Below are 70,700 nucleotides of genomic sequence, written 5' to 3' on the forward strand. Positions count from 1 at the left end.
AGTGGAAGGTGGGACCCTATTACCATTTATGGTAAAAGTGAACCGGGACTCCTATTCACGGACGGACTAAAATGGAAAAACGGCACTCCTATTTGCGGACAGAGGGAGTAAAAAAGAATAGTTTGGAAGTGCTTAAACCCCTCATTAGTCACATGTGTGTCCGCCAATTGATACCCCATCTGTTTACCAATAAAACAACAAGTTTGGTCGGACACGGATTTTAAGAAATGTAGTGGATCAGTGAATCAAAAGAGTTAATGGAAGGTTACTTTGTACTATATAGTTTTATAATGAAATGTGTGTGATATAAAGTTAGTGTAAAGTGAAAAATAGCAAAACATAATAAATATTAGTGAACGGTAGGGCTGGCAATTTTTTACACGACACGATAATCCGACACGAATCCGCACGAAATAATTGGGTTTGGATCAAGTCTTATTGGATACGGGTCATTATTGGGTTGACCCAATAAGAACACGAAAAATTCGGGTCGGGTGCGGGTCGGGTGCGGGTCGGATGCGGGTAACCTGTTAAAAATTAATATTTTATTATTTTATTATTTTTATTTTTTATTAGATTTAATTTAGTAACTTTTACTTAGGAAAATAATAAAAAAATAGATTAGGGTTTAGAAATTAGAATTACCTCCCAAAGCGGTTCGTGTCGCTATCGTGTTGTTATCGTGTCGGGTCGCTATCGTGTTGCTATTGTGTCGCTATCGTGTCGCTATCGTGTTGCTATCGTGTTCAGGTCGATATCGTGTTGCTATCGTGTCGGGTCAACCCAAAGCGGTTCGTGTCGCTATCGTGTTTGGGTCGTGTCCGGGTCGTGTCCGGGTTTGGAGGTGGCGGGTCGGATTCGTGTTCGGGTTTGGGGTTTCCTTAACAGGTTGGGTTCGGGTTTGGCCTTATTGGGTTGGGTCGTTATCGGGTCAACCCGATAACGACCCAATCCGCACGATTTGCCACCCCTAGTGAACGGATGGAGTATTAGCAACCAAAAGTAAATATTGGTGGACGGACGAAAATAGCAAAATAGAATAAATATTGGTGGACGGAGGGAGTATTAGCAACCAAAAGTAAAAAATTAATGAGACATTTATCGGTGGACGGACGAAAATAGCAAAACAGAATAAATATTGGTGGACGGAGGGAGTATTAGCAACCACTAACTCAACACAATAGGGGAGAGAAAATTTCGTGAACCGATGTACACAAGATTTTGCCTCCCTTTTTGCACATTAAATTGTACTAATATTAATATATTACTCCCTCTGTCCCTGAAGAGTATGCACTATTTACTTTTTTGTCCGCCTTCAAAGAGTATGAACATTACAATTTTGGAAACTCTCTTCTCTCTAATGAGGTGAGACTCATTCTCCACTAACAATACTTAAAAAACTTTCTCTATCTATCTCTTTCTCTTACTTTACTAATAATGCATTAAAATTCGTGTTGAACCCAAAGTCATACTCTTTGGGGACGGAGAGAGTATTGGAAAATACTTCAACTTTTTTAGATAACTCATCTAATGATGGAATTCTATGAACAAAAATGAAAATAATCTCAGAATTTATGTATTTTAATGCATTTATCCGATGAATTTCAGCAATGTATGTGCAAGTGTAAGAGCGTTTTCGTGCGGTTGAATTGTAAGTATCTGTCCGAATTTGAATGCATGCTTTGTCGTTAAACTTCGTTTTGCTGCTGATGCTGACTATTCATTTTTATTTCTTCCCAATAATTTGATTAGAACCCCTAATTAACCAAATCAGATTCTTGTTAAGAAATCCCATTCATTAATCACGTGGGGCAATCACAATTATCCAAACAAAAAATCAGAGACAGCTCCACACAATCGTCCTATAAATCTAATACAGTGAAGTATCTCCAATTTGTTCCAATGTCCAACGTGGCCTAAGGAGATTCATAGAATAAATTAAAACTGGTTGAATTTTTTCAATAAAAAACCAGCATACAACAACTTACTCATTTGATTTATTAGGTTTTCGAATATATGTTTCGATTAAGTACCACATGCATCATCACCACCTCATTAACAAATTTGGGCCCTCGTAAGTTCTTGCTTATACGCATCATCATCATCATCATCATCATCAATAGTCAAAAATGCAGTTAGCACTATGTTTCTCCATGCCTTAAGCTATAGGTATGGGGCTCATCTTACGTAAAGAAAACATGGGTTTTCGATTATTGCATATACACCCAAGTGGGATACTGCAAATTAAACAATTACTCTTGGAAAAGAAACAAAGCTTAGCTAACACAAGAAAAATGCAATTGTCAAGAACCGGACGCAGAAATGTGCATCATTTGTTACCGACCATTTTCGCATATTAAGCCAACTCATCAACGCCTATTAACAATAACTGAAATCATCCTTTGCTTTCACAACTATAGCATGTCAAATCTGTTTCATCAAGTTTTCTTCATTTAACCTAAACACATAAACCTGTTGTACTTGGATTCACTCACAATCTTCCAAGAATAACAAATATCAAACCCTGTCTATGCATTGTTCCATGTTCAAAGTTCGACAGAATATTCAATAAACCAATATAAAATACTGTCATCTCCCTTGAGAACTAACTAACCTCTGAACTTCACTTGTGATTCTCCATTGTCCAGCAGACAGGACGCTTTCTATTACAGCAACAACACAGTTCTTAGTGCAGGTGAATTTCAGTTGATACTTGTAACTTCCCTGCTTCTCTTCAAATACATACTCAAGCTGATACTAATTTTTCCTTGTACAGTGACAGTAATACTCAAATACATACTCAAGCTGATACTATTGCTATATTCCTTTCACTCCAACTCCTCCTCCTCACCACCACTACTGTCTCCAAACATCACAGCCATTTTCATTGCCAGCTTTGCAGCCATCTCCCTCCTCTGGAAATCAGGCATCAGCCTCAAGCCATTGCGCACGTTACCAATTTCAGCCATTAGCATTTCCAAATCTTCAAATTCATAAGTTTTATCATTATTAAGCTCTGATGTTGAGTCTGCTTCAAATGCCTTCTCATGGTCAAGCTCTTTGGGCAACTGAGAGGCTGATGTTGACCGCTGGTTCTCTTCTCTGATGGATTTATCTTCACTTTCTCTACCTGAAGTTTCAGGAACCTTTTCCATAGGCATCCCACTTTCTGAGGTAGAAATGGGACCATCTGCAGACATCCATCCTATATCATCCCATGGTTCTGCTGAAGCAGAAGATAATACTTCATATTCAGGTTCATAATCAGATTCTTCTTCTTCGGACAACTCTGAAGAAAGATCAAAGGCATTTAGTATAGTCCGTAGTAACATTCACATAAATAAATAGTGAAGACTTAAACCTAACAAACAGGCATCTCTACCTTCTTGCTCAGGCAATGAAGGCTCGTTTATCCTGTCACCAGATTTCAACAACATTCCAGGCCACATATGAGCAGAGAGAGCACCATAAAGTCTATCAACACCCTGTGAATCACCATCAACAGAGAGACCTGTAATGCAATGGAATTTTACAGTAAAGCATTAGCTTCTCCGTGCAAACTTAAATGAGATGGTAGTGATGGACAAGTTTTTAGTTCAGGCACACTGCACTTCGTAAAAGAAACATTTTATAAGAATACCACTGATAGGAAACAAAAACAACGTTATGCTATTGTCTAGAAGGTCAAGAGAACAAAAAAAACAAAAAAAAAAGGAAGATCGAATCAAATTGAGCAAAAACCAAGCAAGAATGATAAAATATACTCAAGATAGTTAAGCATATACTCATTACTCAACATAAAGGAACATGCTTAGTAGAGGTTCTTACATTGATCAAAATCAGCATTCGATGCACAAGCTTCAACATATTCAATATTGTGTTCCAGACACCACTCTATGCAAGATATCTTAAATCCTAAGGATGGCTCTTCATTTCCCATTAAACTACTTCCTTCAGTCTCAGATATGCCATAATCAGAGAATTCCAGATGAGAATTGACAGAGGTGTCACCAAGCTTCATCAAGCGTCTCTTGTACTCTACATGTGATGGATGTCCAGGAAGAAGATCCACCTTGTTACCAATGCAAAGCAATATTTCAAACTTCTGGATGTCAGTGCGTGAAACCCATTCTTTTAGAGCAACTAGTGTTGTGAGCTGCATATCACAAAATGAAGATATTGGTAATCATGTGGCATGATCATACTTATAAAGACAGAACAGATAGTTATGAAAAATAGACAGTCCATTCTGAAGCCACATAAACAAACAAATGGTTAAGCATAACAAAACTGGGTAAAAAGAATAGGCTTACGTCACTGGTGTCAAACACCATAACCAAGGCAACTATCCAATTCACATCTGGAAAGCTTGTAATGGATAACTCATCAGAAAGATTAGCTATCCATACTGCAACATCTGCAGTGTAATACTTAGTGTTGATCGTCCACCTGATAAGGAACCACATTCAGGTTTACACTTAAATGCTTATGAACTACTATGAGATAGAGAGAGAGAGAGATCATCACTGGGAAATTGGCCTCTCGGAACTTACCCATTGACGGATAACTCAAGTGATGTATCTGAGTCATCATCAAAATCCACCTTAAGTAGTCCTACATTCAATTACAAAAATTTAGTTTCCTTTCATAATGTCTAATTAAGAGATGAAACTTGTAATCATACGACATAAATACAGCACAAAATTCACCACTGAAATAGGCAATCCAGTGCATAGCAGGAAGATACTAGTAATCAGGAATTTGAAAAAGAGGCATTCTTAACTAAGTATTGAATCTCAAGGAAGTGATAAAAAGACATAATCTTCGCCAAACAATATTTTTTAAAAAAACAAATAAAAATCGCACTCGCTTTACTGACGAATTACATGCAAATGTCGATAACAAAGGTCCCATTTTTTTGCTACACACACTGAGAATCAAGCGATCACTGGTCGCTGTCAGCTGAGCCCTTGAATCATTGTACTACTTCGCACAACACATCTCTAAATCCCCAATTGAAACTCTACAGTAGCTTCCGAATATCCTATAAATAATCTACGGCAACAAACTTGTCATTCTTCAATTCAGTCAGAGAAAGAAGGTCTTACTTGAGAATAGTGTCCGTTTGCCAACGTTGGGGGATCCGACTACGAAGATCGCAGGTCGTTTCTCTAGTGATTCTCGATCCATTACCTTGAAACGTTTGTGATTTTGTGATTTGGCTAAATTAGGGTTTTGTACTACACTGAAATTGGGGGAGAAGTCGTCAACATTGACCGATCTTCTTTATTCCCTTAGGCCACCCGCAACGCGTCGTCACACGGGTGGCTCGTAACCCGTCACGCCGGGAAGAGACGGCGGCGAGACGCGTTGCAACTCTCATCTCGTCCCCAGCCCGCCGAGCGTCCCGTCCCGCCGAGAAGAATGGCGAGTCGTCTCGCCACGCGCCCGCACGACGTTGCGCGGTCCGGCGCCATGCGTGACGCCCACTCGCGGCCCGCGAGTGGGCATCGTCACGCTGACGCAATAAATCATTTTTTTAAAATTCGAACTTTAAAAAAAAAAATCGAAAAACGGTAATATTACCTTTTTTTCACCGTTTTTTCTTTCTTTTTTCTTTTTTACTCTATAAATACTCATAATTCATCCTCATTTCACACACAAATACACATCTATTCTTTCCAAATCATCTTCATTTCCTCTCCAATTTTCATCTAACCTCTCATCACAAAATGTCCGGCGACGGAAACTCTGGCGGTGGCAGCTCCGGCGGGTTTGACATCAACGCTTTCGGCGACTGGGGGGCATGTACAATGTCCTGGGTAGTGGTTCCGGTTCGTCGACGACGGGCAGCCAGGGTTCCGTGACTTCCGGGGGTACCAACCACCCCATTTTGATGTGGATGCATACGCCCGTCCCTCCGCCCCGAGGTATTCGCAGGGATTATCCCAGATTCGGGAGGATTATTCGGTTGAACCCACTCCGGAAGGAGGCCGAGGCGGTGGAGCATGCTGGGCAGAGGCGGAGGCGGACGAGGAGGAGGATCTAGGTCGGCATCCGTACAGCTCCAAGGAAACGCTGGCTGTGTACAACGCCTGAATCAGCGTCTCGTACGATCCCATCGTCGAGAATCAACAATCCTGGAAGTGCTTCTAGGAAAAGGTCACCGAGGCCTACCACGAGATTAAGCCGAAGGGGTCCCGCCGCCGCACATTTAAGATGTTCCGCGCTCACTTTGACCGAGTCGACAAAGAGGTCAAAAAATTCTGCGCCATCTACAAGAGTGAAGCGACTCATTACCAAAGCGGAGCCACGGGAGCCGACATTCTGAGGTCGGCTTTGCGAGTCTACTTCGACGACACCGGCAAACAATTCAAACATGTCGATGTTTGGGAGGTCGTGAAAGACGAGGAAAGGTGGGCCGACGGTGTCCGGTCCAGCTCGGGCTCGACTTCGAAGCGCACGAAGCGCACGGCGGGTGGCCAATACTCGTCTAGTGAGGGCGGTTCGGGCAGCGTCGCACAAGACTTTGTCTCGCAGGAGGTTGAGGGCACGGCAGACGATGCCAGGGGTCCTCCCGTGGGCGCCGTCGGCCGCAAGGGAGAAATGCGTCGAAGGCGGCTGCTGGAGGGAGGAGGGGCCGAGCCGAATCAAGCCAGACTGGCTCGAGCTCGAGGGCACCCTCTAACTCCCTAATGTCCATGTACATGACCGCCACAGTGGCGGACACTTCTCGCATGACGCCTCCCCAATAACAAGCCTATCTTGCCGGAATTGAGTTTATGGCAAGACAACTTTGTATTCCACCTCTAGGTGGCTTCAGTGCATCTCCACCGCCTTCGGGGGATGATTCACCGGCGGAGTAGTTTTTTTATTTTCTATAAAATTGTATTTTAAATTATGTAATTTTTATTTTTTTTTAGATTTTAATTATGTGTTTTTTTTGTTTTTTTAAATTTTAAGTTGTATTTTTATTTTATTTAATGAATTGTGTTTTTTATTAATTAAATTTGTTGGAAATAAAAAAAAATGAAAATGAATGAATAGTAATTTAAGAGATGGTTAAGAGACGGATAAGAGATGAAGGGTTGCAGGTTATGTTCCTTAGTTAAGAGATGGAATAAAAAGTACAGTGGGGTCCAAAAATAGTAATTTAAGAGATGGTTAAGGGATGGATAAGAGACAACGTTGCAGACGGCGTTACCTTTATACTTTTATTAATGTTTTGATTTAATACGGCAAAGCAGTAAAACAAAAATGAGTTTTTAAGTAGTATACTTAAAAGATTTTATCCAATTCAAGCTTAGGAAATATTGATTTAAACCAAAATATTAGTAACTCTTACCGTTAATAAGGTCATCCGCAACGCTGTCTCTTATCCGTCTCTTAAACTTTCATCCCTTAATTATTCATGGGTAACACTGTACTTTTCACTCCATCTCTTAACCTGCAACCCTCCATCTCTTATTCGTCTCTTAACCATCTTTTAACTTACTATTCATTCTGAAGGGGCTGGCAGCGGAAGCGTGCGGACAAAACGGATCACATGAATTTGATCTATTTAGCAGATTATTTAGACAAAATCTATTCGCGTAATTATCACATGTATCATGCTCATAACTTGAATTAAAACATGCTTTAGCACATAAAATTCCTAAAACATGCTTACTACGGAATTAGTCAATTTACCTCGTTGATTCAATCAAGAAACGATGATGGCTTGCTCCGTCTCCACGTGAAGATCTTCAATACAAGACCTCGGATCTTCTGACTGGTGTCCCGGACTATACGCTGATATTTGTGTGGGCAAATCTCACCAACGTACTAGGACTCGAATAATGGAAGACATAACTCAGCTCACGGAGGGAGCACAATTTTCAAAAACTCTCTCAAGAGGGGGGGGACGAAAATTTTACAAATCAATTGTTGTGTTTTCTGTCTCCTTTATTCGTCTATTTATTTAAGTCACATATTGGGCCCAGTCAGGGATCTAAGGAAGAATCTGGAACAGGCCTCACCCAATTAGCTTTTTACTAATTAAATTGAACCCACAATTTAATATAAGCTTATATTGGAATCTTACGAGCAGCCACTACAGAAGTAATATTGCACTGCCTTCCAAATCCGAAATTACAAGTATTCCGGGTTTCCTTTAATTGTATTTGATTTATTTCCCGCGCTTAAGATGGAAACATCCATTAATTAATTAATGTCTACTATAGAGTTAATTAATTAACATATTTCGAATTCCAAGAGTGGACTTAGCAAGAAACTCTTATTTATTATTCATAAGAGTAATCAAACTCCAACTAGCTAGGTTCCGAATAATAAAACCTCGTTTCGAGCTCCTCTTGTGGATGTTATCAAACGAGACTCTCCTCGCGCACGTTTCAACATAATAGCAATCCTAGCACCTCTAGATAATGATAACCACTACCCAATATACCTGGATCGTTGGGTTACGAAAAACCCGCACCTTTGGTAAGTCAAAGTAGTGGATACTCAATATCGTATGCTCAATGCTAACGTACATTGATTAAGAAATTAATTCTCAAGACCTCGTCTTTCAGTAGATAGCATAAAGACTCGTCTTGCTGTTAGATCCATTCAGTGCTATACCACACCAACGTCATCTCATTTCAATAAGGTTTAGAAATAATCGGACTGACATTGCAACCTTTCGCGATAGGTAGTCTAGGCCTATCTAGGTTGTGAAATTCTTATTTTTCTTTGTTTAGAACTGACCGTGTTACCTTAAATCATACATTTAAATATGCAATAAACAACCATTAAATGTAAAACATAACGACATTATGACAAAAATAATCTGTTGCATATATTGGAAAATAACCATTAGAGTTTTACAGTATCCAATCACTCGAAAGGTGATTTCTAGTATACAAAACCCTAACACATTCAATTTCATATTTTCTTTTTATTTCCAACAAATTCAATTAATAAAAACACATTTCATTAAATAAAATAAAATTACAACTTAAAATTCTTAAAAAATTAAAAAAAACATAATTAAAAATTCAAAAAAATGAAAAATATATAATTTAATTTCTTCCGCCAAATTTTTGCCCGAATCACGTGGGCGAGGGCGGTAGAATCACGTGTCCTTGCCCGAATAGACAACCGATCTTGCAAAGACGGATGCACTCCACTGCGAGGCGGACTACTTGCGGTAGAGCTTCCAGGGGTTTCAGGTTCGAACCAATTTCCCGCCTCAGGTCCTTCGTCGGCGACAATCATGTTGTGCAAGATTATGCACGTATACATGATGTCGACCATACTCTCCATGAACCACGTACGAGTCGGGGCTTTGATAATGTTGAAGCGCGCTTGGAGAACCCCGAACGCCCTCTCCACATCCTTGCGAGCAGCCTCCTGCTTCTGCGCAAAAAGAGTCTGTTTTCGTTTACCGGCCTGTTGAACGTCTTCACGAAGGTTGGCCACTTCGGGTAGATGTCGTCGGCAAGATAGTACCCCATTTTATACCGTCGGTTATTAGCGATGAAGTTGATGGCTGGCGCTTTACCATCCAAAACTTCGGCGAAGAGGTTGGATTGGTTGAGCACGTTGACGTCGTTGTTTGATCCAGGGACCTCGAAGTACGCATGCCAAATCCATAGCCGGTAGTCGGCAACGGCCTCGAGTATAACAGTGGGTTGGGTGCCTTTGTGGCCGCTCGTGTATGACCCCCTCCACGCCACAGGGCAATTCTTCCATTGCCAATGCATGCAATCGACGCTGCCAAGCATCCCGAGGAATCCGTGCACTTCTTCGTGAAGGTGGAGCAGAAACTGACAATCTGTCGTGCTTGGCTTCCCGAGAAATTCGTCGGTGAAGGCTGCATGAACGTCTTTGCAGAATTGCATCAAGCACATTCTCCCAGTGCTTTCTCCAATGTGGAGGTATTCGTCGAACAAATCCGCCGTTTGTCCAGTCGCAAGCTGACGGATTGTTGCAGTACATTTCTGCAGCGTCGTGTGGTTGGGACGACCAACGGCGTCGAACCCTTATTGGAAGAACTCTTCCCGGGCTGCCAATATATTTGCGATGTGGAGAGAATAGCGGTCACCGCATGCGGAAACGGCGACGGAAGTAGGTATCTCCCCATACCGGGTTATCACATAAGTAGTCGCGTTCTAACCTTGCGGCGGCTTCCTCCCGGTTACGATGGATGTAAGTCCGGGATCGTCTTTGGGGCGGCACGGCTTCCTCCGCCTCCCTACGTCGATCTTCTTCAAGTGATTCTTCCATTATTCGATGCATGTGCTCAAATGGATCAATGAATGTATTAACTTTGATAGAAGAATAAAGAGATGATTTGAGATGAAAATTGGAGAGGAAATGGAGGTAATTTGAGAAGAATAGATGTGTGTCTGTGTGTAATGAGGATGAAATATGAATATTTATAGAGTAAAAAAATAAAATAAAAATAAAAAAAGGAAAATGACCGTTGAACGGTCATATGACCGTTTTTAATTTTAAATTTTTTTAATTAAATTCGATTTTTTTTAAAAGATGATTTATTGTGTCAGCGTGACGACGCCCACTCGCGGGTCGGCGAGTGGGCGTCACGCGTGGCGCCGGAATGCGCCACGTCGCGCAAGCGCGTGGCGAGACAGCTCGTGCGCCGTCTCGGCGGGCTGGGGACGAGACGGGAGGCTGCAACGCGTCCCACGTCCGTCTCGTCTTGGAGGGACGAGATAAGGAACAACCGCGAGACGCGTTGCGGGTGCCCTAAAAACGTGATTTTCATGAAAATAATAAAGAACATAGGATATTCTTAATCTATCGTGCATCGAACAGCCAGATGTATGAAAAAATTATTTTCATGAGAAATAAAATTATGATGTTTCAAAATTTCTCAATTTTGCCATTTAAACAAATTTGTGCTATTAGTTTTAGTTCATCGAGCCCAAAAGAACTTCATTTAGTGTTGCACATTGTCAAATTAATAATCCATCCGTCCCAACTAAGTTGAGCCTTATTCTTTTTTTTGGCATGTCCCAATAAAATTGAGTCATTTCTTTTTTTTAATAAAAAAATAAAATATCTAATTATTATTACTTTATTCCATCACTTATTTTATTCTCTTTTCATCTCTCCTACTTTTTCCATCTTATTTGTTTTACTTTATATTCAACACAATTTCTTAATCTTCGTGTCCAAAAATTTTGTATCAACTTAGTTGGGACGGGGGAGTACACAAATACATCACTATTAATTGAAAACACCAAATCTTATATGCTTACACCAAAGAATCAATTTTTAAAATTGAAGATGATCATATAATTTCTTTTCGTTGATGTACAGCAGATTTGTGCCTTAAAATACTACTCCTATGATCCTATCCTGTAGTCGATCTTCCCTTGATAGGAGATGTGGGCTTCAATCAATTCCAGCATTTGCTATTTTCTGGAGAAACATTTAGAGCATCTCCAATGGCGGCGAGCGGACAGGCTAGCCGATTCCCGGCACCGGCCGGTCCGCTCGCCGAACCATTGTAACCGGCGAGTGCTATTTCGGCAAAAAAATCGGGGACCCGACGCCGATTTTCGGGCGCTCGCCGATCCGCTCGCCGGTCGGCTGGCCGCCATTGCAGGCTCCCGATCGGCGAGCTCAATTTTTTTTTTAAAATTTTTCGAAACACTATATATACGCGATTTGCACGTTATTTTCATTCGCACCACTTGTTTTAACGAGTTTTCTCTCCATCTTAATTTCTGTACAAGAGCAACAACGTGAAATGAGTAGCGCGGGTGGTAGTAGTGGTGGTAGTGGTGGTGATGCTGAGGAGTACGAACTGCAAATGAACGAAGAGTTGGAGGCCTATACGTCCCACGAGATAAACTGGTTGATACAAAGGGTCTTGCAGCCGGCGGTACCTCGACCTCCGTATTATTATTATTATTATTGAATTTTCTCGTATCTGTGTCGTAAATTTAATTCCGTATTTTGTGTGATTGTTAATTATTTATTTTTTATAATTTTGTTTATTGTGGCTAGCCTATTGCTTGTCCAGTTACTTGTCCTGGTGATATGGTAGGAGGAGTTTTTAGTGCTGATGATGTGGCAGGAGGAGTTTGTGGCTAACCTATGGCTGACCTATTACCATTGGAGATGCTCTTATGGACTATTGGATTACAGTAATGAATTAATGTGCATAATTACAAATTAAAGTTGGATGAGGAAATGATAAAATAACAAATTTATTATACAATCAGGGCCCACACAGACATAGCTCTTGTCCTAAATCCCAGCATACACTCCACTAATTCTCCCTTTCATTCTCAACTTTTCTTCTTTCCAAGGTACACCTATCCCCATTTTCTTCCTTTCCCATTTATATAATCACCAATGCTGCCATTGTTGGAGAAAAAGATCCCTTTTTGAGCTCACCCCTCTATGTTTCTACTGTCACTTGAACCCTCACTTTGATTGCCCAACAATTTCTTCTGGGCTGCTGTTGATGGTGATGAAGGCCCATAAGCTTTGCTGCACCACTCACTTCACTGTTCTCTGTTGCTTTCTTCTGCAACCACTTTTTGTTTGCTCCAAGAATCATGGTAATCTTTCCTTTCCCTTGAAACTGTCTTTTGCTAGAATTTGAAGTATGGAGTATATTTTTATGCTTAATTGTTGTTGTAAATGTAAATCTTACTGCTTTGTTAGTGGTTTTTATGAAACAAAGTCGGGATCAAGAATGTTGGATGACATTTTGAAGCTTTGGATGATGGGAATATTCTAACATATGTACATATTGTAGCATGAGGTTCCAAGAGTGAGAATTTTTCTGTCATGTCTCTAATTCTTGGTTGAATAGTGGAGTTCTCATTTATAGGAGTAGAGAAGTTCAAAGATGTACAAGTACATATTGCAGGGTAAACCTCCCATATCTTATATAATCATCAATTAATGTATTTATATAGAATTGGGAGAATTGGTGAATTGATAAAAGGGCTTGTTTTCTTAAATGTTTTATCCTACAAAAATGATTCCTTTCAAATGTATAGTGCTAAGCTCTGCCTTTTGTAGTTTAGTTTGATGATTTCTCACATAGGCTTAACAAATTGAAGATTGAGAATCAAAGCTTTTCTTTGTCAAGAATTACCTTAAAAGTCAATTAACTAATCTAATTATGGCTTGAAAACCATGATAACTAAAAGTATGATTAGATGGCACTATTTTCCCTTGCATTATTCCCTTTCTTGAATTTGCAAGTAGGTGAAAGCTTCTTACTTGTTAATCAACTATGTTGTAGGAAATGCTGCCAACGACCTTCTTGACATCATCAACAACAACCGAACATCGCAGAAGCTTCCCAAGTTGAGCAGCAGTCGGGGCCTCGGGTGCATTGCTCTGCAGTATGCACAAGAATGCAAGGCCAACTGCAGCAGCAACAATACCATCCATTGCCAGCCGTTAGAGGATGACTTCACCGAGGTTTTCGCTCCCAATTGTGGTGTCGAGCTCCCCACTTTCGGAACCATATCCGGCCTTATCTTGGGATGTCACCAGAAATATCTTCAGCCACAGGAAGCCTTCCCAAATGTCCTCGTTCGAGATCAGAAGTCGCTCTCGCTGCTGAGAAACAAGACGGTCACTGAAGCTGGAGTGGGCATAATTGGCAGCCACAAGCACAAGGGGCCTTACATTTGGTGTGTTTTGTTCAGCAACAGCCCGACAAATAGTACGTTCGTTCTTGAAGATCTCGGTGAAGGAGTCGAGCAGAAGAGAGGCTGTTACAGTGGAGCTATCTTGCCTTGCAGTGCAGGACACAGCAATTCTGGTTTGGTTTTGAACACTTTGAAACATTTGCTGATAATTTGTGCATCCTCACTTTTTTGGTGATACTGTTATTTGATTACTATTTTTTGATATTCCATGTTTATTTAATCATTTATATGACTCTCTCATTCCCTGCGGATTTTGCAGCTTAACTTTCTCTAAATGCTGACAACATTCATTTTAGACTGACTTTGTTGTGATGATGAGCAAGAATTGCTTTTCAACATGGTATAGATTAGTTTGTTATTTTTAAGAGTAATATTAAGAAGTTAATTTGCTCTCCATTTTTACTTGGGCCATTTTCTTATCTATAGTATCTTCGTCCACAACCAGTAGTCATGTTTTATATTTTATAATTTTGATCATCCACAAAAATACAGGGCCTGATTTTGTCTTGTGTCTCCAGTTTCGGCTCCTGCCAAGAGTAAAAGTTAGTGTTCCTGGGAGAAGTTGACTTGTTCTCTTTATTTTATCTGGCTTATTTTCTTGAATCTATAGGAAATTCCATTCTTAGATATACTCAGGGGTGTGTTATATTGTTAACTATTCTTTAAATTACTAACTACAACTAAATTATATGCATTAGATCTTCAAATTAAAGGCTAAGATCATTCAACTCCGAATATCAATATATTGTACAAAAAATGTCAATAAAGGTATTAAGGTCAATTAACAACAAATTAGTTATAACTAATTTTTGAAAAGTATCACAATACTTTAAATACATATAACTATCACGATTTAAATTACTTTTGCACACAACATATATCAAATTAAAGATAATTTTTATAAGGATTCTAACGAGATCTCACTTGCATATGTTCCGATGTCAGATTTTGAAAAAAATTCTTCAATTTTCGGATTTTTTATAAAGCAGGTTAATGTTAATGTAGTTATCAAAATATGTCAACATAATATGTATAAAATGTCAATTCGAAATTGTATTGACATATTCAAGACATCGAATTGATATGTTTAATACACTAAATTGACATTTTGATCCAAAACCCTAATTTTTAGAGTTTTAATTATCCTTTTATATTTAAATAATAAAAAATTGAATTTACACATGGTAAATTATAGATCACTAGATCTTTAAACATCCTATGATCTCTAATAAGTTGTAGTTAGCAATTTAGGAAGAGTTAGTAATGGATCACACCCTCGATATACTCATATAACCACCAATATTTCATTTTTACTTACTATTAATGTTGCAGAATTGAACATGTACAATAAAACACTAATTGTTGGGCCGTAATAGGCCTTCTATATTGCCTACAAATTGTTCTTGATTATATTCATTTTAAACAAATTCACTTTGTTTTTTACGTAGTGTAAGACTTTTTTGCTAAAGTGTGTCTTATTGCACTATTATATAGTGAAGACTAAAGGTCCATTTTGATCATTAACATATTGCGATTTTTTAATTTTGGTCCAAAACATTATCTTTTGAATTATTTGGTCCCTCACTAATAAAAACGGGTCACATTTAATCAATTTTGAACGGTTCCGTAAAAAATATGACGGAAATTCAAAAATGGACGGAAACATGCCGGCTTCCGACTCCCGGTGTTCTGCCGCTGCTGCTCACCGTCAAGTCGTCGTCTCGCCTCCTCTCCTTTGCCCTCTCCCTCACCCTCGACCCCTCCATCGACCACCTCCCCCTCGCCTCGCCGTCGTCCAGGCACCCTCCGCTACGGCTGCCTCCCCCCGCCACAGTTCCACCACCTCCTCTCAAATCGTGTCTGCGGAAACACCGGAAGGCGTCGTCGTCGCTAATTTAGCCGGAGATGAAATCGATCGGATACTCTCCCGATTGTGGCACCTGCAATTACCTATTTCTGACACTTTCGAAAATCCGTCAATTCGTCGTGTAGCCTCCTCTCCCTCTCCCTCACCCTCGGCCCCTCCATCGACCACTTCCCCCTCGCCCTCGCCGTCGTCCAGGCACCCCCCGCTACGGCTGCCTCCCCCCGCCGCAGTTCCACCTCCTCCTCTTAAATCGTGGCTGCGACAACACAGGAAAACGTCTACGGGGGATTGATTGCTGAGTTGAGCGAGTCGATGAAGGTGGACGCCGTGGCGAAGGTGGTGAGGGAGATGATGTAAGGAGGGGGTGAGGCTGAGGGATGGGACGGTGATGACGGTGGGTGAGGCTGAGGGATGATGGAAGGTGGACGCCGTGGCGGAGGTGGTGAGGGAAGTTTGGGTTTAGGGTTTTCGTCAAATTTTTTACGGAACCGTCCAAAATGGACCAAATGTGACCCGTTTTTATTTGTGAGTGACCGAATAATTCAAAAGATAATGTTTTGGGAAAAATAAAAAAAATCGCAATATGTTAAGGATAAAAATGGGCCTTTAGTCTATAGTGAATGTGAATTAATTAATCAATTGAATTTAATATAATTTGACATCAGAAAATCACAAACAATGAATATCAGTGAGCTACCTCAGATATTTAATTTCCATTGACTTCATTCAAGTAATTCAAACGCAACAAAAATAGACCAAGTTTAATTTAATGTAGTTAACTCCATTTTTTGTTTCTCATCAAATGAGGGGAGTTGACTTATGAAACAACTTCCATTAGCAGAAATCCTACCAAAATCCAACAAATACGTAGTTGTGTGTGATCACTTGTAAAATTTGAAAAAAAAAATCAATATAATCTGCAATTGTTTCTTTTAAACGATAATAATAATTGCTTACAATATCACTATTACTGCCACTATCCGATAACGAGTAATTAAATCTATAATTCACATCAATCTCAAAGTGCTGGCCTGTCATGTGGAGTTTAAATCCAAAACCAAATTTCAACTTATCAACAATTTAATGTTATTTATATTTCTCACTCCCTCGAAATCACACTTAATACTCGTCTCAGCGCATTTAACTCGAAACAACTGATTACAATTTTTTTTATCACGGGTGTACCGAACACGCCTTTGGCGGAATCCGACTAATCCTGCTCGACTGAGTTTGCAGATTAAGGTCGAAAGTCTCCCAGCATGTGGCAGAGTTTGAACCCGTGACCATTTGGCATAATCCGGATAATCCTGCTCGATCGAGTTTGCGGATTAAGGCCGAAAGTCTCCCAACAGGTAACGAGGTTTGAAACTGTGACCTTTTAAGGTCACTACAGCTCCGCACTGCCAACTATGCTGCGACCCGTTGGTGATTACAATTTTTTAATTGCAGTAATTGCAAAGAGTTTGAGGTTAAATAATAAAGCCACAAACCATACACGACGGAGAACCAATTTTCACCACTTGAAGGTGTAATAAACTTAAACACCAACAAATGAAATATGCATTTGTAGAGAAATCTTTGAGACACAGCAATCACTTTAAAATAGTTAGGAAATTAATAGTATGAGAATATGGATAGTGGTAACTCATATATTTTACAAACTCTAAACTTTTCAACACAGTATCAACACAACGTCAACACAATGTAAAATTTCAAGATTTTGATGTCAACACAATGTCAACATAATATCAACACAATGTCAAATTGATATTTTCTATTGCTATTATTTTGTAATCTATTGATATTTTTCAACGATCCAGATCAATGTTTAAAATTTGTACAATATTTAGAGTTTGCATTCGATTACGTTCCAATATTTATTGTTCAATTGGAAACGAGAAAGTAACTACAGATGTGACATTTACATCTTATCCACCATATCTGTTTTCTTGCCAACTAGGTCAATTATAACATCACTTCCTCTCTCAATAACTGAAAATTAAAGAAAAGCCATTGGATTAATTAGTTAAAGACTTGGGTTCAACTAGCCTCACCCATGCAAATTCTGTAACCGCAGCAGGAGATCAATGAAAGGGTGAAAATGAAATAGTGAAAAATGACTAATAATTAGTGCAAAAATAAACATCTTACGAGTACAAACATGTGTGATAAGAGCTGAGTGAAATTAGAGCATCCACAATATTCATCTCTCCACAATCTTTTCTTTTAATTATTCATGGCTTACACTACTTTAATTCTTTATTTCTTTTTTTTTCCAACCAATTTAATTTAAATTAAAGATTATTTCTCCGCCCCATCAAAATATGGACTTTTTTTCATTTTGGGTAGCCCCATTAAGGTAAGCCTTCTATTTTTGCATATTTTTTTCTCTCTAATAAGGTGGGTCTCGTTCTCCACTAACAATCATATAGTAATTACTTTTTCTATATCTTTGACTTTACTAATTGTGCATTAAAACTCGTTTTTCAATGTTCATATTTTTATAGGACGGATGGAGTACATTAAAATCCCAAGTGACATTTTATTAAAAAAACTGAAAATTGCTTTAAATCCTAAAATTATGGCTTATTATTTTTTTCTATTTTAGCTCCCAATGTTTAAATAATATAAGCATATTGTTTCTTATAGTATATTGGAATTGCATCAACTTGTCTTTCTACTCAATGATGTGGCACCTTAATCATTCAACCTATATATATATGACTATGGGATGATGCAATTATCTGTATCACTCTCATTGTCAATGCTATTGTTTCATTTCAGGTTGAAGTTTAACTTTTCGTATTTGTCGTGCGGCCTTCTACCATTAGTCGCATTATATTTCCAATATTACTTCGAGTGTCAGTTGAACGATGCCTACAATGCCGATGTCGATGTTGAAGCCTAAGCCCAAGCCCAACAAGCATCTTGTTAGTCAGTAAACTCTTATGAGTTGTTATCTTGTTTGTTCTTTTTATTTTGTGAACTCATTTGAATTGTTATCATTTACTAGAATGATGTAACTTCGTACATTCTCATTGTTGAGATTTCTAGAATGATGAATACACTTTACTATATACCACTTACCCTTATCAAGTTCAACAATATTGCTTCCTATATTATACAACTTTATGTTCACTAGCTATATTTTTTATTTCTTATTTCATATATTTCAAGTATCAATGCTCCTATAAAAGGACAATAGTGCCAAATGTATGTAAAGAAATTAAGAGATTTTAAAAAGCTTAGAACATTTCACTACTCAACTTGTGTAAGATGATACGAAACATCCATATATATACATACATTTTTTTCTATATTCTAGAATTTTTTTCCTCTATTCTTTTATATTATATATCTAGATTTTTTATATAAAAATTTAGATATCTTATCACATAATATCTACTTGTAAAGAATTCTTATATAATTCTATATTCTACTACATAACATCTAGATTAAGATAATACCTAGATATTTCAACCATATAGTAATATCTAAATATTTCTATATCAAAGATTAAATTATTTTCTTTAGTTTCAATAGCTAATTTTTGTTTTAGATATTTTATTTACAATATTTTTATTTATATCCTTGTATTCGTTGCTTCACACTGCTGCGCTAGCCTCTTTTGGATCATGGTTTTGGCTGCCTCATGTACGAGTAGTGTTCCTGGAAGAATAATACGTTGAAAAAACGAGTATCATCTTTCTGTTTATGTACGACCGGCTATACTTGTGAGGTGCGGAATCACAAATTTGTGGAAGTTAATGTTTAGCATTTCTATATTTGATCTTATGTTTAAAAGTATGGTGCTAGTAGAAGTCCGGCCGTCGGATCTGATCTGATCACAACATTCATTTTAGACTGCCTTTATCGTGGTAATGTGCAAGAATTGGTTTTCAACATGATACAAATTAGTTTGTTACAAGAATAATGGATTAAGAAGTTTATTTGTTCTCTTCTTTATTGATTAAGAAGTTTATTTGTTCTCTCTTTTTCTCTGGGCCATTTTCTTGAATCTATAGGAAATTCCTTTCTGAGATATACCCACCGACATTTCAATTTTTACTTATTTTGCAGAATAAAACACTATTTGTTGGGCCTTGGCCTTTTTTATAGCATGCCTTCATAATGTCCATGAATATGATTTTAGAAGAAATAAACTTTGTTTTTATGTAGTGTAAACCCTTTTCCTAAAGTGTGTCTTGATGCATTATTATACAATTATGTGAATTAATTGAATAAATTTAATGTAATTTGACATCAGGATATCACAAACAATATAATGAATATCAGTGATTCAAACGCAACAAAGATAGTGCAGATTTAATTTAATTTAATGTAATCAACTCAATTTTTTGTTTCTCATCAAATGAGGGGAGTTGACTTGGGAAACAACTTCCATTAGCAGAAATCCTACCAAAATCCAACTAATACTTAGTTGTGTGTGATCACTTGTAAATGGGAAAATATATCTGTTATGCAAAGTCCACCATTTAAAACCCTAATCCCTCAAATTGTGCCACATGCATAAGTGCTGCCACATTCCCCTCAACTTAGGCACTACATCAATCACCTAACTTATTTTGCTGGCATTCTTCATAGTCATAGATTCTTCCATCATATTTAATACCTATATATAATTAAACTATTTATTTTCTTAGTTAGCATAATGGGGTTGAAATTTTAAAATTGCATTATTTTACAATATCCACTACAACACAGCTAAATTTCAATGAGTTGGAATTTTTATTTCTTGTAGTTGTCTTTGAGATAGTATAGTGATACATACATGTGCCGTATTTTGTGATAACAATTCATATACACCATGTAATGTATAACTAAGACCGATTATTAACCATCTGATCTATGCTTTGGTGAATGTTAGCGATTTATCAATTAGTATTGATTGTTGATGTGTTTTTATTTCTTGTAGTGTTAGAGCAAAAAATACGGCACATGTATATAATAATATACATGTGTCGTATTTTTGAGTTACACATACAACACACATTTCTATGCATGCTGAGTGACATGAACCCTCAATCCATGACTAGTCAGAGATCTATACATGTGTCACATTTTATAAATTTAACAGATTAATCTATAAATTGTTATAGAAGCAATATATAAGTAGTTATATTACCTATTTTGGCTTGAATTTTTTGATTAATCGTTTCAAAAGGGATTTGTAATAACTCTTCATTTAATAAAAGAAAAGACATGGTCCGTTCGGTGCGCAAATAAAAGTTTGGTGGGCGAATTTGGCTTTAATTTTTGGACAGAGAGAGAGGCTCTTTTGCTGAGAAAATATGGAGAAAGAAAGGCAATGTGATGCGTGTAAGACAAGTAAATTGCTATAACTAATTCTACTATTTTAAGACATGCTTTTTTGCAAAAGCTCTTACTTTCTCCTGTTGGATCAACAACATAATATATACTTGTCTTGTGTTTTTTATGTTTTTCCTCAAAGAACTTAAACCTAGAAAGTGTGTGTGGCTGCGTGCTTCCTCAGCAAGATACATTAGGGAATGCATATTCTCTAAAAAGCCTTTTTGCACTTATCATTATTCAATTGAGTCGTGATAATTTCGCAACCAATATAGTATATCATGATCAGTTTATGTTTAAAAGCGCCGATTGGGTTGATTATGTTATGAATAGTATATGTTAAGTGCATGTTTAATAGAAAAATGGACTCTTTATTAAGAAAATGGACTTGTTGAAATAAGGAGATGGATGATGTGTTATTAAAGGGGAAAAAAGTTAATATTATTAATTAATATGTATAATATATTTATACTCACTTAAATACTAAAATCTTAGTGTATTTAATAATCATAATGTGGGAAAGTATTTAATTATATTTGAGTAATAGATTACTCAGCACAAAAGTGGGAGACAAAAGAAAAAAAAAGACGATTGAAACAAAATTCTCTCTTTGCATCTTTTTTATTAGAAATAAAAGACAAAGAGTTATACTGGAGCTATATAATTATACGACGAGTAGTTAATTAGCAAAAATTGCGGTCGAGAGAGAAATTAACTAATTAACTACTAGTACTATTTAATTTTAAATCCCAAATGGTACATTATGTTGTGTTACATTATAAACCTAGGATCAAAAACTATAGTGGTCGATTAGAATAATGAACTAAAGATTTAAAAATTGTGCACGAAAATGTCACTGCATGGAGAGAATGACAGGGTGCACTCCCATAACAAGATAGATCCATGTTTGTGGGGTAAATAAATATATTAAGCAAGTTTGGGGTTGGACCAATATTTTAGATTACCTAAATAAAATAAAACGAGGATTAATGTCACATGTAAGTAGAAGATATTTGGTTGAGAAAGGAATGTTGACCTTATAAAACTACTATTTGGGATAACAACAAATACCCTTCCTGTCAATTTTCTCCATTTACCAAAGGAGATTGTTATTGTTTATGGATTTTGTCATATCGTTTTGGGTCATATCCGAAAATATCACACTGGTTAATACTACAATTTAATACTCTTCGTTTCATTTTAGGGAATAAAATGTCCTTCAATTTTTTTTACATTATTTGGAATATCGATGTGACGATCAATATTACAAATTGATTATCCAAATTACACACCGATTACTTAATTCAACGAGTAATTTTGGCTGTCACGTTGATAATTCGATCATAGAATAAATTTTTTGCATTATATTTTATTCCAAAAATAAAGTTGTGAATATTAAATAGTAGTACTAATTACCTAAATAGTGGAATGCTTTCATATAAATGTCTCAAACAATGGGACAAAAACGACTATTTACCATTTTATTGTAACCAATTTATGTTGTACGCTAACAATATCAATATTCAATACCAATCAAAATGTTAAATACTTTTTCCTTTTTTCCAAATTATTTAAATTTCAAACATCATCCACTGAACAGACAGGTGTGATTTGCTGCTTCGTTTTGGTTAACTAATTAGAGCAAATATTTCGTTGGAAATCTTGACTAAAGTTTCATGAAATAGGAACATGCAGGCAGATTCACTATCAAAACTTTTCCAGTCTTCCACTTGACCACTTCTTAAATGACAACAGAATTTAATACTATTAGTACTTACTATAGTAAAGATAATTAAATTTGGAATATGGGCTTTACAAATTTGATGAAATATTCGAATAACGGATAATTTGCACAAATATACATAAAATAAAATAAAAAAGAATTGTATTCGTCCTCAACATATGGAGTTTCTGCGGTAAAACGTGAAGTTTATGTAACAAGAATTACTAAATTACCCCTAACTATTGGACAATTTACATTTCATATCCCGGAAAGCCACCGGAACATCTCACTGATCTCCTCTCCGGCGCGGTTCGCCTCCAGATCGTCGACCACGGCGGCGGCTACGACAGGCTCGCTCCGCCGGCTGCTGCCGGAGAAGAATCTTCCAGAGCTTCTCAACGACGCCGATGCCAGCCTGTCCATATAATCCCTCAGCCAATTCCTGCCGCTGGATACTTCCGCCGCGAGCGCCTCTCCCGGCGTAGGAATTCCGGCGGAGGAGTCCTTGTCCGCCGAATTGCAATCGGAAGCTCCTCTGCGATGAGTTACGGATCCTGCCGAGACCTCGTAGCCGTTATCGTCGACGACGTACTCGAATGAGCCTATGGAGTACGAGCGCCGCTCTCCTTCCGCCGCCTCGGGGGCGGCACCGCGGCTGATGCTTCCGATCTCAATCCGGAAACTGCCGCTGTTGCCGTTTCCGTCGCCGGAATTGATGCCGCGGTTCTGATTAAGGAGGATTTTATCGAGCAATTCGGAATCGGATGCGATCACGGCGGAGCGGCAGAGCGGGCACGTTTGATTGGATACGATCCACGCGTCGATGCAATCGGCGTGGAACGCGTGGCAGCAGATTGGCAGCAGGCGGAGCTGATCGTGCGGCTCGAATTTCGACAGACACACGGCGCAGTCGCCGCCGCCGGTGAGATTTCCGGTGACCGATCGGAACGTGAAGAGCGGGAGAGAATCGAGCAGATTGCTCGCCGGCGGCGCCGCCACGTGGCATTGCGGCTGGCTGGAGGAGTCTCGCCGCCGGACGACGACGTCGTCGTCGTCGGCGACGGAGTTTGTGTGATGGATGCGCTTCGAGAGGAGGCGGAGGAGGAGATAGATTGATGCCGAAATAACAAGGGCAGAGGCGATGATGATAATGATTAAGACTATGGACGACCACGAGACGTCGTCGGTTGAGGAGGAAGACGACGGAGATGACGTGTCCATATACGGCGGCGGAAGCTGCGGCATTTGCGTGATGACGGAGGCGCCGCCGTAGACGATGGTTGCGGGCGGCGGTGGAGCGGACATTTGGGGGATTTCGATCACAAGAGAGAGTTATTGATGGGGACGGAGGAGTCAAGGGTGTTTTTATTGAGGGTGAGGTGACACGTGAGAGTCGCACGTGTTGGGGTTTACACGACAAGCCAAAACTATCTGATTCAAAGAATTTAAGATACGTTCTTCCATTTTAAGTGATTTTTTCTTTATTCGAATATTTCATGTGTTTAAATACAATATCCAGTGAATGGGGTGTTATACTAACTCTACTAATGAGAATTTATTGGCTAAAATTAATGTGCAAAAATGGATTAAAATGTGACTGGTGCAAGTACAGAATTAAAGAGGGAGTAGATGAAATTAAATGAAATTTGTGTGCAAATAAAAACAGAAAAGAGATGGATCAGTGGGGTGGTGGTGGTGGAGTTATTAAAAGGCTTCTCTGTTTCAGGCCAATTAGTAAAGAGATTAAATTAAGTGAAATTTGAATGGTTCGGTTTTGGAGTTAATTCTTGGGTTTGGTTTAGCAATATGGTTTTGTTGAGGTGCTGATGTAATAAGGTGGATTCTTTTTTCGAAATTTGATGTAAACTGAAAATTTGAAACTAAATCCTATTAATGTACTAATACTCTCTAAAGATTATCCATGAATTTAGGTCTCAAATCCCCTGGAAATTTTAAAATTTATTATAATCGCTGCTTAATTTACTAGATATTGAATCATTTTGGTATATAGATGGGTGCGATCAAATTGTACATAGTAAATAATAATTTCAAATGATTGAATTTATAGAGCTAATGAATATAATTTCACATTTGTAGTGTATTTGGTTCATGAAATTCAATCTCACGATTTAATCATAGATGGATTATCATGGGATAATTAGTCATAGCTAACCCCTCATGACTAAAATAATCTTACAACTCAATCCTAGATTGTGTCTTGGTATAATTTTATCTAGGAAAACGAACACCACCAAAGTGTCGAGTTTGTCTAGTTTTCTTTGTCCCTCAAGCAGGAAAATTATACTCATATACTCTTTCTATCCCGCTTTAGGAGTCCCGATTGAGTCGGGCACATATTTTAAGAAAATGTTTGAACGTATAATAAATAAATGTTGAGCAGATGTTGGGACCCACTTTTAATTGAGTGTGTAATAAATAAATGATGTAGTGGATGCTGAGACACACTTTTAATACTTTTTTACTTACTTTGTATGCATTTTTTATTAGTTTATCCTAACCGAGACTCCTAAAGCGAGACACCCGAAATTGATCAATCGAGACTCCTAAAGCGGTACGGAGGGAGTAAATCATAGTTGGATGATATATTGTGAGTCTCCTGTAGTTGAGGAGTTGTGGTATTATTTGGATCATATTCGATATAAATAATTCGTTTGTATTTTTTTCATCAATCTTGTTATTCAAACACAAACACTAGAATTGCACCGGTTCGTACACCCAAAATCGAATTCCTAACTGAATTTATTAATAACATTAATTTAAATAAAATCTTAGGGGAAGAAAATCAAGTCAATGTCCTCGAAAATACAATTTAAAAGTTACTATTTTCCATTTCTGTAATTGAACGTCATGGTAAAAGAGAGGTCAAAGAGAGGCCGACCAATATCTAATCGTCCCTTTGTATACACGAAATAAAAATCTAACTAAATTTAGAGGTGTCTCATCATTTATATTTTGGATCCACCAAATACTACCAATTGAGGCGATTAAATTTGATAGCTTGTTATTCATTTCACATCCTTTTAATATATTGATTTATCGACTTATGTTTTGGTAGTAATCTAATTTTGTCTTTATTTTCTATCAACTTATAATTTATAATTTGATTTAGTAAAAATTATAGTTAAATCATATACGAAGCCTTAACACTGCAAAACAGCCCTACATCTTTTGCCGCTCCTCAATAAAGGTAAAATTCAGTGAGATATAAATTTAATCGAAAAAAGTACTAGTATTATATTTTTTTTTGTGATACATATTATACCGAATTTGCATTAAAATGATGCACCGGTTGATAGTTGATATTACAATGTAGATATAAGACATTACAGTCATAACTTATAAGTCAATTAGTTGAATTGACTCTAATTAATTCCCCCAAATTTGTGCATATTCAATTATTTAATTTTGTACTAGGTTCTGTATTTAACTATGTTATACTATAAAAATATGTGGATGCAGTTGTTTAATTAATTGTATTTGGTTCTGTATTTGAGTATAGTATATATAATATGTGGGTGCAGTTGTTAAATGCAAAACTTTATTTCTTTTGTGTGTGTACTAATCCATGGAAAAAGGTGGGCATACTTGCCTTGCTTAACGAATACAGATCAATTGCTTTCATCAAATTTGTTCCACTGTTATTTCTTTTATTTTTCATTTTTTCGTTTGAGCTATGCCGATTTGGGGAATTTATAACGTGTCGTATGACATAGAAAAAAAACACATGTCCATATACTGTTTATTTAATTTATTTTAATAAAAAAAGGTCGATTTACTACTAAAAAAATACAATTGATAATTCTTGAAAATCAGGTGGCAACTTGATTAACAAAAGAATACAAATAGATAAGTGATACTTATCACATATGGTCTTATCGAAAGAATTACCAAAGGAGTACCAACGGCGTCAACCGTCGGTAATGGCTTGTTCCCCGATGTCAATATATGTCGCAAGCCCCCTATCAGAATACTGACGGATTATGTATGTCGGTAATCCCGACCGTGCAAATTGACTTACTTTTTAAATATACCATGATATGTAAGTAGATGTGGTGCGTGTGTTATATTGTTAACTAATTCTTAAATTGCTAATTACAAAAAAATGTCAATATTACTCTCAATTAATAAAAAGTTAGTTATAACTATTTCTCAAAGAATATATCAAAACTTTAAATGAGTATAAATATCTCAATTTAAATTATTTTTTACACAACATATATCAAATTAAAGATAATTTTATAAGGATTCTGACGAGATCTCACTTGCATATGTTCCGGTTTCAAAATTTGACATTTTTTTTAATTTTCGTATTTTTCAACTAACAGTTTTATATCAATATAGCTATATTCGATATAATACATATAAAATGACAATGCTAAATTGTATTGACATACTCTATGAATCTTATTGATATGTTTAATAAACTATGTTGACATTTTGATCTAAAATCCTAATTTTGATAGTTTTCTAATCTTTTTGAATTTAAATAATAATAAAATGAAATTACAAATAACAATTTATAGACCACTAGATCTCTACATATCTTATGGTTTTATATTAGTTGTAATTAGCAATTAAATGATGAGTTAGCTATTGATCACTTCCTTTCCTTGTAACCTCTATAAATGTAACCTCTAAATAAATTTAAAATTGAGATAAAGTACGATAATTCATCCTATTAGAATTCGAATATGTTGGATGCCCAACAATACCACACAAATTAAAAGTGAATTCCTAATTCAGTCCATAGAGAATAATCAAAATATCTTTTCCTTAATGGCTAATCTAATGTAGACCTTTTTTTATGGATGAGTCAATCTAGAAAGCCCATGATATATATTTTTGCAGAATAAGTAATTGAGAAGCTAAGTGCAAAACTAGAGTACAAAAGTTTAGGAAGTTTGACTTGGTTGGGCAACTTTGGCTTTTGGAAAGTAAGATTCATATAATATATTGAAGGTTGCATAATTGCACCATTATATATCCTAAAAGTTATCTAAATTATATGCCAAAAAAATCATACTAATCAAAATCTTTGATCCTTTGCTCAAAATTTGAGCCATTGTTTTGTGCAATAATTGTTTATGCCACATGTGAACCTTGTTGTCGGCTGTCCAAGTAATCTAAAAGGCAACAACATTTTCACTTATTTATTTTTGACATAGCTAAACCACACAAGGAATGTACACAACATTTTCAAAACATAATTACACGATGTCATTATGTCTAATGTTGTTTCATTCACGTATTTTAAATCGGCTGCCACATCAACGAGTAATTCATCAAAAAATGGTAGAATGAGATCATTGCAAAAATTTTATCTTTCGTTTTCAATTTTTCAGATTTGAAAGAAATGTAGAACGTACAAAAGGACATTCTTTCGTAATTTATTTGGCAATTTGGCCAAAATTATATTAAGTGCAACCGGCAACCCCCAATTTAATAAATTTGGTAGGAAATAAAAAGTGCACCAATTAGTTAGAAAGATATTAATTGAAGAGTGTAATTACCCGTGCACGCCGGCGCAGTAGTTAACTCCCTATATAATATTTCACCCTCCCTCTCATCACCTCTTCAATTATGTAAAAATAATTATACTCATGATATGTAGGTAGAATATTAATAATAATTTATTTCATGATAACCTATTCATTATTTCTCAAGTGTTCATTGCAACATAACCCACTAAAAAGCACATATTTGTTTACTTCTAGTTTTAATGTTATGCTATCATGTGCAACTCTTTTTATTTGTTTATGTGTTTCATATTTAATGCCAAGATGTTTACTATCTAATGAACTTGTCTAAGTCGCTAAAATTGTCGGTTGAAGTTAATGTTAAAGTACTAATGATACAGAGTAAATGTACAACTCTGGTTGATTTTTAAACTATTTTTGTTTGAGGTGTAGTTTAATTTTGAACTATGGTCTACGGATAATATTACTACACTAATATTTCGTATGATAAATTTACAATTAGAAATAACTTAAAAATTTAGTATTTGCAATGCATCTTATTTTTTAGTCTTACATACTTCGTGGATAGGAAAGAACATTCCGAACTATGCTAAACTAAAATTGTTTATTATATTTCTAAGAAAAGTATTTATTCTAATTTCTAAGCAATTAGATAGAAAAGATGTTTTTATAGGAAGTATAATTAGGAAAAGAAAAGAATATTAAAAGCTTAGGAATCTAAAAATGTTGTTTGCATAATTAAAAGATTCATCAACATATAATTGACTACTTAAAGTCATGATGATACTTATTTGATTGAATCATTCATTTCAAAATGAGTATTTTCTATGAATCATTGACTAATTAGAACGAGTTATGTTTTCATGCGCTCTATTAAATCTGCGAATAGAGAATTTTATATTTGAAAAGAATATATGTACATATATTTTGAAATCATCAATGTCATGAGTAATGATTATGATAAATTAAGTTATTTTAGTACTTGCATCAATATGCACACTAGGAAACATATTGCAGTTTTGTACTAGTATATTATTATATGAAAAAAATCCACTAACATAAGCATGCTATGTAATAATATTGCTTCTGTAACAAGCCTAGCATGCTATGAGACCTGCATGCTATGTAATAATTAAAAATTGTATTAACATTTTATTAGATATATAAATATAATAAAGATAAATTATAAATAAAAACAACATACTGACCCTGTAGAATAATATCTTAAATATAACATTTTTGGATCTCTACTTCAAATAGAATATATAATATCTTAGATATAATTTCATTATTGTCTAAACAAACAAAAAATAGAATTAATATAACGAATCCAAACGTATTCAATTATTCATTTCCTTGCTGAAATTTTGAAATAATTTAATTTTAGCATCTACTGAAGCCATTGTCCAGCCCATTTAATTGGAAGCCCAAATCAAGCCCATTTTAATCCACTAACAAAAATAACATATCTGCATCTTCTCCTTCCCGTTGAGTAACAGATTTCTCTCTACCATTCCCAAGTCTTCTCCTTCGCCGCCGGCACCTGCGCATTCTTGTAAATTTTCAGTATTCTCGTGGATGACTGTAACAGGGACTCATTTATTAGGGATTTCCGAGCAACAATGCTGTCGAGGACAACGCTGATTGCGTCCACTTTCTCTCTCTACTTCCCACATAAACCCATCCGCCGTAGTTTTCCCCTTGCTGCTCCTACTCTCCGCCGCCTTCTCTCCCTACCCTCTCTCAAGCTTCTGCCACGTTTTTCGACTCTGAGCCCGCTCTGCTCTACCTCCGCCGCCGCCACAACTATTGAGCCCTGCTACTTATCGTGTTCATTGCCGGAAAAGAAGCCTCTCAAAGTAGCTGTACTTCTCAGCGGCGGCGTAGACAGCAGCGTCGCTCTCCGCCTACTCCACGCGGCTGGCCATTCCTGCACCGCCTTCTACCTCAAGATCTGGTTCCAAGTTTGTTTTCTCCATTTCTATCATTTTTAATTGTATAGTCAATTGATTATGCCCTTGCTAACATCCAATTGTCAGTTATTCGTGGTTAATTGCTGTTAAATTCTTATGTTTTTCTCATTTAAGCTCAGTTTGTATGGTTTTCAAACATGAATTGAGGGAATGGATTGCCTTAACTTGATACCAATTTACCAGTTAGGGTGTACAAGAGGAGTATGGTGATAAAGTAGCTGCAATTGTATGATTTCTTCATATTTTGATGCCTGATAAATTTATTGCAATCTAGTTATCTGATTAATAATTACCTCGAGTCAAAATCAACTATATGCAGGTCGATATAAGTTAATAAAAGAGTCATTTCTCTAGAAAGCTTGATTTTGATATGAGGCAACTCATAACTTTAAAACTCAGAATCAAGCTTCTACCTATGTATAGTTATAAAACGATTTAAGCCTGAAGCTGTTATTTTTCTGGTTTACGCCCTACGTTCCGTTGCCCTTGGGGAAACTTTATCCTTTTTCGATTTTCTGTAACTAGGCCATACCTCGGCTATTTTTTATAGGTTAGTCATGCTTGTGAAAGTGTATCCAATCCATGCAGGCTTCTGTTTATTGAGAATAATTGTCTAAAGTTCACTATTTTAGTTCCTTTGTGCCTTTGTGTGACCTATATACATTACCTATTTGTCATGCTTTTAAAACAAAATGTCAGTTCTACTTATTGTGAGATATTATCTTTATTATAGGAAGACTTTGAGAACTTCTGGTCTGAGTGCCCATGGGAAGAAGATTTGAGATATGCAAAAGCCGTTTGTGATCAGGTTATGTTCCTGTATTTATGAATGATGTGATCTAATATGTTTGCCATAGTATGTTTATTAAACCTTCCGATTTTGTTCATTTTTGATATTATGAGAATGAGAAATACATACAGCCAGAAAAACTAATTTAAAGATGCATTAAAACCAGTGATAATTTTTCTGTTCACACAGTGGTGTATGTTGGACTATATAATGGAAATGGTAAAGCATTCTTAAGTCAGCTCCTGACACTTCCTTGTGGCAAATGCGTTTCTACTGGCACAAGGCACAGGGGGTGCTATCATTTTATGAATATGATCATCTTCCCCGCATAGCTGGATGAATCACATGTTTGTTTAATGCAATAGAGGTCTTTTGTCAAATCCAGGTTGTTGTTATCTTTAATGTTGATATTATTAATTGTAGTGTATGTTTTATTGCAGGTTGATGTACCTCTGGAAGTTGTCCATTTGACAGATGAATACTGGAATAATGTGGTGAATATTTTGTATTTTCTTTTTCTTGTTCAGGACTTCAGCTTTCTTCAGCTTTTACTAGCAATGCCAATATGCCAATCCCAACATCCACCAATCAGTCAGATAATCCCTTAGTTCCGATAGTGAAGTTGTATGCTCCTGGTTCTGGACTTCACTTTTTAGTTCTACACCTATTTCTTCACATATCACTACCAGCAACCAGCATCTTTAAGAATCCATGTGCTTTCATTTTTTTTTGGTTTCTGAGCTAAATTATCTTTCGCATGTGCGCATTTTATAGGGGAATTATTTTTTGGACTGAAGAATCTTAGACGCGGACCAATATTGCCCGAGTTTATATACTTTTCCCTTATGTCCTTAAGGTTTTGTTATGTGTAGGTGTAATTAATAGGCATACACTGGAGAATACCAGATACTGTATCTCCACCACCCTTTTCCAAGTCTTCATAGGCAATCATAAATTAGTGGGTCCTGCTTTGTCCTGATTTTTTCTATACTTCGTACTTAAGTGTAGTCCGCTAGCTCCTCCATAACTCATTTTATAAAATAATAAACCTAAAGTTTAGATGAAGAAAGGGAATAATGTATGAAGTTTAATCTTCAGGTTTCCTACATAATAGATGAGTATCGATACGGCCGGACTCCAAACCCAGATGTCCTCTGTAATACAAGAATAAAATTCGGTATGCTTGCAAAATATCCTTATTCACGTTCCTTATGCTTGTTATAATGCTATTATAGTTTATAAATGGTTTTGTTGTAGGTGCATTCGTGGATGCCATAAGTGGTATGGCATTTGATTACATTGCCTCTGGACATTATGCAATGGTTGTTCACCCAAATAGTGATAATAAAGATGAGCCGTCTGCTTTGAGATTGTCAAAAGATATGGTAAATTGAGTGGTAAAACATGTGTTTACCTTTTAGTTCATTATGATTTGAAAGTAGCTGGTATCAGCTTCTTACTGTTGTTTAGGTAGTCAGTAGTCTCACAATCTACCTAACTTATGTTTCAGGTTAAGGATCAAACATACTTTCTTTCACACCTTTCACAGTCACAGCTTAAAGGACTTATCTTCCCTCTTGGATGCATTGAAAAGGTCTGGTTGGAATTTTATGTGGCCATATCAAGATATGCGTGTGCTATTTTGTTTTCTCTAGAAGCTGTTTTATGATTCCAAAATAGATTTCTATGGATTATTTTTCTCTATATTTCAACAATATTTTTTTCCGATATTACTTAACTACTTACATTGATCCTTTAGGAAGAAGTGCGCCAGCTTGCCAAAATATTTGGATTACCCAACCGGGACAGAAAGGATTCACAAGGAATATGCTTTCTAGGAAAGGTAGTTTTGCCGTCATTGCAGATATCTATGAAGATCATGCATGCACATTAAGTTTGTTGTCGAACAACTTGATATTTGCTGGAGATTTATGAATCACTAGCTGTTTAGCCATCTGGCTTGCCTACACGCCTATGTGTTGTTATGAACCTTTTATCGTCCTTCAAAATTCTGCATTATAAATATTCCTGTGTGCTTGGCCACAGATTAAGTTTAGCGAATTTGTTGCTAGACACATTGGAGAGGAGGAAGGTTTGATACTAGAAGCTGAGACCGGAGATTTCCTCGGGAATCACCGAGGCTTTTGGTTCTATACAATTGGCCAACGTCAAGGGTTACGTCTTCCTGGTGGACCTTGGTAAGAAATCTCCTTAAGTTCTGACTGTTGGCTCATGCTTGATACAAACTTCTTTACTTACTGCCCCTAGTTTCTTAAATGCCGCTCTTTCTCATTTCAAATACACTAGTAAGATTCGTGATTTTTTAATTACTTGATCACAGGTACGTTGTGGAAAAAGATGTAGAAAATAATGTAGTATTTGTATCAAGAAACTATTTTTCAGTTGACAAAAGAAGACGCCAATTTCGAGTTGGGTCCTTGAGATTTTTTAGCGGTTCTCCTCCAAGGATCACTCAACTTCAGTGCAAGGTATTTACATATGTTGAAATCCCCTCACATAGGAATTCGAGATCGAGTATCTCACTTTAAATTGAGTATCCCTTTCCCATAGTTTCCTGCTAGGGTTGGAAATACTATATGTTACATCCATGTAGTTGAGTCCTTGGGTTTCCAAAATAGTAACAAAAGAAGTACTTCGAATGATTGCTATTTCACTCGGAAGAAGTGAGATAGTTGAGCCCTTTTTGTGGCCGGTATCAACTACTACATGCATATTCGTTCAACCTTAAGACAGGCTAGCGTAATAATCAGTGGATGTGAAACCCTTTTCAGGTTAGACATGGGCCTAAATTATACAATTGTGATTTGGCTATACAAGTTGATGAAGACGACGACCATGAAATTGGAGTTGTGAAATTGTACGAAGATGATCAAGGTCTGGCAGCTGGGCAGTTTGCTGCCTTCTACCAAGAGTCGAGCTGTATTGGATCTGGTGTGATTTTGGAGTCATGGGACGATCAAGGCTTTCCCGTTTGTGGTAAGGCTCTAGAGATTGCAAAAATGAAAGATAAGTCGAAGCTGGGGAAGCCAGTTAAGATAAAAGTTGTAGAACAGAGTAAGCAAGAGGAGGAAGCTATTCTTCATCAGTGAAACAATGATTTTTGAAGGTGTTGTAGATCATTGTAGTGGTTACGTATATTATTCGAATGTGTTCCCAAAATAAGATATATAGCTTAAATTTTATCTTAGGAGTATGGAAGTATATAAGGTACAGAGAGTCGATCGAAATTATTTATATGTAGACCTTGTTTTTATGTATAGACATAAACTATTGGAGTTTTTATGTATAGACATAATCTATTTCCAATATTACTACTTTTTTGTGTTTCTTGTATACTCGACTTAAATTTAGTTCAAAATTTTTAAATATACTCCATTTTTCAAGGGTAACTTAAATTTAGTTCAAGTTTTTTAAATATATTCCATTTTTCGGGGGTAATTATATCCATGTTTATACAAAAATCAATGTATTTAGTGGGGCCTTTTAATTCCATTTGTCAAAGAATCACTAGTGGAACATACCATGTTATATTGCCATATGGTATGCTTTGACCATCGAATATATTCTCCGTTATCAGATCAATATGATCAATTTTATGATTGGCCAAGTTGGGTAATTATTGAAATAAATACGTTGCTTTAGAAATAAAAATAGAATAGGAAAGTTATCAAGCGAAATAATCTTTAGTTATAAATGAATATACGAATAAGAAATGTTATGTATAATTAGGAACGAAAATTATGCTACAAAGTGCATATGTTCTCGAAATAGTAGCGGAATAGTAGTTCTGCAGTAACATAGCAAAAATAAAAATAAAGTTTTGATTTTTGACCTATATTATGCACATGGTACATAGATTTTTAGTTTTACAATTATATCAGTCTCACTAAGAATCTAAAAAGATTTTGCACCAAAAGTAAATGTTTAGCAGCATATAAACACATATCTACATCACGTTGTTTTCAAACAATAGTAATCAACTTTAGATATCGATCGCATGAAAGATGAAGCAATATATTTCGATGAAATTTCTAGCTTTTCCTGCTTATCCTATGTTTTCTCATTCCAAGTTCGAATTTTTATATAATATCAATATTTTTTTGTTAGATAATCATAATTTAATACATTAATCTTTTATTTTTGTAGATGAAAGTATCGTGTGTTGAAGCATGAACTTGCTTAGCTTCCTATGTAAATCCGTTATGTGGGACACAGAGAGTCAAAGCATGCACAGAATGTGTGAGATATCGTAAGTTGAGTTAGTTCTATTCGATGCAACAAAAGTACCATTTCATACAAATGTGTTTGCGGGTTCGAGTGTCCACCCTAGTTGATTTCACTAATTGGCTTGTATTTTCTCGTTTTCAATCTGTTGAGAAAAATAAATTATAGTAGATAAGAAGTACTACTACTTTTATTATTAATGTAATATAGTACTATTAAATTCGTGTTGTCCTCAAAGATTTTTTTTGTAGAAGATGGAGGGAGTATGATGTTATTTACGATATATGATTTTGGTTGACATTTGAAAGTATCATGTAAATAAGAGCTATGCACAATGTCAATATCTTTATTAACTAAAGTATTAAAGCAAATCGATAGTTTAATATATCATCCGTCTCCGAAAAATAATTCCATTTTTTTCATTTTGAGATATCCATAAAAAATTGTCACGACTAAAAATGGAAAGTTTTTCTCAAACTATTAACACTATTCTAGCCACATTTTCATTTCACTTTCGTACTTTATCCATATTTTCTACTTCTGTTTTATATTTTATTCATTTTTTTTAATTCTCTTTTATTTATTCATTGTTCATTAAAAGCGACCATCCATGAGACAGGCTATTTTTGACAGATGAAGGGGTAATTAATATGCAATTTAAAATTGATATACAAACCTACCATTTGACATAAATTTATATATTAATTGACAAATTACCCATTTGGTAATAGTCAAAGATCGAGAAAAATCAAATATTATTTAAGAAAACAATTAAATAAGGAGTAATAAATAAGTATGTTATATATACCTCGTGAAATTGTTGGAAACTAAAATTTCAGTAATTATGATATAATAATAATAATAAAAAAATACTTACATAAAATTGCTTACATGTTTTCATATCAATATGATCACTATTTATGATTGGCCAAGTTGAAGTCTATACGCTGCTTTAGAAAAAAATTTTGAGTATCAAGCAAAATATTCTTTCGTAAATAAATGAATATACAATAAGGAATACTATTATTAGGGATGAGCATTCGGGTTTCGGTTCGATTTTTTGCCTAAATCGAACCAAAATCGAAAAACCGAATTTAGTTCAAAACCCAAAATGAAGCGAACCCGAAAAACCGAAACCGAACTTCAAAAACCGAAATTAATATACATATATATAATAAAATATTATATAGAATATATTAAAAGAATATATATTATATAATATAATATATTAAATTAATAGAATATATATATGAGAGCATTAAGCTCCTATTGCCTATAGTGTTATGTTCCAACATAATATTAACCATTAGATTAAGATTTTGGACGGATTATATTTGTAGGAGATGTGATAGTCTGTGTTACATTACTAGGTCGATTTGGTACATTATAGGGGTAGAATTGGAATCACACACAAATGGCAATCAGTTTTAAAACTGCATGTCCATGATTTTAGGGGGATTTATTAAGTGATGATACACCTTCCCCATTATATGAAAATTAAATCAATCTCATTCTCCTCATTCCGCTTCACCCTCGCTTCTCCTCCGAAAAAACCCTAACCACCTCTTTGAAGTCGGAAAAGCTCCAATCAACACTGATTCAATCCCCGACGACGACTCTCAGTAGTTCGCATACTGATTTTCTTCATCTCAACGCGTGTTGACGATCGACCATACATCATCTTACAATCGCTTACTCCTTGGTCAGTAATAAGTTAATTTTCGGTCAACTTGTAGTCGATTCAACATTGAGGAAACTGATTTTAGTTGGCTAGTTGCGGGGAAATTTTTTTATTTTGGTTTTAGTAATTCTTTGATGAATCCATTTAGTTTGATTTTAATTGAATGAGTTGTTATTGAGATCCAATTTTGTCAAAATTGAATCTTGATACAGTTAATGTGGTCATTTGCTGTGCATAGTTGTGTGTTTCTATGAAATTGAGAATCAATTTACAAACTCATACATCATTACTGTACTAAAATAAAGAGGAAGAGAATTCTAAAAAATGGTGACGAGAGCCAAGAGCCAAAACACAGGGAATCGAATGTTTTGTTACTACATTATTCTGTGTTATGGTATGATCTGTTACATTTGTAAATTTTTTGAGTTACATTTTCTGCTCTATTTGGTCATCCGTATCTTCTTTCAAACGGCATATGCACATTATTTAACCCAATATTTACATTACTTTATATTGATGTGCTACATTATTTTGTGTTATGGTATGATCGATTACATTTTTTTTATTTTTTATGTACATTATTTACTCAAATTTTTACATTATTCACTACGGATGTGCTACATTATTGTGTGTTATATAATGTTGTGTTACATTAATACACTTTTTTACTTACATTACCGGCTTCATAAGATTACTGTAAATATGCATACATTAGGCATTTACACATTGTTTGATCAAATATTTACATTATTTCGCACTGATGTGTTACATTATTAGTATTTGTTATTGGTAGTAATGTTAATTTATATTAACCAGTAATGTAACATTTTGGCTAATCAATGTATCTGTTTATGAATAGGTACAAAGAGGTCTCGAGTTGAATTCGATGACAGTGAGGAATCCGTTTGTAATAGATTTCCTTTGTTTGGGTTTGTTGTAATATGATAGAAAACAAATAATGCTTTTGAAATTATTAAACCTAGATTTTGGGGATGCAAAAGAGTTGTGATGTACATTTTACATCAAAATAGTGTAACATTTATCTATCAAATAATGTACATTTACGATCTAATAATGTGGACAGAGAGGATCCCAACATTACAGTACTTGATGTAAAGCATATACATTATTATTGAACATACATATATTGGTGCCCCAATATTTTGATAATGTAAATATACTTCGAAGTAATGTAAATCTTTAGTAATCAGTAATGTAGAATCCTAATAATATCATGCGTTAATATTATAATGTAGACAACACATGAAATAATGTAAGAGACATATACATTAAACCTCTATATTTGTACATTATATTCAGTATGAATTCAACGAACACTAAGTCAAATACGAACTTTGATGTTTGGGTTGGTACTATGGCCTAACCCAAGGGGATTGGAACTAAGTTCGGGCAATTGGGGTCCCATATGAGAAGTTGAGAGTACTATTGTCACGACCGCATTTTCTAAGGATAGAAAACGCGGTTGATCGCGACTAGGGGAGGATTAAAGAAGCGGGGAAAGAAATAAGGGGAAAATAAAATCAAGCATTGGTTGCGATACATGACTAACCAAGTGCTGATACATAGAAGAAAAGATACTCGATCATGAAAACTCGAGTAATTGTTTGTAAAGAAATTTTAAAATATCAGAGTTTTGAACAACATAGACTTGAGTCTTTTAAGATGCACAACGGAAGCAAATGAACGCGGTTCCATGTATGAAGACATGAACCTCTGAGAGTCAAAATCTGACTGAATTAAATGTCTTGTCTCAATAGCACTTCCTCCACCACTTCGCTGCTCAACCTGCACATTTAAAAATATATGCAGGGCTGAGTACAAAAGTACTCAGTGAACACATTGCCGAAAATTACACATATACATTTGAAAATATTGTCAAGCCATCATCACAGTAACACCCAGGGGTTTTATTTAAAAGACCTGAGCTTACTAAAAATATTCACATTGGGTTGCAGCCCCTTTTTCCAGTACTTAGCCATATCTGCTCACATTGTGCCGTAGAGATGGTGTTCTCCCACGGTCACCTTACATTCGTGTGCCGGGAAGGTGGCCACCTTCCTCGGTCACCTGCTCTGCCCAACATGTCAGAGGTAGCTTGTGCCAGGAAGGTGGCCACCTTCCACGGTCACCTGCTCTGCCGTTCACGGTCAGAGGTAGCTTGTGTACACTAGTCCGAGCGGGGACACCACCCTCACTGGGACCCGAATTCGACTTATATCATCATTCATAATTCACTTGGCCGTAGCCAACAGATAGGCATCATACACAAAACATTTATGGCATAACAACATCATTAAAATCACGAACATGTGTTCTTGTTTTCATAAAATACGATTTGTATTTTAGTATAAGAAAGCTCACCTTGTTCGCTTAAAACTCTTTAACTTGAATTTTCCTGACTCCACCCTTGACTCACGGAGATAGCCTTTTGAAAACAAACAACGTACTAATAAGACTCGATAAATTCACATACTTATAGGAATGCATGCCCTACTTTATTTCTTTTATCATTTGTTCACCGTTAGAAAATTTTAGAAACTTGCATATTAATTAAATTGGGAAAAATTAATTAATAGCACTTCTTTATTAAACTTAATTATTTCTGTGACTTGAGAACGTCGTCTCCCTCTTTCTTTCCATTTCCTTAGCGGCCGCCCGAGGCGTCGCGGGGCGATGCCGGTCGGCCACTTACGCCCATAATTCCTTCGTTGGCTCCTCGTATTTCCTTCCACGATATCGAAATAAAACCCCAAAATTTATTTAGGCGCATATCTGAATTATCGCAACTATTTCCATTTGTTAAGAAAAATTATATATTCCGGACTTGGGATAAATTATTCATACTTCAAAATTATTTCGAGATTTAATTAAATAATTCCCCACGATTTAAATTATCAGCCTAAGCATTTATTTTAAACTGACCCAAATTAATTAAGAGGTGATCAGCCCGAAAGAAGTTTCAGTTTATTGATCATATGTTTTGTCTATGGTTATCACTACTCTCTCTAATTGATATGTGATATAATATTGTAGTTGAAACATGCACTAGTCGTGCTTTTCAATGTCATAATGTGGGGATGCTATGTAAATAGCATGAAGTTTCCGTCGGCTTTACAAGCTACAATGACAAACTTTGCTACAACCTTTCTAACTTTGGGATGTCTGGATATAGGCCAAAATCAATTTCCTCTAAATAAAATAAGAAGGCCCAAGAAAAATGGCCCACCAAACAATACTCTATTCTCCACTATCGGTATCTTCTCCTCCCTATTTTCTCTTTTCTCCTTTCTCCCAACTTCCCCAAATTGAGAAATCCTTCCTCCCTCGTCTCTCTCTCTCTCTCGACAAAATTGAAGAAATTCTCAATCCGGCGTCGCCTGCTCCGATTCCGCCAGCCACCGCCGCCATCTCCAATACTCCTTCGACTCTATCTCAGATTACAACAATCCATTCGATTTTTCCAAACGCCCAATTCAAGAATTCGTCGTGGCTCGCCGGCGGTCAGCCTGTTCGTCCTCCGATTTAGATAGCAACGGACCTAGCCGTGCGTCGCCGTCGCTGCTGTGAAATCGCCGTCGCGGTGGAGAGATTCTGCCGCTGATCCGCCGGGAAGAGCTGCTGTCGGGGCACGTCCACCGCCGTCTGCGGTCGCCACGGGTCTGCTCGTTGTTCGTACAGCCCCGAAACGACACCGCGCAGCCCCGAAACCAACCCGAACCACTCCGCAAGTAAAGTTCCTACGTTGATTTCGTGAAATTAAAGTTCGATTCTTTGATTCGGTTTTGTTTTGGTTACTAGATTATTGGATTGGTTACAGAGTTATGAGATGCACAAAATTGAGGCTATTGTAGAGGAATTGAGGTACCTTTGGAGAGGAGAAACACGCACCGACGGGACCCCGGATTTCCGACGAGATGGTGGCGAATCCGCCAGAGGAGAAAGGACGCCGCCTCTGAATTCTTCGAATTGAGAATCGGTGGAAAAAGAAGTTAGTAGGGAAAGAGCTCGTAGCCGGAGGAGCAGTAGATGGCGGTCTTGGGGGAGTCCATCTTCTTCCCAACATTACGTGTATTTGTGTGTGTTTAGAAAGAGAGTGGCGAGATGTTCATAGAGAATTCTAGAGGGAGAGATATTTAGTGTGTGTATGTGTGTGGCGGTGTAGAAGTGGGAGTTGAAAGTGTGTAGATGGTTCCCGTAAATGGGAGAGAAATGGATAAAAATCTCATTCAATTTTCCAATTTCTTTTTTCTATTTCCTTAAATCACTCTTTTTTTTCTTTTCTTTCTTTATGTAGGGAACATGAGTGATACATCGGGCTTCCTTGGAAAGATACTACAACCATCGAATTGGTTATTTGGCACTCGCACATTTCTCCCCAATTGATTTAGATTAGGATTCGATAAATTGGTATCATAAGACTTTTTCGAACTTCCGATGGATATGCCGGACATTAACAACTTTTATTTTGGATTTATTCTGTAGATATTCATCGAAAATAATTGCTAAATAACGCACAAAAGTTATAAGTTGCCTTGTCTAGATTCTCCTCACTTGACGTAAGATTCTTTAAAACTTTAGTGTTGCCTTGAAAAATCTCAATATCAGCTGCACCGTGCTTTTATTTGATCTCGTAAAAAAAACCCCTTATAAAATTCTGGGTTGTTACAACTATACCCTAACCCAATGGATAATTGAACCCTAAGGAATGGCTCTAACTCCCTTCCCTTAGAGAACGTTGTGTTACTGAGTCGGTATTACACCCTAGCCCCATGGACTGCTAAATCCTTGGAGAATGGGTTTAGCTTCCGACCATTAACGAACAAATAAAAATTTACCGTACTTATTAAAAGACATATACGAATGTAATATTATTATTATTAATCAAAATAATTATTTTATTAATAGTATTAATAAAATCGTTCTCAAATTATTCACCGACAAACTTAATTCGTCAATAATAATAATAATAATAATATTGATAAAATCATTCTTAAATTGTTCACCGGTAAACTTAATTATAAAAATTCAAAAACGAATTTTGATGATGGATTGCTAAATTAAACAAAGTATGTAGTATATCTCAAAAATTAATATTTGCTACGCTTTCAATTTCAGCGATTTACGTGCTATTTAATTATAATGTGCTATAAAAATTTAATTGTAGAAAGACGTAGTTTAGATTAAGATAATTAATTAAGGAAATCAAATCATGGGAGCCTTGAATTTAGGAACAATATATAGCGTAAATAATGGAAGGAAACTGGCTTAATTTCTCATACCAAATCTGCCATTTTTGAATTAAAATAATAATTTTATTAATAAAAGGAGCATGTATCTCGGCCATCAATCATTAGATCTTGTGATGTAACCGTTAAATTAATGTCACGTGTCATCTAATAATGTAGATTGTGTAGTCTAATAATGTAGCTCGGCTAATAATGTTACGTATTTTAGTCTAATAATGTAGATTGTGTAGTCTAATAATGTAGCTCGACTAATAATGTAACGCTTTTAGTGTAATAATGTAGGTCAGATATTATTATCACAACCATACAATCTAAGGATCTAAGGGCTGAGATTTGCTTTGATTTTTTACAAGATTTCACTTATTGACCATAATGCATCCCTAATATTATATTTAAAATATAATTCAATTTTTCGGTTTTTTATTTCACCCAAACTGAACCGAACAGAAAAACCAAAAGTTTTATATTTTTAAAACTGAACCGAACCGAAAAACCAAACCGAATTTGAAAATTTCCATTTGGTTCGGTTCGGATATTCGGTTTTCAATTTTTTGCTCACCCCTAACTATTATTGTACTGATTAGGAATGAAAATAATGCTACACAAGGACATTAGTTTCGACCTAAATTATGTTCCCAAAATATTAGCTAATTATTCCGTACGACGAAAAATAAAGTGTTGATTTTCTACCTAAATTATGCACATGGTATATCGATTCATAATTTTGGTATTATAGACTCATAATTTTATGATTACATAAATTTCACGAAAAATTAAAAGATTTAGTTACCAAACTTAATTTTTGTAATATTACGTAGCCAAAAATATGGTGTAGATTTTTTACCTAAATTATGCATATAATATATATAGATTCATGATTTTGTGATTACATCAATCTCACCAAAAATCTAAAAATTTAGCTCCAAAAATAATTTTTTAGGCTCTATATAAACACAAACTAACATTACACTATTTTCAGACAATAGCAACCAAGTTTAGATATCGATTGCATAAATGAAGATGCAACGATGTATTTCTCTGAAATTTCTTTTCCTGGTTATTTTATGCTTTCTCATTCCAGGTTTGATTTTATACACTACTAATATCAAAATATTTTTTTATTAACAATCTTAATTTTAATATTAATCTTACATTTTTGTAGATGAAAGAGGATTAGTATTGCATGCTACTTGCACAGATTCTTTTGAAAGTCCTTCATGTAGCCAACAAGGAATTGCAGTATGTTCAAATTGTTTGAAATATCCCAAGTTGAATTCTATTCGATGTGACACAAGCACTATTCCATACAAATGTGTTTGTGGGTTTGAGTGTCCATCCTAGTTGAATTCAATATTCATATGAAATATGGTCATGTTATCTTTTGAGAGCGTTATCCTAATTGGTTTTAGTTAACTTATTTGTTCTCTTTTTCAATGTTGAGAAAAATCAACTACGAAGAATGAAATCATTGTTTTATGTTGAAATATGACAAGGTCAAGTTATCTTTTGATCCGTAATCCAAGCAAAAACATATAAAAAATGATTTTGTCAATAAAAATTTATTGACAAAATCCCTTTAAATTTATGAACCTTATATAATGCAAAATAAAAATCGCACATATGGATAGAAGTTAATTTTTAAACAAAAAGTTTTCAAAATTTCACAGACCAAGACTTCAGATCCTCGCAACTAAACAAAGCTTTAAAAAAGCCATCATTTCTTCAGTGTTAAGAGCTCATAGCCTTTCCTTACAAATGTCAGTATAACAAATTATTATTCAACATTATTTTCCTAAGAATATTATTAATAGGGAGAAAAATAAGCATGTATATTTAACCTCAAATTAGTAGCGTCTGTATTGCATATAGTTATAATAATTAAAATAATACTTACATAGAATTTTTTACTCATTTCCATGAGAAAATATTCAGTAGTCTAGGCATACTACGTGGCAATGTTGCCATAATATGTCCCATTAATAATTTTATGACAAATGAAATTAAAAAGGTCCCGCTTCATTTTCTTATTAAATTAGATATTATTATCAAATTTGGAAACTGTCCAAAAATTTAGAAGTTGCAATATTTAATATAATGAATGAATGCATATAATATATTTACATCTTTTGTTACCATATTTAGTCCACTATAAACTACTATGAATTATTTCTTCATTTTATATTATCAATAAGAAGACTAAATGTGCAATGGTAAAATAAGAGTGCATGAATGCAAGTGTATTAACATTCATAATTTCGACAGTTAATGTATGCCACTGAATTTTATGTATATTATATGTCAAGTTTAAAGTTTCTGAAAAATTTTATTTTTGAAAAATTTCGTGATATTAAATGCCAATATACCTTTGTAACCTTTTACTTTAGGGCATTATTATAATTTGGGCATAAGATGCAATTCTTCATAGAAGTGCCACTCAAGACTCAACTGTCGAGAAATGAACGGCTTATTTAAACTACTATAATTACAGGGAGTGATAATTTTCAAAAAAACATTTACAATATCAATTATATCAATACCTACCATGGCTTCTTAATCACAATGCAATGTGGGTAAATCCCACTTTACAAATAAAACTTTAAAACTACAAAAATAAAATTAAATATATATTGAACAAAAGTCTAGTGCAAAAAAAAATCAAAATATTCAATATGAATATCCATGTTTATATAAATACGAAAACATAATACTTTTATTATATAATGATAATTGAAATAGATATACTCTTCTCGTTTCCTTCTCTCCCGACTCTCCATCGTGACTCTGTATCTTCCGATATTCATCCATCCTTCCTCCGCTGAAGAATTATTTAAAGCTTGAAGCTTCACGCCAATTGCGGTAAGAACCTCTTGTTTTTCTTGAATTGAGCCAGGTGCGAGAATTATATGCTTAGTTAAACATTAAATTGAATCGAAAGAATAAATTAGTAGAAGTTTTTCTTGAATTGAGCGTAATTGAATCTATGTAATGCTCAAACTCGTCTGCTGCTAGAATTTGTTTTGAATATATGTCTCGATTTGGGGGTATTTAATTTGGGGCTTCTCCGATATTATGAGCTCGAATTGGGATTAGGTAATGTGTCTGCAAGAGTTGATGACTGTAAAATTAAGCAAGAGTTCTAATTGTGACTTGAATTTATGAAGTAATTGGTTTTTTGCAGAGATCTTGCTGAAGAAGTCAGTCTTTTGCCCAACACCTCAAATTTGCCGATTTTCCTGAAATGGGGAAGAATGAATTCCTAACCCCGAAGGCTATCGCGAACCGGATCAAGGCGAAAGGTCTGCAGAAGCTGCGATGGTATTGCCAGATGTGCCAAAAACAATGCCGCGACGAGAACGGATTCAAGTGCCATTGTATGAGTGAGTCCCACCAGCGCCAGATGCAGGTCTTCGGCCAGAACCCCACCCGAATCATCAGTGGATACTCCGAGGAATTCGAGAGCATGTTCCTCGAGCACATGAAGCGGAGCCACCGCTTCAGCCGCATCGCCGCCACCGTCGTCTACAACGAGTACATCTCTGACCGCAACCACGTCCACATGAATTCCACCAAGTGGGCGACGCTGACGGAGTTCATCAAGTATTTGGGGAAGGCCGGCAAGTTGAAGGTGGAAGAGACCCCCAAAGGCTGGTTCATCACCTACATCGATAACGATTCCGAGACTCTGTTCAAGGAGAGGATGAAGAATAAACGCCTTAAGGCGGATATGGTGGAGGAGGAGAAGATGGAGAGGGAGATTCAGAAGCAAATTGAGCGAGCTGGGCAGATGGTTGGGAGTGACAAGGGTGGTGACGAAGGACTTGCTAAATCGAGAATGTTGGAGAAGACTGATGAGGAGGGTGGAGCAAAGATCAAGTTAAGCTTGGGGCAGTCGAAAAAGAACCCGGAGATGAATGGGAAACGGGGGGATAATACTAGGTTGTTGTTTGATGAGGTCGAGCCAGAGAGTAGTAGTGGGAAGCGGAAAAGAGAAGGCGAGGGTTCGAGTAAGAATGCATCAGTTTTGGATGAGATGATGAAAGAGGAGGAGAAAGCTAAGGAAAGGATCAATAGAAAGGACTATTGGGTTTGCCCAGGGATTGTTGTGAAGGTTATGAGTAAAGCTTTGGTGGATAAGGGGTACTACAAGCAGAAGGGCGTCGTGCTCAAGGTGATTGATAAATACTGTGGGGAGATTGAGATGCTTGAGAATAAGCATGTATTGAGGGTTGATCAGGAGGAGTTAGAGACGGTGCTTCCTCAGATAGGTGGTCTTGTCAAGATAGTGAATGGGGCGTATCGCGGTCAGATTGCAAGGTTACTGTCAATCGATACTGATAGATTTTGTGCCAAGGTGCAGATTGAGAAGGGAGTATATGATGGAAGAGTTCTCAAGGCTGTTGAGTATGAAGATATTTGCAAACTAGCTTAGTGGCATATGGATCTTGGGAGTTTTTAATGTATTGCTCAGTGGTTGGTTTTGAATTGATCATCTGATCTAATTGTATCCAGGTTGAATGTGGTCTTCTATGTTACTGTTATACTTCCCTTTATGATGTTGATGTCTTTAATTTTTCTGTATGAATTAGCAATCTCATTTCCTTTGGAAGTTTTCAGCAGTGAGTTATGAGATGCTTTCTTTGTATTAGACTTGCATGATTTATACCTTAATAGTTCTGATTGATATCTTGATGGTGTTGCTTGATAACTTGATATGCCTTGAAAAGGTGAGTCGCAAGTTAACAAGTCTGAGAATCTTATAATGATCAAGAAAGTTGTAATTAGATAACAACTTCACAAGCTTATCAGCCATTAAGGCCTAAACTCAAACCCATCCCTTAATGATGATACTAGTTTCTTTCTGTTGCATACTACCACAATGGCTTCACCATAAACTTTGAATTGCTATTCATTTAAATCTTGCTTGTTGAAAGCTCCTATGTTGCCTTCTGAGTCCTATTGCTGATGATTTCAGCCTCCGACACAAACTACGTGATATGTTGTATTTGCAGCACCAAATCCAAGTGTCTCAATCGGAACACAAGAACAAAGGGGAGTTCATCCTTGTTCACCCTGGACAGGTTTCTAGAATGGATGTGATCACAGGTTAGTGCTACAGATGCATGTTGGTATATGCCACTATTTTAAAAGTACAGTGGAGTACATTTTTGTCAACTCAGGTATTTAAGATGGTTACATTCCTTATATGCCTGCTAAGGTGTTAAATACTCTTCATTTCTTTTGTTGCACAACTCTTATTTCATAGGAGTATGATCATGTTTCAGTAGTTCAAGCCACTATATATTTGTTGAATCAAAGTGTTGTTGATGAACATATCATTATCTATGTAGAATGGAACTTAAGATGCATGCATGTACTCTTCTGCATAATCCATAAAGCACGAATGTCTTCTCTCCTCATGTACTTCTTGCTAAATAAGTTCTCTCTCTATGAATATTTTTTGCCTCTGCATTTTATAACTGGAATTTTAAATGTAGAGATTATGAACTGTAATGCTACAAATGTTCAATTCTTTCCCCAAGAACGCGAAATTGAATACACACTTGGAGATTCTTTGTATATCCCTTCAATCCATTACATTTGAGGGTGTACTTTTGCGAGTTTGTAGTAAAAAAAATTGACCTACACTTGGCCCCTTTTCTTTTCTCAGTGTAGCCTCCATGTTTGAAAAGGTAACAAATTGACTGTACCATTTCGAATATTTCTGATGTATTTTCATTTGTGAACTAGTTTCTATCAATTGGTTTCGGACCTATAGAGGCGTTGATGGGATTCATTGTTTTTTACATGGCTTGGTTGTGATTCAGAACCATCAAGTATTCATTTCAATGTGTTGCCATCATTTCTCTCCACTTATCTCTCCATTTTCTCAGCCATTTGCTGTTTATTTTTGAGAGTAATGAAAGGGGACGAACCTTGAAATCAATTGATAGGAGTACTCAATTAGTTTTCACCTTTAACTTTTACACATTCATTGCACTCGATCAATTTTAGACCAACCCTCATCTTCTGCCTTTATCATTCACTTTTTCTGCAACCACAATGCCCCATTTAGTGTCTGTTTAGTGCCATGGTAAATTTTTGTTTTGTCATTCTGGGATTAGTTGATAGGAGTAATATTTACACAAAAGTAGTGTTCATATGGATGGAGAATGAAGAACATATATAACATGTAAAATATTTGGTAAGCTTTCAATTTATAGTTAATCCATGTATTAGTATTTAGTAGTATCAATTACTGAAACACCTGGCAGTCTTTTGTTAGGAGCAGTAGATTGTAAAAATACCTACCCAAGTTTGGATGCAACCAGAGTGAATATTGCTTAGCACAGTGGTAATGGAATTGATGCTTGATGTTGATATATTATATTTTGCTATGTGGCATGACATTTTTTCTTTCCATTCTTGATGAGCTAATTAAGAAACAAGGTTTTGGAATTACTGCTTTGTCTCACTGCCTATTTCCCCAGCAGGTGGATGCTACACATAAATAGTGGTTGACAATTTGACATTTATTTGTATGATGCAAAATGATGAAATATTTTAGAATCTGCAAACTCTAAACAATCGCATTTCCTCTTGTCCAAATTTTGCCTTGGCATGATCATATGTTTTCTCCACGTTGCTCTGACGATTTAACATTCATTTGTCTGTCTGCCTTGCTCACTTCGTGGTAGCACCTGGCGTGGCAGGGGAAGATAGGTATGCTACCTGGAAACGTAGCATTAATATCGGAGCTGAAATCTGCATCAACATACACAAGGCCGATCAAGTGATGAAGTACTTCATTAGCAGTGGATTTGCGTTTGTCCATTCAAATTCTACTTTTGTAATCTTAGCTGTGGAGACTGTCGTGGTGGAGACGGTCTTGCTAAAGCCCAGATTGTGCTGGACGTTCTAACTTCTATCGATTCTCGTCTCTCGTTTCAGTCCATTATTTACTGATTCTCCCAGACTAAGCAGTTTTCTGATCAAGTTTTGTTTTAGCTCTGAATTCTGTTTAAGGTTACTAATAACTTACCAATGCCTCTTTGTAAATTCTATATAGGCAAAATAATTGTACAATCTTTGTTTCATTTTGAATATGTTATGCAATTATTACTTATTAGTATCAACCAATCTGTGGAAAAGGAAAAGGGTAAAAGTGAAGATGACTAGCACTGCTTGTTGATTTGAGGAAATGGAATTAGTGAATTACTGGGTTTTGTTTTGATGGATTTCTTTTTCCATATACCTAAAAGGTGTTTTTCTTTTCTGTGATTGGTTGGTGAAAAAGTTTGGCCTCAAGAAAAGGAAATTGGCCAAACAAAATTTAATAAACAAATATAAAGAATTATATAAAGTATTCAACGTCTACTTTAGAATAGTGACTTGTTTGCATTCTTTTAACAAAATCGGTGCTAATTGGTTAGATATTACCGATATTCCCATCATAGTAATATAACTATTAAAATTCATACATAATATTAGGTTAGATCCATGAGAGATTCATCCCACCATCTATACTCAAAAATTAATTTTATGTTTCCCTTAACAAAATATTACTTTGATTGTGTGTTTAATTCTCTGACAGATTCGTCATTAAGCATGAGTATGGAGAAAATATCGGTTCATGACCTTTTGATCAACTCAACCTATAAACTAATTAATTAGTACTAATCCCTACTTATCTCCATTAATATTTCAATTATCAATGCATATTAAACGAATACTTTAAAGTTTATATAAAAAGATAGAAGGCTGTAAATCATCAGCCACAAATTAATTGTTTTAATAAAATAATTGAAGTTGATGACATAGGTTTCAATTTAACAAACCCTCAAATGGGCACATGACAACATGATCATGACTCAATTCCAGCTCCTTAGCATCCTAATTAAATCATATTATATTTGTTGTTATGATACTATAAATATTCCTCTGGAAGACTTGGATTCTATGTTTTCTTCCCATTAATTTAGCACACGACTTCAACTTAACACATGTTAAATAAAGGGAAACACCCATCGTATAAAATGACAACATTTCAAGAAAATTTTCCAATTATAATAAAAAGGTTCCATTTTCCCTATTATTCTGCACCCAATTAATTTAACCTGGGTTGTGGTCCATTGCTTCATCACTATTTGACAATCGATCCTAGCTACGTGTTGTTTGATATATTAATTATTCATTGAAGAGAACAATTTTTAAATATACTATTCCTTTTATCCTAGCTAATATAATATATTTTTTTTGCATTTATTTTTAAAAAACTATTCTCTTTCTTATTTTACTTTGTTTCCACGTCAACTATTTATTATCATTTTTCTAAAACATGTGCCGGAAAAAAATGTGTCATCTTAACTGTGATGGAGGGAGTAATATATACACGTTTTAATTAATAATGATTTTGTAAGCTTATATGAATTTTTTTCTATGTTGAAATATCTAATTGTATTGGTACCAAAAACTGTATACAATTATAAATACTTCAAAATATTGTGTTTTAAATGTTAGATTACTTTTGAAATAAATATCTAATATTCCTATTTCCCTATTTTTAAAAGTGTCGAGCTGTTGACAGATGCAAATTGCAAATATATGCTATGGTATAATATTCATAACTATGTCACCATGATGAGCAATTAATCATCCATTAAAAAATGATTCGGTCTTCTATCTTCTTATATACTCTCAAAACTCAAGTGTATAATACCATATTTAATTTAATTTTCTATTTCCCTTGAGAAAAAATGTATGCGTACATACAGAGGAGCATGACTAGGTGCATTTCTTTTTTACATAATTTTATTTTCCCATAAATGAATATTAGGGATAAATGTCTATTTCATAATTTCATAAAAGTGCACTTTTATAATAGAACAAGCGACACATGTATTTTTGTTTTTTATTTTTGAAAATGAAACGAGACACAAGTTTATTGTCTATATATATATATATATATATATATATATATATATATATATATATATATATATATATATATATATATATATATATATCACCAAAATACAGAGGATAACCCATTAACCAACCAAATGTTGCATGCTGGCAGGATAAATATCATTTTCCTAATTTTTGTTTTGAAACATTTAAATTGGTGGTGATAGGTCGAGCTTTAAAATACTACCACACATTGATGTTAAGGTGTTATATACCTCAAAAAAAATTTAATACCCCATCCTTTCATTGATAATTTATATCACTTGCACTATTTATCCAGATGCTAATCACTAAATTTGAACTTGGCTGATATTGATTTTTTACCAAATATTTACCATTATCAATTGAAGTACATTAAGAAAATTGCTGAATAAATCACGAAAGATAGTCAAATTATGTTTACACACATTTCAAAATTTAAAAATATATCATCAAGATTAAGATTTTGCTATTATTACATCGTTCTCTTTTCTAATGAATTACATGTTCGTGTGGAAGATGATACATGGACCGATGGACGAACCACTATTTCGAACTTAAATAGACGTTGTTGCGTCCAATGTTGTTTTGTACACGTATTTTAAACCGACTGCCACATATGCGCGTAATTAAAAAAAAACAGAAGGATGATATTATTGCAAAAATTCTCAAACCTAATAATTTATTTTTTAATTAAAAAAATAGAATATACTAGAAATGAATGATAATCTATTTAGCGATTTGCTCTTATAAAATTTACTAGAACTTTCCACAACTCAAGCAACAAATAAGTTTTTATAAAAATGTAAATAAATAGGGGTAAATGAAGGCCGGTTGAATTTAATTATAGTCGATCCAATAACAGAAAGCCACCATTACCACAAATTTCAACGGTATGGGCAGGTTTTAATTTTCTTCACCAATAATAATAGATAATCACGTAAACAACCCAGACGAATCGCAGCCGTTGATCTCGTTGACCTCCCACAACCTATCAAGCTTTATCAGCCTCGTGTGCTCCACACACGTGTGACGGGCAGGCTCTAGAAGTCTAGTACTAGCATTTAAATAATTTAGTATATTCAGTTCTTAATTTTTGTCTAATCAATCCAAATTATGGAGTATAAAAGTATCTTAAAATATTCAAAATGCAAAAATTTGAATGTAGAACTTTGATTTAATAAATATATAATTTTTTTATCAAGTAGAAAACACAATATGAATTTTATGATTTTTTATTTAAAAATAATTAAAACAAACCAAATCGAAAAATTTGACAATAAAGTGGAGTGTAGTTGATAAGTCGATTATCTTCTATCCATCTTATTTAATAGGCCGTGAGTTTAAGCAAATCCCAAAAAATTGTACTAAATTTTATTTAAAATTATGATAATTATTCAAATTATGTATACTCTCTCCATCTTACTTAAAGTGGTACTATATCTTTATTTTTCAAATACTCCACATTTTTTGAAAATGAAGAAATGTATTTCTACTTTGTTCTCCATACTAATATATTATCTCCTTACCTAATTATAAAATTACACTGCATAAACTCTTGTGATAAAAGAAGCATTTCTTTTAAAACAGGACAAAAAAATGCTGAATTATTAACCATGTATAAAATGAAAATCTCATGTTAAAAGACTGTTCACTATAAAATGTCATGTTTTGGGAATGGGTGCCCGCGGGCAGCGGGCAGGAGGAGACACAGGCCTCGGAATCTGAGTCCATGGTAGGGCCGGTGTCCACGTAAGTGGGCTCCACTTGAGATGATTTTGTTGTAATTTTATATTGGTTGGTGGGGCCCGATCCGACGCAGCTCCAAGGTGGTGTGATGGGGAGAGGACAAACAAAGTGTGGGGCCTTTTTTGCAATTATGGAATTTTGAGTGTCATGATTTTATGATGCAATACTGCTTTCTTTTTTCTTTTTAGAATGTGATTCTTTGCTTCTCCTTTTTTCAGTCATTCGTTGTGCTCTCTTTTTCGCCAACCATTTTTCCTTTTTTCTCCCTATTTCTCCTTTTTTACATCGTTTATCTTGTGTAGGATTTATGGCCTAACTAGAGATTAATTATGAGTTTCAATTAATTAATGTATGTTTGAATTATACTATGTATGATTTGAGTAATTGTACATATTTAACTTAAAAGCAAACTAATCAAGATTACGTTTTAGGACAAAATTATGTCTAGTAAAATGTACACTTGTACTTGTAAATTGCAAAGAAAGAGCACTTGAAAGTATTGGCATGACAAAATCACCATCATTGGAGTAAAGAAAATGTCCCACACTACGTAATAAACCCCTATTATATTAATCTTAGTGGTGGCGAACACCAATTAACCTCAAAATTTTATCATGACGCAAGAATTATCTCTTTTTTTTTTACTAAACAGTTTATGAATTTGCTTGGTGATGCAATGCGCTCTTGGATTTGGGGAAAAAGCAAAATGCTTTTTTAATTAGTGTATTGATATTGACACCTTACATCACCTTCCACTCCGTGGAGCATCTTCATTTGGTGGACACGTTTAGCTTCGTAGTCCGCGTCGCACCTGAGTCTTGCTCCTTCCCACTCCATGGCTTCCGTTTTCCTATAAAACGCCACTTGCCCACACCATATCGCTTCCCCTGCACTCGCAACTTTCTCCAACACCTATCAATCGCATCAAATTAAACCACCACCGTCGCCGCCTACTCCGCCGCCGCAGAGATGGCTTCAACTGCAGCATACTACTACACCGGATGCGAGGACGACTACCAGCCGCACTTCCTCGATTCCTGCTCCCTCTGCCGCAGATCGCTCAACCAAAACAGCGACATCTTCATGTACAGGTAAAATTAGGGCACGATACTGTGAAATCGCAGCTCAATTGCGAAATTCATTTGATTTTACTGAGTTTCTAAGCCGGTGGTGGAACGATTTTGCAGAGGAAACACGCCGTTCTGTAGCCAGGAGTGCCGGCAGGAGCAGATTGAGATGGATGAGGCGTTGGAGAAGAAGTGGAAACTGTCTTCTTCTTCTTCTTCTTCTTCGAAGAGATCGAGCGCTGTGAGGCAGAGCTCTGACTCCGCGAAGGAATCTGGCATGAATAAAGCTGTACGGACGGGAACTGTGGCTGTGATTTGAGATTTGAATTCGTTGCAAATAAGTATATACATATTTGAGAAGGATTATGGATGACTTCTTCGACGAAATCGCATGAACTGGAGCTTGATCTGCTGAACAGAGATGGGTGCAGAAGAAGTCCGAAATTTTGATTTTACTTTTTATTTACATTTTCCTTTTTTTTTCTTTAATTTCTGGAATATGGCATCTGATATGTGTATATGGTGGGGAAGGATTGAGAGTCCTTTAATTGGATGTCATCAAATATAAATATCGGTTAATCACCTCTCTTTTGATATTGCTAATTACTTGAGCATAAGAGGGTATGAGTTTCTGGGAAATCTTCTTTAATATTGGAAATTTATTAGTAGGAGTATTTGATTTTTTAGCAACAAAGCTCAGTATTATTATGATATGCGATTGATGCCGTCGGTTCCGTATCCAAGCGAACCGGTATCATAACCGGCTCGGCTCTACATGTAAATTTATGGTTCTATTTGAGTCGGACCGGATCGGATCGATCGGTATGTTACTGGGTCGAATCGACGAGTCCATTGCAATCTATCAACGGCAGGAACAAAATTAATGGCTGCATCAGAATAAATAACGTTTCAAGGTTATGGTTTTTTCTCTCAATTATTAATAGTTTAAATCAGGGTAAAACACATACTAGTAAGTACTAGTACTAAATTTACTACTCTACCAATTAAAAATATAAATTCAACTACGACAATGTGCTCACCTTATCACCATTATTCAATTGTGGAAACAAAAGGTCTTAGTTAATCAGGCGATGCAACCAAGAAGTTTGTTTTTTGCTTTGGTTTTGCTTTTTATTTTATGATCGTATCAAATAATCAAACAAAATTAGGTTTACGAAATTACGAGCATTTGTTATCGGTCAAGATCCTCCTTTCCTAGATTTATTTGTACTTATTATGTGTATTTATTGGAAATGTAATCAATTTTGAACAAAATCCTTTATTTCCCACAAAGTTAACTTTGATCATTAAAGTCACTAACTTAATAGGAGTATAATTTTAAGAACTAAGTTTAAACTTTGGGGGAAATATCAGAATTTACATAAAGTTTTGTGATATTTTTTTTTGTCAATGGTATCTTATTAATACCCCATCTCAAAGTTATCTATTTTTTCTATTTTCTCACTTTAATTTGAAATATTTACATTTTTTTCATACACTCTCCCAATTCACATGCTATTTTGCACAAATCATAGTGTGTACCAAAAATAGTACTCCACTCAGATATTTCTCCATGAAAGAGAAGTTACTTTTTTCATGTGGTGGTTCAATACCTCATTCGTTAATTCATTAAGCATGAGATCAGGGGTTCGATATCTATCCATATAAATGGAACAAATTATTTGGACAATGCCCAATTATTTAATACATTGACCGTTGTGACGTATTCTGTGACTATCGGCTAGGATGATACCTACAAAGAGAAAAAAAAACTATTTTATTTTCCTAAAAACAAGTAAATTTTAGGCATTATCCTTTTCCTTTAAACTTTGGAGGGATAAAGCAACAAACATCAGTATCATGGGAGCACTGGTCCACCACAAAAAGTACAACTCATAGAAAATGAAATGTTCCCAAACCAAAACCAAATGCCATCCATCAAATTCAGGTGATTAGCCCGGAGTTCGGATAACCACAATTACGTGGTTAATAAAAAAATCATTATTCATTTTCTATTTAAAAAAAAATAAATTTATCAGAAAAATTATGAGGTTTGGTGACTAACTGAGAACAAATTCAAAATTCACATTGAAAAAATTCTCTATTTTGTAAGCTTAATCAACATCGCTCCTTTTTTTAGCTTCAGTAATATACTTTAAATTAAGTCAACTTCCACTCAATGATGTAGTAAGAGGCTCAGGCCCACTTATTTTTAGGAATTTAAATCGAGTGTACTGATGGGCCTTGGCTCGAAAATGGGCCTTAAGGCCCAATTTCTTGAAGAGAGTCCTTCCTCTTTCCCACCAATTCCTCTTTGCTACCAAAAGCTTCTGTAATATGCGGCGGTGAGTCCAAAATTAAAACCTCTTCCGACGAAGTACGCCGGTGGACTGGCTTCCGACGTTGTCTCCGGCAACTTCCGAATGTCTGCTGCTGTGCTCCGTCTGCATAGGAGTCTCAAGGTCTGCTATTTCTGCCCCCTCTCTCTCCACCTCAGCTCAGAAACCCTAGCGCATTTGCTCTCTGTTTATCATCAATCGATGAAGTATGCTTATTTCAGCAGTTCGATCTCATTCATTTCTGGTTCAAAATCCGATTTCCTATGTCAATTTTCGCCTTTTACCAGTAATAGCTCTGGAAGCTATGCGATTAACTCAAATGAGAGGCGTATGCTCGCCGTCGGAATTTCGAGGATGATCAAACTTGAGAAGAGAGACCTCCTCATTCGGTTTTCAAGAGGTTTTTCTCCAGTTGCCATTGCGGAAATTATGGTATCGCTTCAGGAGCGGCAGGTTGCATTTGCATTTTTCAAATATGCTTTTCGTGATCACTCGGACTTCCTAGTCAGGTGCTATTGCGTTGTCGTGCATTCGTTAGTAGCGAAAGATTTTAGGCAATTAGCTCAGGATGTGCTTACATGGATGATACGGGGAATAGGAGAGGAGAGGAGTTATGTTCTTGTATGGAGAGAAATCTTTAGCACTGCAATGGACTTTTATATTCTCGATGCACTAATGCGCTCTTTTACGAATGCGGAGATGGCATCTTGTGCCCTGGAGGTTTTGGATAGGATGAGAGGAGTTGGTGGTAGGCCGAGTTTATCAGCTATTTGTTGTTTGATAAAGTTGTTACTACGGTTTGGTGATTATAGCAGTGTGTGGATGTTGTTCAAAGATATGATTTTTAAAGGACCCATCCCTTCAAATTATGTTTACAATATGATGATTCTTGGATTTTGTAGGAGAGGCTGCATTCGGATTGCAGAAAGTTTGTTGTATGTCATGAGGAAGTTTGGGTGTGAGCCAGATGTATATACATATAATATTTTAATCAATGCATATTGTGTAAGGGGGTGGACTTGGGAAGCATTCAGTTGGGTGCATTTGATGTTCGAAAGTGGCTGCACTCCAAGCTTTGCTACATTTAGTACGTTTATCAATGCTTTTTGCAAGGAGGGTAATATTGCTGAAGCAAATAAAATCTTTCATTGGATGCAAGAATTGGGTGTGTCTCCAAACACTGTATTGTATAACGCCTTGATGGATGGCTATGTCAAGGCAAGAGAAATTGGTATGGCAAATATGCTTTATGAAGAAATGAGAAGCAAGGGTGTTGCACCTGATGGTGTGACTTTTAACATCTTAGCTGCTGGTAATGAAAAGTACGGCAACGAGCAGGATGGGAACAGGTTGCTAAGGAGCTTTTCAGTGATGGGGTCGGTTCAAGATTCTTCATTGCCTGATATACATATTGGAGGACTGTGTTGGGCAGGTAGATTAGATGAAGCTTTTGAACTATTGGGGTTCATGCTCGAAAAAGGAATCTCTCTTAGTGTAATTTCATTTAACACGTTAATTCTTGCCTACAGCAAAGCAGGTTTAGAAGACAAGGCTTTTGAAGTTTACAACTTTATGGTGAAAGTTGGCTTCACCCCCTCAGCTCCCACATATACTTCACTTCTCTTAGGATTATCTAAGATCGGAAGGCTTCAAGAAGCCAAGTCGCTCATATACAAGATGATACAAAATGGTTATCCCATCAGTAGAGCAGCTTTCACAGTGGTTCTGGATGGGTATACTAAGAAAGGAGACATGATGGGAGCTCAAGGTCTTTGGGATGAAATGGAGATGCTCGGGATGGCTCCAGATGTTGTTGCTGTTTCTGCTTTCATTCAAGGCCTTTCCAAGGGGGGTTTTGTTCAACAGGCATACAATAAGTATTTGAAAATGTTAAGCAAAGGGCTTGTGCCTAACAACTTTGTTTACAATTCCTTAATTTCCGGCTTCTGCAACTGCGGAGAACTAGATGAGGCATTAAGGCTGGAACTGGAGATGAGGAATATGGGTTTGCTCCCTGATGTGATCACCTTTAATATCATTATCAAAGGTTTCTGCAAACAAGGAAGGATGAAATCTGCCATGGCCACCTACATGGAGATGCTGAGATGTGGATGGACCCCAGATAATGTGACTTACAACACTTTGATCAGTGGATACTGCAAGCAACTTGACATGTTAAATGCTGAAAATTTGGCAAATACAATGCAAAATAGTGGCTGGGGTCCAGATATTACAACTTACAACATACAGATTCATGGTTATTGCAGAAGCCGAAGGATGAATAGAGCTATAATGATGCTTGATGAGCTAGTTTCTGCTGGAATAGTTCCAGATACAGTTACCTACAACACTCTGCTGAGTGGTGTCTGCCGTGATATACTAGATCATGCAATGATTTTGACAGGAAAATTGCTGAAGTTGGGTTTTGTTCCAGATTTAGTTACGACTAACTTACTGTTGTCTAATTTACGCAAGCATGGTTTACCGCACAGGACAGCAATGTGGGCGCAGAAGTTGAGCGAGATATCTTTTGAGTTTGATGAGATAACACATAAGATATTGGATAGAGCATATAATGATTTAGAAGATGTTGAATCTACAAAAGAAATAACGGGGAAGAGTCTCTTTTTGGACCTCCTCATGTACATGACTTATGACTTCATATACAGAAACAGGGTTATTCAGAAAATGAGTTCCAACCCCATTGGGTTTACTGATAATCAGTCCAGCATGAATGTGGAAGCTGTCTGCAGTTAAGTTAAAATGAAATGACTGCTTCATAGTTTTTCGGTGGCCAACCAGAAGATTTCTGATGAGGACCAGCCTGATTTTTCCCTTGCACCAGAATTTAAAAAGTCTGATCACATGATTTCTGGGTGTGCATCTAGGTGTCCTTGATGAGGAAAAGGCCAAGTCTTTCTTCACCGGCTTGCTTACTCTATATGCATTTTGAAACGTAAAATGAGGTGAAAATACTTATGTACATTTTAGTTATCTAACTGGTGAAAAGTATTTTCCTGCTTGCTATTGTCTAGTTAATTTGTTCCATGTGCTATTCATTGATGCTTCTTCAAGTACTAGATTTTCTGTTGGAGGAATGCATATCATCTCAGCCATAATAGTCTTTGGTAATTGTGGCTACTTGAGCTGTTGATTCATCATGGTATTGTAGTCCTAGCTACTAATTAATGAGGTTGTTTTCTTTTGTCGATGTAAATTCTTTTCCTTACACTGTTTCCCCTCCCCCTTTATTATACTCCATATGAATAGTTCATGGTGAGCCGCTTGAATATATCATTATGGAGAATTTCCTGGCTTGTATAAGGTTAAGTGAAATAGATTTTCTGCAATCTGATGAATGACCGTGCTTTTTTCCTTCATTTGCTTTTGAATGATGCATCAGTTTAAGGGAAGAATGACTCTTGCCTTGTGGAAACCTGGCTTAATCCCTAGATGTTTGTTAGATTCATCTTTTCAATACATTTCCATTTTACCTATGCCTTACTTGTTTCCATTTTGCTAAACAAGTTTCTCCAACTTGATCAATAATGAGCAATATGAATCACAATTTGTAACTTATCAAAAGTCTGTTTGTGTTTACTTCTTTTGAGACAACAATATTTTTGCGCACATATTTGCTCTGATTAGAGAATGTGACAATTAACTTTTCACTGTCTGCTGACACAGTTTTATTGTTTTATAGGTGAGAGTTCTTCACAGAAAATGTATCATGATTTGTGATCTTGATCTGGGAAGAAAATCCGTCCCAGCATCCATACTATCAGAACCATATGGGCCTTGAAGAAGACAGAATCCTTACATGGGAGGTTAGAATTGTCTCTTAAATCTACAGATTCCTTTCATTATATTAGGTATAGTAGGATTGCAGACTGAATTGCGAAATATTCGAAGCATGTATATGTGATTAACAGCACTTAGACTGGCTATTACATAAATTTGCATTGTATCATCTATCAGTTGGAGAAAATTCAGTTTTGAATTTTGATACACTCACCAAAAATTTTGTTTCTACATCTGTAATCTTTTTGATAGGTTTGGACTTTGGAGTGTTGCAGTTCTTTCCCTTGGATCATTCTACCAAGCTAGATCAAGTTTCCAGTGCCCAAAAATTTCATGGGGCGAAGTTAGCTAACGGGCTCAAAACTCGATACAGAGAGGTCCGTTAATGAGTACGTAAACTATTGTCACAGTTGCCGTTGTTTTAGGACTCTCATGTTACTGGTATTTGAGTATACTCCTACAGGTCGACTTACCTTGTTCTTTAATGTTAAATGTAGCAAGCAAAATTGTAAATAGCATGATTAAGAAATCTGTAGTTAGAATCAGAGTGGTGGTGTACTGTGAATTTTATGTACAGAAGGATCGTCTAAAAGAATTTTGATAGCTCGAGGGGATTGTTTTTCATGTATAGTAGCATCAGAAAGTTGAGTCCCAGTAGAAGATTTTCTCATGAAATACTCATAAAATTAGAAACCTACACAATAGTATGGGGAAAATGATGAAGACTCGAGCACAAAAACCCCTTGTCCCTAACCACACAACATTTTTCGTCTCACCTATTATTCAAAATCTAATTATTGACTTCCTACTAAAGTACTAGTAAGTAATAACATACTTATATTACAAAGTTGAGGTATGAAATGGAGCTTGGTCATTTTCAAGTTTGAGAGGTGGTAGTTTTAGACCAAACTCAAGAGTCGACAAAGCTAGTTATGTAACTTTAGCCCTTTGCATCATCATAAACCTTCTTGTGTTCACTCCATCCAAATTCTCACTGATCTTAGCCAAGTGTGTGAATCGCCGTTTGATTGATGGGGCCATCTGCTCTGCCGGCGCAGGACTATCTTCGGCATCCTCCAAATACTTCACCGGCGGGCTCTCCACACATGCCGCCGCCTCAGCAATAATGTCCTTGAGAGCCTCCACCACCTTGCTCATTTTTGGTCTTTCCTTCCCACTTCTCACCAAACAACTATCAGCTAATTTAGCAACTTTGCGAGCTGCGCTTAACGGGTAGTCGTTTTCGAGTCTCGGATCAATGATCATGCTGAATCTTCGACTATCAGCAGGGTTCTGTTTCACCCACTCCAGTAGCTTCTGCTCCGGTTTGGGGAGTTCCCGTTCCAGCGATCGTCTTCCTGTCAACATCTCATACACCACCACGCCAAAGCTCCAGACGTCGCTCTTGGACGTGAGATGCCCCGTCTCTATGTAGTCCGGGGCAGCATATCCATATGTTCCAACAACCTGTAAACACGAAAGCATTTGTCATCAAGCAACTTCCATACAAGATACACAAGTATCAAAGCTTTTGTAATTAATACAGCCTGTTTAACAAAATGAACATACCGCGGTTGAAACATGCGTATGACCAGCAGTTGGTCCCTCCCTAGCAAGCCCAAAGTCTGACAGCTTCGCCTTGAATTCCCCATCCAGTAGAATGTTCGATGACTTGAAGTCACGATAGATCACCTGTAACAGCATAGTGAACAACAGTCAGTAACTAGGATCAACATCAATTTCAAAGGTGACTGATTATTTACAAAGATCATCTCTGATCAATTCAATAATTTTCAGAGATAACATTAAATAAAAAACCTACGCGATGATGAATATGCTTGAATCGAAATACTAAACAGCCAAATCTTGCACTATCTTCTGAGGCAGGAACCCATAACTTGAAAAGTCCTAAAAGTTAATTCAATGATAAGTGGCAAAAAGATTTGAAGGTGAAACCTGGATTTCCAACTCTTCATGTAGATAAGCCAATCCTTCCGCTGCCCCAAGTATTATTTGCAATCTTCGCTCCCAGGATAATGTTGAACCTGCCCTATTGAAAATGTGCTCATCCAGGCTCTTCTTTGGCATATATTCAAACACGAGTAGCCTTTGTATGCCTCGTTCTGCATCAACAGCACAGTATCCTATCAGCTTGACCAAATTCGGATGATCCACGACCCCAAGAATCTGCACTTCTGCTACCCATTGTTTGTGACCCTAATACCGTCAAAACAAAACCACACACCTTTTCAGTGGGATGAACCTTGGTATTACTAGATACTGTCACGGGTCGAGAACATGAACAGCATGTAACATACAGCGAGCATTGCTTTCGTTTTTCTGAGGCATGTTATTAAAATCCCTAATCTTGCTTTCCCTTTCCCTTTCCTTTTCCCCATATATTTCTACACCAATTTCTTATTAGATGCATCTCAACTCCCAAATGGCAGTCTCTCATGCCTAAAGGAGTTAAAGATTTCATTCACTCACATGGAAATCATTATACTATATACTAACACGCTTAACAACTAATCCCCAATTTCAAATCCACCATATATTTTCAGCACAGATTTCTTGAGTTTACTAGCAAGACCACATAATAAATGACAAACATTCTTACAGTGAATAAAAAATGGAAAAAGTAAACATAATACCTGACAGCCATCTTTGCTGAGTTTTTTGATTGCAACAATCATGGGGTCACCAGCCTTTCCCTCGGGGGGGTTGATTGTACCTTTGTACACACATCCAAAACCACCCTCACCAATCTTAAGCAATCTGTTGAAGTTATTAGTCGCTTGCTTTAGCTCGGCAAATGTAAATACTCTCAAATTCTGCGCTTTTTCCTCATATATCTCCGTGATTCTGCGCGGCGGCGTAGCTGAACAGGATGATGTTGCCCTCTCAGATTCCGATACGTTAAATTTGCTCTGGCTTTTCAATGTCGGGGCTGATTTCTGTAACCTAGTTTTACTCCTATCCTTGAATTGATTGAAACAAATCATTTTTCACGCAATCCGACTCTAACAAAACTTGATTCCGAGCTTCACTGCTGCCATATCAAAACAAAGCTACAGTAAAAGACGAGTTTCCACATGATATCAGAATAAAAATTCTAAATCAGATAATATCAAATTAATTAAAAGTAAGTAGCAGTATTAAATTGAATTAAACATTATAGAAATGGATTTAGACAGTTAGCGCTGGCAGTGATTCACTGCTGCTGCTGATAATGATAATGATAATGATAATGATAATTGATAAACGATGGCAGTGAATAACCGTTGAATTGGGTGGTTGGTTTGAAATTGGGACCCTTTTGAATAAATAGAATTCCACCTAAGGGCATCAATAACCCATCCCCACAAGTCCTCTCCACGTCATCATTCCTCTACAGTTGCAGCCCAGCCCCTAACTGCTCTAACCATGCAGGCTCCAACCCGGGCCGTAACTAATAAATGACACTATTCACAACTCCAACTTAAGTTACTCGTAAAATAGAATACGTTGAGCAATTATAACACGAGAAATTCATTTTTAATACAAAATAATAAATTATAAACTAAAAATTATAAAAAAAATAGAAAATTTAAAAAAAGTGTAAAAAAAAAAATTAAATAAATGCACATAGGATTTGGGCCCCTCTCCCTCTCCATCTTCTTCCTCTTTCTCCTTCTTCCTCTCCCCCTCCCTCTTCTTCCTCTTCCAAAAATCTGCAAATCCGTGAACAGTAGCGGCCCGGCCTCTTCTTCCTCCCTCTCCATCGCGCGCCCAGGCCGGGCCGCAGGACGGTCACCAGGCCGGGAACGCGGCCCCGGGACCGGCCCAGGCCGTGCCGCTCTTCCGTGTAACGCGTGGGACTGGCCGGGACTCGCGATTTGCCGCCCGGCCCCTTGCTTTATTCATGCTCTACTTTCTACATTTCTATTACATATTATTTATTTTGTGTGCTTTTCAATTGTTGAGACTCTGCATTTAATTTGGGGGAATTTCATCTCGATAAAATATCTCATTAAAAAAAATCACCATCACATAAAATACTTACTATTGAAGAAGAACATATGATAAGTTATGTATGACTCCATTATTGCTATCTGGGTAATGTTTGACTACTTTTTGTTTGTGTGCAACAACCAACATGACTATTTTTTTTCATGGGTCATATTATATGATTGGATTTGAATGAAGTATTTACGTGTGATATGATCAATAAGATCATTAATCATACCAAAATTCTTGTCTTTCTAGAAACAAATAATAATAAATTTGATAACTATTTATTTTTACAAGAATACAGAATAATTTTGAAAGTGAAAAAAAAAATCAAACTAAGAGGGCCAAAAACAGTAGCAAAAATGAGTTAAGGAAAAACGTGTACTTTTTAGTAGTAATATTATTATAAAAAATTTTTTATAATAAATTTATACTATAAAAAATTTCAACTATCTTAGAAATTATCTTTAAGCCCTTCCCAAGCTAATATCTTTGGGGTTTAATGGGAAGAAGATTTAATGGGAAGAAGGGGCTGAAAAAATAAAATCACCGAGAAAACGTCTTGGAACCATGGCAACCGCATATAATGGGAAGAAGAAGATAGAAATAAATAAAAGCTGTTAAACTTAAATGAATACAATATGATAATAATATTGAAAAAGTGAATCCCTATTCCCTAGTTAAACGGTGGCACGATCTTGCAAGTGTAACTACATTTTAATGATCTTACTTATAATAATAAAACTTTAAAAATTGTGTCCTAAATTTGCAAGAAACATTTTTATATAGAACAACGTAATTTACCGAAAACTAAAAAGTTTTTCCCTTATACAGCCACACTCCATTTAAATTTATTCCAAATGGTAGAACAAAAAAATATTGAATTTTTCTCCCACAAATTTCGAACGAGAATTACAACTTGTCTTCTTTACCACTTTAATGGGTTAGGCCAGGTCAGTTTTTTCCTTTTCTTTTGTCATAGTTCACAAATTCAAATTCATATTTTTAATTAATATAAACATATTTGTGTAGTTTTGATTGCCACATAAGCTTTAATTTGACACCTATGTTTTGATTTTAGATCTAGGAGAAAAGTTATAAAAATCAAAAGTTCATATATTTATATTCAAATTTTAAAATTTACGAGATAATTATGCATTTTTTTATGTAATATTAGATACTTATTGCTTTAGCAAAACAAACACAACAATTTTATTTTTCTTTTTGTTAATATAAAATTATATTCATCCATGAATAAATGTCCCATTGTTCACCTGCTCGAATTTTAATCCAAAATTGGTAAAATAAGAAATGAATAGAAATAAAATGTGCTAGTGGAAAATGGATCCTTAATAAGAGAAAAAAAATTCCTAAAATGGAAAGTTTCTATTTTTAGGGGACTGACAAAAAAACAAAAGAATTTCTATTTTTAGGGGACGGAGGGAGTACGAAAATTTTTAGTGAAGCCCCTGCCAAAATTTATTTCTGCGTCCGCCACTGTATGGACGTCAACAGTGTAAAATGATATCTACATTAATGTATTTTTGTCCATGACAAAAATATTTTCAGTGATTGAAATATATTATAAAGTTATAAGAAATTATAAGTTATAACATAACGTATTAAATGCCTGGTTCCTAGTACAAAATATTAGTCAAAATAGCACGGCTTAAAATTAGCACCATTCCATTGGCGTGGTGGACTTTTTATTCGCATGCAATCATGTCTATGTATTACTAATGACCACATGAACAAATTGGTTAACAAATAAAATTAATACTTAAGCATAAAAACATAAACTTATAAAAGAAATTCCGAGTAATTGTGCGATTGAAAAAATGATTTTGCAATTGATTAAATTGCAATGGGACATACACTTAACGATTTTGCAATTACAACTAATCAATAACATCAATAATATATTACTACATGTTAACAGCCAATTTTTTTGTCATGAGATAATCCTGAATAAATCCAAATTTTATTGTAATCCCCATTTGTTTCTAAGGCCACCCGCAACGCGTCTCACGGCTGGCTCGTATCTTGTCCCGCCGAGACGAGACCGCGGCGAGACGCGTTGCAGCGCCCCGTCTCGTCCCGGTCTCGCCGAGACGCCCGTCCCACCGAGACACCTCGAGGGCTGTCTCGCCACGCGCTTGCGCGACGTGGCGCGCTCCGGCGCCATGCGTGACGCCCACGAGTGGGCTTCGTCACGCTGACGCAATAAATCATTTTTTTTAAAAAATCGAATTTAATTAAAATAAATAAATAAATAAATAAATAAAAAATTGAAAACGGTAATATTACCGTTTTTCGACCGTTTTCCTTTTTTTATTTTTTTTAATTTTTTTACACTATAAATACTCCTATTTCATCCTCATTTCACAAACAAATACACATCAAATGCTCCAAATCATCTGCATTTCCTCTCCAATTTTCATCTAACCTCTCATCACAAAATGTCCGGCGACGGAAACTCTGGCGGTGGCGGCTCCGGTGGGTTTAACATCAACGAGTTTGGCGACTGGGGGGCATGTACAACGTGTTGGGTGGTTCCGGTTCGTCTACGCCGGGCACCCAGGGCTCGTCGACGCCGTGGGATACCAACCACGCAATTTTGATGTGGACGCATACGCTCGTCCTTCCGCCCGGAGGTATTCACAGGGATTATCCCAAATTCGGGAGGATTATCCGGATGAACCCCATCCAGAAGGAGGACGAGGCGGTGGAAGCTTCAGGGCATTCGATGCCGTGGAGGAAGAGGCGGAGGCGGCCGAGGAGGATGAGGATGTAGGCCGGCATCCGTACAGCCGCAAGGACACAATGGCGGTGTACAACGCCTGGATCAGTGTCTCGTACGATCCCATCGTCGGGAATCAATAATCCCGGAAGTGCTTCTAGGAAAAGGTCACCGAGGCCTACAACGAGATCAAGCCAAGAGGGTCCCGCAGCCGCACATTGAAGATGCTCCGCGCTCACTTTGTCCGAGTCGACAGGGAGGTCAAAAAATTCTGCGGCATCTACAAGAACGAAGCGGCTCATTACCAAAGCGGAGCCACGGGAGCCGACATTCTGAGATCGGCTTTGCGAGTCTACTTCGATGACACCGGCAAAGAATTCAGACATGTCGATGTCTGGGAGGCCGTCAAAGACGAGGAAAGGTGGGCCGGCAGTGTGCGGTCCAGCTCCGGCTCGACCTCGAAGCGCACGAAGCACACGGCGTGTGGCCAATACTCGTCTAGTGGGGGCGGTTCGGATAGCGCCGCACAAGAGGCTGCCTCGCAGGAGGTTGAGGGCACGACAGACGATGCCGGGGGTCCTCCCGTGTGCACCGTCGGCCGCAAGGGACCAAGGCGGCGAAGGGGGCTAGAGAGGAGGGGCCGAGGCGAATCAAGACAGGCGGGCTCTGGCTAGAACACCCTATTGTCCATATACTTGACCGCCACGATGGCGGACACTTCCCGCATGACGCCTCTACAATACCAAGCTCATCTTGCCGGAATTGACTATATGGCAAGACAAATTGGTATCCCGCCTCCAGGTAGCTTGAGTGCACCGCCACCGCCACCGCCACCGCCTTCGGGAGATGATTCGCCAGCGGAGTAGTTTTTTTAATTTCTATAAAATTGTATTTTAAATTATGTTTTTTTATTTATTTTGCCACGAATTTAATTATGTATTTTTTTAGGATTTTAAGTTGTATTTTTATTTTATTTGATGACGTGTGTTTTTTATTAATTGAATTTGTTGGAAAAAAATAAAAAATGAAATTGAATGAATAGTAAGTTAAGAGATGGTTAAAAGACGGATAAGAGATGGAGGGTTGTATGTTCTGTCTCTTAATTAAGAGATGGAGTGAAAAGTATAGTAGGGCCCATGGATAGTTAAGGGATGAGACGGTTAAGAGACGAATAAGATACAACGTTGCTGATGGTTTAATATAGTGGTTTTTCTAACAATATATCTTAGCTTATGTACCACGCTATGTGTATTCATTGTAAAAATATTAGGACACATCGTAATTGCAAAATCATCCCAAGTACTCTATAATTGAAATAGTAAAACTGTATTCTTTTAGTATCGAAATAGATACGCAAAACATTGCTTATTATTAGGGGTGCTTAAACGGTTCTCCGGTTCTCGGTTAATTGAGGAATTGAAAATCGGAAAACTAGTTCCGATTTTTTGTATAAAACCGGTTATGGTTCTAACCGGAACCGACCGGTTCCTAACCGGGAACCGTATTACAAACAATTTTATTTTTTTTAAATTTAATATGCTAATAAATCTAACTTAATTAAATTAATATTGAATTGTAATAAAATAATTTGAACTTTTATGAACTAACTACTATGGGTAGAAAATCATAAGTTTGTTTTTAATTTTCAAAAGAACTATACAAATACAATATCATTTCATATGACGGAAATTTAACTTTATAACAAATTTATGTAACAATTCATTTAATATACGATTTTAATCTGTGTGTGAATGATTTATTAACTGTTCCGTATTAAATCAAAAAGTCACAATAAGATCAATTAGTATTGGAAATTCCATTGAATATTTATTAGAAAAAAAGGAAAATGGAATTCAATTTTAAAACTCCTTTTTAAAAAATGCTAAATTTTTGAACTCTTTTTTTATATAAGAATTGTCAACATAAACTAGTCCGACCTACTACACTTGACATCAGTCTTACCTATATATGAATATTATTGTATTGTTGGTTTGTGTTTTTTGCATTTATTTGAATTTTTAGGTATTATTTGTTATATTTTCAGATGTTGGATTATTATTTTATTAGTATTGAATTATTTAAAATTACAAATAAATTCGGATTAAAATTAAACATCGGTTCCGGTTCCGAACCGAAACCGGTCGATTCCGGTCCCAGTTACGGTTCTAGAATTTATGAAAAATTGAAATCGGTTAACCGGTCAACCGGTCCAGTTAGAACCGGGACCGGCCGAAGAAGCAGGCCTACTTATTATGATTGTAATGACCCAATTAGGTTGTAGTGTTTGAAGTCATTTGGAATGTTTCATATGGACCATGAATAACATAGAACATTGAAATCCACATAATTTTTTTTTATCAAAATTAATAAAAGGTGTCCCAAGCCACGCTAATAGTATCAAAATTAAGAAACATGCCTTCGGTTTTTTGGGAAGACAGGAAAATGCTTTACAACAGTAGTACCATAATTTGCTTTACAACCTGCAACAAAAGAATATGTGTTCAATAGTCTTTGGCTCGTCTTTACCAAACACAACTATTATCTTCAATTCATGTCATTTCTTGTTTGAAGAGTCGTTTCTTTAGTATTGAGTCTTCCTTGCAAGATAAATTAAAGTAGAATTGTGTTCGTGGTAGGCCGAGGTTCTTCCATGCAACTAAGTAACGTTTCATTTTTAATAAGAAATGGGACAGAGGGGGGAGACTATATTGTCTAACACTCTAACTAGTCACGTTTTATGTAGCATAAATTTTATTTTATTTTTGCGCATTAATGTTAATATGATCTATATATAAATCAGATTTAACCGATAAAGTGTTCATATTTGATGTTTGTTTTGTGAGTTTGTCAATCAATGTTTAAATTAGATAACCAATTTATTGTCACAGGTTAGGTTCCACACGTTGAGCTAGATTTAACTATAATAGCAATAATAGCAAACTAATGTCTTCTAGAAATTTACAAAAAATACATTAAACTTAATTAAGATCTAAAAAAATCGATAAAACGGACAATGTCTGTTCCAAGTTAATTCAGTCATTTATTTTAGTTTGGGAAATTCTAAGTTAATTGAGTTATTTATATTTTTAGCAAAAAATAATACTCTCTCGTACTTTCTTTCATATTCTCTGAATTTTTTCTCCTCTTTCTTTAAATTTGCACTAAATCAAAACGTATATTTTATTCACAGATGGCGAAGTATTATAAACATGCAAACAGCTCTTTTCAACTTCAGATTAAAATTAAAGATAGTCAATTCATAAATCCCCAATATTTGTGATGGATCCGCGAATTTCTGATGTTAGTAAATGCTGGTAGAGAATAAAGACTACGACACAAAGAATTTACGTGGTTCGATTTACTGAAGTAAATCTACGTCCACGGAAAGAAGGGAGGGCAAGATTGTATTGCTTGATCTGGGATTACAGCTTACAACACAGACTTGCTATATGATATTTTATCTCTAGAGAGCTTAACCCTTTTCTATCTGATCTAAGTTCTATTTATACATTGAACTAAGATCGTGGCTTGCATCACCACTAATGATGGTTGTGGATGTCGTGGAGGTCATGGCCTAAGATCGTGGATGTAGCGTAGGTCATGGCCTACGATCGTGGCCTGAGTTGACACCACGTGGTAGTGGGTGTGTTGGAAGTTGTGGAAATCCTGTATGGGTCCACTAACTCCTTGTTCGGTCGAATGCTGAGACCGAACTGCTTTGGTTGCCGATCTGAGAGTAGAGCTTGATGCCGACCTGAGAGCAGAGCTTGATTGGTTGGCTTTTACCGAGCTGTAGGCTGAGGCCGAACTCTTTGGTAATGCCGAACTCATACTCTTCCTTGGGCTTTGGGCTGATGGGCCGTCATTGCTGTTGGGCTTGTTTAGTACGCACCCCATCACTACCCCCCCCGAAGGGCGAAGTGAATCACTTCGGCAAAGTGAGTCACTTCGGCATTCTGGATAAAGGCAAGGGGGAGGCTGATGTCAGGGGACGTGCCTTGCATT

The 70,700-nt window shown here is 36.2% G+C and overlaps 8 protein-coding genes and 2 long non-coding RNA genes across 17 annotated transcripts; 6 read left to right on the top strand and 4 right to left on the bottom strand.

Annotated features, from left to right (window-relative positions):
* Positions 1–2,379: 2,379 nt before the first annotated feature.
* Positions 2,380–5,238, bottom strand: LOC121775511. The gene is made up of 6 exons (XM_042172591.1): positions 5,109–5,238; positions 4,554–4,614; positions 4,314–4,449; positions 3,829–4,156; positions 3,383–3,511; positions 2,380–3,289 (listed from the first exon to the last, which is right to left on the bottom strand). Exons 1-6 carry the CDS (start codon positions 5,188–5,190, stop codon positions 2,829–2,831), a joined length of 1,197 nt encoding a protein of 398 aa, XP_042028525.1. The 5' UTR covers positions 5,191–5,238; the 3' UTR covers positions 2,380–2,828.
* A 7,057-nt stretch (positions 5,239–12,295) lies between these two features.
* LOC121773590 lies at positions 12,296–13,946 on the top strand. Of its 2 annotated transcripts, none has more exons than XM_042170482.1 (2): positions 12,296–12,578; positions 13,274–13,946. In XM_042170482.1, exons 1-2 carry the CDS (start codon positions 12,482–12,484, stop codon positions 13,861–13,863), a joined length of 687 nt encoding a protein of 228 aa, XP_042026416.1. In that variant the 5' UTR covers positions 12,296–12,481; the 3' UTR covers positions 13,864–13,946. The 2 variants fall into 2 exon arrangements, with proteins under 2 accessions (XP_042026416.1, XP_042026417.1); XM_042170483.1 differs by lacking the exon at positions 12,296–12,578 and adding an exon at positions 12,615–12,893.
* Positions 13,947–22,749: 8,803 nt separating this feature from the next.
* LOC121773923 (E3 ubiquitin-protein ligase ATL4-like) lies at positions 22,750–23,922 on the bottom strand. The gene has a single exon (XM_042170840.1). The coding sequence runs from the start codon at positions 23,912–23,914 to the stop codon at positions 22,868–22,870; it is 1,047 nt and encodes a 348-aa protein (XP_042026774.1). The 5' UTR covers positions 23,915–23,922; the 3' UTR covers positions 22,750–22,867.
* A 5,664-nt stretch (positions 23,923–29,586) lies between these two features.
* On the top strand, positions 29,587–34,224 carry LOC121773580 (tRNA-specific 2-thiouridylase MnmA-like). The gene is made up of 10 exons (XM_042170469.1): positions 29,587–30,071; positions 30,814–30,888; positions 31,311–31,364; positions 31,969–32,047; positions 32,128–32,255; positions 32,381–32,464; positions 32,630–32,713; positions 32,917–33,068; positions 33,212–33,359; positions 33,663–34,224. Exons 1-10 carry the CDS (start codon positions 29,730–29,732, stop codon positions 33,978–33,980), a joined length of 1,464 nt encoding a protein of 487 aa, XP_042026403.1. The 5' UTR covers positions 29,587–29,729; the 3' UTR covers positions 33,981–34,224.
* A 5,623-nt stretch (positions 34,225–39,847) lies between these two features.
* LOC121775063 lies at positions 39,848–40,820 on the bottom strand. Its single transcript, XR_006045091.1, has 2 exons — positions 40,683–40,820; positions 39,848–40,554 (listed from the first exon to the last, which is right to left on the bottom strand). It is a non-coding gene; the product is annotated as an uncharacterized LOC121775063 (long non-coding RNA).
* LOC121775064 lies at positions 40,404–41,055 on the top strand. Its single transcript, XR_006045092.1, has 2 exons — positions 40,404–40,545; positions 40,635–41,055. It is a non-coding gene; the product is annotated as an uncharacterized LOC121775064 (long non-coding RNA).
* Positions 41,056–44,784: 3,729 nt separating this feature from the next.
* LOC121775347 (KIN17-like protein) lies at positions 44,785–49,200 on the top strand. Of its 7 annotated transcripts, none has more exons than XR_006045118.1 (4): positions 44,785–44,919; positions 45,242–46,572; positions 47,036–48,415; positions 48,759–49,200. XR_006045118.1 is itself a non-coding variant. In XM_042172426.1 (2 exons), exon 2 carries the CDS (start codon positions 45,302–45,304, stop codon positions 46,490–46,492), a length of 1,191 nt encoding a protein of 396 aa, XP_042028360.1. In that variant the 5' UTR covers positions 44,785–44,919; positions 45,242–45,301; the 3' UTR covers positions 46,493–46,708. The 7 variants fall into 7 exon arrangements, 1 of the variants encoding a protein (XP_042028360.1); XR_006045119.1 differs by having other exon boundaries at positions 48,774–49,200; XR_006045117.1 differs by having other exon boundaries at positions 47,036–48,265; positions 48,336–49,200.
* Positions 49,201–53,621: 4,421 nt separating this feature from the next.
* On the top strand, positions 53,622–54,425 carry LOC121773591 (FCS-Like Zinc finger 3-like). The gene is made up of 2 exons (XM_042170484.1): positions 53,622–53,846; positions 53,943–54,425. The coding sequence occupies exons 1-2, from the start codon at positions 53,725–53,727 to the stop codon at positions 54,139–54,141; spliced, it is 321 nt and encodes a 106-aa protein (XP_042026418.1). The 5' UTR covers positions 53,622–53,724; the 3' UTR covers positions 54,142–54,425.
* Positions 54,426–56,150: 1,725 nt separating this feature from the next.
* LOC121774168 (pentatricopeptide repeat-containing protein At1g12300, mitochondrial-like) lies at positions 56,151–60,586 on the top strand. The gene is made up of 3 exons (XM_042171084.1): positions 56,151–59,127; positions 59,865–59,988; positions 60,215–60,586. Exon 1 carries the CDS (start codon positions 56,246–56,248, stop codon positions 58,916–58,918), a length of 2,673 nt encoding a protein of 890 aa, XP_042027018.1. The 5' UTR covers positions 56,151–56,245; the 3' UTR covers positions 58,919–59,127; positions 59,865–59,988; positions 60,215–60,586.
* A 20-nt stretch (positions 60,587–60,606) lies between these two features.
* Positions 60,607–63,275, bottom strand: LOC121774169 (probable serine/threonine-protein kinase PBL19). The gene is made up of 4 exons (XM_042171085.1): positions 62,617–63,275; positions 61,919–62,179; positions 61,532–61,654; positions 60,607–61,429 (listed from the first exon to the last, which is right to left on the bottom strand). The coding sequence occupies exons 1-4, from the start codon at positions 62,965–62,967 to the stop codon at positions 60,893–60,895; spliced, it is 1,272 nt and encodes a 423-aa protein (XP_042027019.1). The 5' UTR covers positions 62,968–63,275; the 3' UTR covers positions 60,607–60,892.
* Positions 63,276–70,700: the final 7,425 nt, after the last annotated feature.

This window comes from Salvia splendens, chromosome 17 (genome assembly GCF_004379255.2).
Source record: "Salvia splendens isolate huo1 chromosome 17, SspV2, whole genome shotgun sequence".
Classification (NCBI taxonomy): Eukaryota; Viridiplantae; Streptophyta; class Magnoliopsida; order Lamiales; family Lamiaceae; genus Salvia; species Salvia splendens.

Bases quoted from the DNA above. Each gene is read 5' to 3' on its own strand.
- LOC121775347 (XM_042172426.1), top strand. From the start codon at position 45,302: ATGGGGAAGAATGAATTCCTAACCCCGAAGGCTATCGCGAACCGGATC.
- LOC121773580 (XM_042170469.1), top strand. From the start codon at position 29,730: ATGCTGTCGAGGACAACGCTGATTGCGTCCACTTTCTCTCTCTACTTC. The intron at 32,714-32,916 runs GTAGTTTTGCCG...GCTTGGCCACAG, and splicing joins GAATATGCTTTCTAGGAAAG to ATTAAGTTTAGCGAATTTGT. The intron at 33,069-33,211 runs GTAAGAAATCTC...ACTTGATCACAG, and splicing joins CGTCTTCCTGGTGGACCTTG to GTACGTTGTGGAAAAAGATG.
- LOC121774169 (XM_042171085.1), bottom strand. From the start codon at position 62,967: ATGATTTGTTTCAATCAATTCAAGGATAGGAGTAAAACTAGGTTACAG. The intron at 62,180-62,616 runs GTATTATGTTTA...TGACGGTATTAG, and splicing joins TCAGCAAAGATGGCTGTCAG to GGTCACAAACAATGGGTAGC. The intron at 61,655-61,918 runs GTTTCACCTTCA...ATGCTGTTACAG, and splicing joins ATGAAGAGTTGGAAATCCAG to GTGATCTATCGTGACTTCAA.
- LOC121773590 (XM_042170482.1), top strand. From the start codon at position 12,482: ATGGTGATGAAGGCCCATAAGCTTTGCTGCACCACTCACTTCACTGTT. The intron at 12,579-13,273 runs GTAATCTTTCCT...ACTATGTTGTAG, and splicing joins TGTTTGCTCCAAGAATCATG to GAAATGCTGCCAACGACCTT.
- LOC121774168 (XM_042171084.1), top strand. From the start codon at position 56,246: ATGTCTGCTGCTGTGCTCCGTCTGCATAGGAGTCTCAAGGTCTGCTAT.
- LOC121773591 (XM_042170484.1), top strand. From the start codon at position 53,725: ATGGCTTCAACTGCAGCATACTACTACACCGGATGCGAGGACGACTAC. The intron at 53,847-53,942 runs GTAAAATTAGGG...ACGATTTTGCAG, and splicing joins AGCGACATCTTCATGTACAG to AGGAAACACGCCGTTCTGTA.
- LOC121773923 (XM_042170840.1), bottom strand. From the start codon at position 23,914: ATGTCCGCTCCACCGCCGCCCGCAACCATCGTCTACGGCGGCGCCTCC.
- LOC121775511 (XM_042172591.1), bottom strand. From the start codon at position 5,190: ATGGATCGAGAATCACTAGAGAAACGACCTGCGATCTTCGTAGTCGGA. The intron at 3,512-3,828 runs GTAAGAACCTCT...ATTGCATTACAG, and splicing joins GAATGCTGATTTTGATCAAT to GTCTCTCTGTTGATGGTGAT. The intron at 3,290-3,382 runs GTAGAGATGCCT...ATCTTTCTTCAG, and splicing joins TTCATTGCCTGAGCAAGAAG to AGTTGTCCGAAGAAGAAGAA.